The sequence below is a fragment of the Schistocerca nitens genome, chromosome 8 (genome assembly GCF_023898315.1).
Source record: "Schistocerca nitens isolate TAMUIC-IGC-003100 chromosome 8, iqSchNite1.1, whole genome shotgun sequence".
NCBI lineage: Eukaryota > Metazoa > Arthropoda > Insecta > Orthoptera > Acrididae > Schistocerca > Schistocerca nitens.
In genome coordinates, this window is record NC_064621.1 from 608,875,818 (window position 1) to 608,947,906 (window position 72,089).

At 40.0% G+C, this 72,089-nt stretch overlaps 3 non-coding genes across 3 annotated transcripts; all 3 read right to left on the reverse strand.

Moving 5' to 3' along the window:
- Positions 1–17,712: 17,712 nt before the first annotated feature.
- Trnat-ugu (transfer RNA threonine (anticodon UGU)) lies at positions 17,713–17,787 on the reverse strand. The gene has a single exon. It is a non-coding gene; the product is annotated as a tRNA-Thr (tRNA).
- Positions 17,788–18,419: 632 nt separating this feature from the next.
- Positions 18,420–18,494, reverse strand: Trnat-ugu (transfer RNA threonine (anticodon UGU)). Its single transcript has one exon. It is a non-coding gene; the product is annotated as a tRNA-Thr (tRNA).
- A 331-nt stretch (positions 18,495–18,825) lies between these two features.
- On the reverse strand, positions 18,826–18,900 carry Trnat-ugu (transfer RNA threonine (anticodon UGU)). The gene has a single exon. It is a non-coding gene; the product is annotated as a tRNA-Thr (tRNA).
- Between the last annotated feature and the right edge of the window lie 53,189 nt (positions 18,901–72,089).

Below are 72,089 nucleotides of genomic sequence, written 5' to 3' on the forward strand. Positions count from 1 at the left end.
ATGCGCTGTACATGTTATGGCTGTTGTTGTGCTGCCATGCCAGGCAGTGGCCATGTCGTTCCAGGTAAGGTTAATTGGCCGCTGGCGTGGCCGGGTGTAAATAATTGTTCACTGTTAACCAAATTTGAAGTAGGTACACTTGTCCACTTGTGATTATAATCATAGTTAATGTGGCCCATTACACTTGCACTGAAAGCTGCTGGTAAGTCCATTGTGGTGCAAACAATGTAGGCAGGCACACAAAGTTCATAAATGACGAAAAAAAGCACAAAATAACTTGCGATGTGTCAATGGCGGTGTCAGAGTCACCATTGTGGTTATCAAGAACAATCAGTTGGAGATAACACACACTAAGTATCGAATACGCATTTATTAATCACTGATACATAACAAACATGATGGTAGAACAAGTTACACACTGAAAAGTGCACACTAGAACAAAGCAGTCCAAAGAAGCAAAAGTCACAAAGATAGGGTGCTCTGCACCAGAGACAACACAAACTTTTCCCTCATTTTCTGTCTTTTTGCTGCTGTTAATGGCATCCTCTTCTTTTAACCTTAAAAAAAACTGTGACTTGGATTACATGCCTCACATTACACATTTAATTTTCTATTTTTACAATATTGGTTGAAATTGGAAAATTTTTAATAGTGCTATTAGTTACACATTCATACAACGAAGCAAATTATTAAACAAGATAAAGTTAGCTCTAATACTCCTCTTAATATAAAAACTGAATCACATGAAAGTTACTCACATTACTTGAAAGTGCATGCTGTTGTATTGTAATATTTAGCCTAACCTATAATTAATCTATTTCAATTTTATACTGTTTATGCAATACATTAGAGTATGTTACTGTAATATAAATAAAGAGATATTACTTCTTACCTGCTAATTAATTGAAATGAAGGCCCAAAATCTCCAATAATTCACACTCTAATCAAATGAAAAATATATGGCCTTATAAAAATGGCTACCAATTATTGAGGGAAAACAATACTGGGCAACAAACCATTGTTACCATACAATAAAAAATGTATCCTTTTTAAGCAATATATAAAAAGTACCAAATTTTAAACTTTTAAAAATCACATGTGGTCTACTTTACATGGAATATTCTGATCATCTGTCTACACTCTCTCTGGTGGAGGTTCTGGCTTATCATTTTCATAGGCTGTGTTTTCTATCACTAGCCTGAAGTGATTCCTGCTATGTATTATTTCTGTAACACCTATTTTGTTTGCATCTTTCTTCACTTCTTCTGTCCATCCTATGGTTTTCTTTGTAATGTAATGACAAATTTTATTTTCTTGTACTGTCGTCTTGAGTAGCCATAAGAGACTGATCTAGTATGGCTGCCAGTAGTGTAGACTTTTCGCTGTCATACCGTAGCAGTCCATTGCCCAGAGTACACCATGTTTGCTGTTGTTGCCATACGATAATTAAATAAAATAAATGAAAAATTTTCTTTGTAATCCATGTTTCTTTCATTCTTTTTAAATCTTCAATACAATTTTAGCCATCTATTTCTCATTGTATCTGTGATTTTTTTCTGTATTTTTATATAAATCTTCATTTCTCCTTTAATCCATATATTTTCATTGTTTTTCTTGGGCCTAGAATTTTTCTCAGTATTTTCTTCTCTCTTTCTCTGAGTCTCTTAGTTTGCCTTTCTTATTCAATATTAGGCCCTCTGTTGCTTGTGTCCTAAATACTGAATTATAATGTCTAGTCTTCACTTGTATGGATACCAATTTCTTATTGCAGCAGTTTTGTGTTAATTTGTGTGCAAATTCTAACTTCTTTGCTCTTTCTTTATTTGTTGTGTTATCCATTCCCAAAGGAATTTAAATTTATCAACTCTCTTAATTTTTTCATACTTTGTTTCATAAATGTACTCTGTTCTTTCGTAAGATATTTTTAGCCCACTCTTTTCATTAATCTCCTATAGTAGATCAAGCATAACAGTTGCATCTGTTCAGTTTTGAGTTCTCTGTTCTATATCATCTACAAAGGCCAAACAATTGCTTCAAATTTGTTCTTTTCTTGTCCCGTGTTTATACCTTTTATGCCTCTATTTATAATGTGTTTTCTCATGTTTTTATTATTTTGTCTAAAACCAGGTTACAGAGAATTGGCGACAGCCTGTCTCAGATTCAGATTCTGTATTAGTCATTGAGCATTATTACATGCTATAGACTTTGTCAGTTCATTTAACCTATTAATTTTATAAAATACATTTTACTTATTTAAATTGATATTGGTCATGTCTACAAATTCTTCTAATAAATAGAATGGGTTGGTTGACAAGAAGTTGTGTAACTTTTGCTTAAATATTTTGACTGGCATGCTTTAGGCATGATTAGACAAATTGTTGTATATTTTGTGTCAAGAGCAGAGAAGTATAGATTCTTCTATTGTAGTCATGCCTTTGATTCATTACACCTAAATTTGGAAGTTCATAAAGTAAACAGTTAACACTATCAAGAATATAAAGATTAATAACCATTAATATAATATATTCAATGAACAATGGTTTACAGTGTGTCCTATTATTTACCTTTGCCATTCCTCTGAGTGCTTTCTTCTGGATCACCAGAATTTCACTTATTTTTTGTAATTGTAATCGTAATTTTATTTATCCTGTAGATCATACATTGTGTGCAGAGAAGCACATGATGATATAGGACAAGTCAAAAATGGAGATGAGACGGTACATGGTTAAAATGATCATTACAGTGAATTTATAATGGTACATAAGATATGTGTAACGCCAAGAAACAGAAAAGTGTATAGGTGGATATTTTGTGAAAAATTCAGAATTGCACACTATTTCAAAATAAGTTCACATTATTAAAGAAAAGAAACATATAAGCAAATAACACGGAAATTTAAAAGTACCATATACATTAAAAAAACCATTACTAAGGAAAACAGTTAAGATGACACACTTCTGTATTATGGTGTTCAGGTTTACATAAAAAGTACAGAACATGGACAGACCAGATTTTTATGTTTCAGCATATTCATTTATACTATAACAATGCTTTCGGAGTAAATATTTATGGACAGCAGTTTTAAATTTTCAAGTGTCTCTTATTGTGGTTCAAATGGCTCTGAGCACTATGGGACTTAACATCTTAGGTCATCAGTCCCCTAGAACTTAGAACTACTTAAACCTAACTAACCTAAGGACATCACACACATCCATGCCCGAGGCAGGATTAGAACCTGCGACCGTAGCAGTCCCGCAGTTCCGGACTGCAGCGCCTAGAAACGCATGGCCACCGCGGCCGGCATGTCTCTTATTGTTTTTATCCTATTAGGTAGATTATTGTACAGTCTGTTTCCTGTTTGCAGTGGTCCATTCTGTTTTAGTTTTGTGTATGCACATTGAATGTATATATCCTGCTTTCTCCTTGTGTTATGCAGATGGATACTCTGGTTAGTCGATATAAGACTTTCACCATTTTCTAAGATTTTCCTAACAAATATTATTACTTGTAAGTTATATAGACATGGTAGTGGAAGGATGTGAAGTTTCTTAAATAAGGGCTTGCATGAGCTTCTTGCGTCAGTATTTTCTATGGTTCTTACAATTCTCTTTTGGCAAATAAAACAACTTTTGTTGGCAGATGAATTTCCCCAAAAGATTCTGCCTGGCGAAGTATACATTTTTTAGTGTCTCCTTTGATGTGCATCCAGAAAGAATTTTGATAGTGTAACAAATGGTATTCAGTTTATTTGTAATATATTTTGCATGTTGGACCCATCGTAGATCTTCTTGGATCCATATTCCGATAAATTTTCTAGAGCTTACATTTTTAAGGGTTCTGGTAAACAAGTCTATAGCTGGTGTTAATGGGCATTTATTTTTCACTCTGTGTAAGTGCATTGTAAATGTTTTTTCTGTGTTTATTAGTAAATTGTTTCCAGGAAACCGCTCTGTAATGTGGGCGGTACACGTTTTAATGTCATGCAGTAACTCTTCTCTGGTCCTTCCTTTTACTGTCACATTTGTGGCATCTGTGAATTTTATGTAATTATGGTGTGGACTGGTCAGTTCCAAGTCATTTACAAAGAGTAGAAACAGAATTGGACTTAGAATGGAGCCTTGTGGTTCACTGTACTTAATGCTCTGCTTTTCTGTGTGGTAGGACTTCTATCTTGTTCCGCCATTAGATAGCAAGCTCAACTACTTGGTCTCTATTATGGAGATATGATTTGATCCATTCATAGGCTGAGCCCCTAATACCTACAGATTCAAGTTTCTTAAGCAAGATGATGTGATTGATAACATTGAATGGTTTAGAGAGGTCTAGAAATATGGCTGATATATGCTCTTTGCTATCTACTGCATTTAAGGTTCATTTAGGAATGCAGAAATAGCAGTCTCAGTAGATTTAGATTTTTGGAATCCTTGTTGTGTATATGAAAAATAATTATTTTTTCTATGAAATTGATTAGTCTTTTATAATGTTGTTGTTGTTGTGGTCTTCAGTCCTGAGACTAGTTTGATGCAGCTCTCCATGCTACTCTATCCTGTGCAAGCTTCTTCATCCCCCAGTACCTACTGCAACCGACATCCTTCTGAATCTGTTTAGTGTATTCATCTCTTGGTCTCCCTCTACGATTTTTACCCTCCACGCTGCCCTCCAATGCTAAATTGGTGATCCCTTGATGCCTCAGAACATGTCCTACCAACCGATCCCTTCTTCTAGTTAAGTTGTGCCACAAACTTCTCTTCTCCCCTATCCTATTCAATACCTCCTCATTAGTTATATGATCTACCCATCTTATCTTCAGCATTATTCTGTAGCACTACATTTCGAAAGCTTCTATTCTCTTCTTGTCCAAACTAGTTATCGTCCATGTTTCACTTCCATACATGGCTACACTCCATACAAATACTTTCAGAAATGACTTCCTGACACTTAAATCAACCGAGCGAGGTGGCGCAGTGGTTAGACACTGGACTCGCATTCGGGAGGACGACGGTTCAATTCCGCATCCGGCCATCCTGATTTAGGTTTTCCGTGATTTCCCTAAATCACTCCAGGCAAATGCCGAGATGGTTCCTCTGAAAGGGCACGGCCGACTTCCTTCCCTAATCCGATGAGACCGATGACCTCGCTGTCTGGTCTCCTTCCCCAAAAACAACCCCCAACAACACTTAAGTCAATACTCGATGTTAACAAATTTCTCTTCTTCAGAAATGCTTTCCTTGCCATTGCCAGTCTACATTTGATATCCTCTCTACTTCGACCATCATAAGTTATTTTGCTCCCCAAATAGCAAAACTCCTTTACTACTTTAAGTGTCTCATTTCCTAATCTAATTCCCTCAGCATCACCCGACTTAATTCGACTACATTCCATTATCCTCATTTTCCTTTTGTTGATGTAGATCTTATACCCTCCTTTCATGACACTGTACATTCCGTTCAACTGCTCTTCCAAGTCCTTTGCTGTCTCCGACAGAATTACAATGTCATCGGCAAACCTCAAAATTTTTATTTCTTCTCCATGGATTTTAATACCTACCCCGAATTTTTCTTTTGTTTCCTTCACTGCTTGCTCAATATACACATTGAATAACATCAGGGATAGGCTACAACCCTGTCTCACTCCCTTCCCTTTCGTGCCCCTCGACTCTTATAACTGCCATCTGGTTCCTGTACAAATTGTAAATAGCCTTTCACTCCCTGTATTTTATCCCTGCCACCCAATTATTTCGGAAAAACCAGATAGTAGCAAAATAGGTCTGTAGTTTGATACTTCTGTTTTAATCCCTTTCTTGAACAGAGATTTTATTTTTGCTGTCTTCAATTTTTCTGGGAACACCCCTTCTGATAGAGAACAGTTACGGATTTTGACAAGTGGCCTGGATATGAGGAGAGCACATTTCTTCAAGATGTAGTCAGGGATATTGTCCGTACCAACAGAGAATTTGAGCTTCAATTTTTTGATTATAGCAAGTATTTCCTTTTCATTGGTGGGGTATAGAAAAATAGATTTATTATTTGTAGCATATCTGGACTGATTTCTGGGAGTACACTGTAAATTTTGATTTATAAGATGTTCAGCTATCTGTGTACAGTAGGAATTAAATTTATTTGCAATTTTTGTAGATTCAGTTATCACAGCTGACTTCTCCATTAGGCAATTAATATTACGGAAATCTGTTTGTTCTGCTGCAGTTTCCTTCCTTACAATATTCCACATGGCTTTCATCTTATTGGTGGAATTTCTTATGTATGTGCCATTTGCCATTATTTTTGCTTGTTTGACATTTTTTAAGATCTTTTTATAGGTTTTGTATTAAGTATCAAATTCTGGTGATGGGAACGCTTTGGACAATCTGTGTAATTATCTTTTTTTGTTTGAGGATACCAGAATCCTAGAAGTGATCCATTTATGTTGTGTTTTCTTTGTGTATATTTTCCTCTGTATTTGGGGGGGGGGGGGGGGAAGCACAATTCAAAATAGTAGGAAAAATTACTGATAAAGTTATATTTTCCACCTGTGTGTTTGCAGTTAGAAATCTCTTTCCAGCTCTCTTTGCTGAAGTAATGGAGAAAGTATCGCCAGCCCGGTTAGCCGTGCAGTCCAATGCACTGCTTTCCGGGTGGGAAGGCGTGCTGGTCACCAGCACGAATCTCCCCAGAAGATTAATGTTGAGGTCCAGTCTGTCAGCCAGTCTGTGGATGGTTTTTAAGGTGGTTTTCCATCTGCCTTGGTGAATGCTACCTGGTTCCCCTTATTCTGCCTCAGTTACGCTATGTCGGCGATTGCTGCACAAACACTTTCTCACCCCATAATTACTCTATCAAGCAAACATTGGGGTTATACTTGTCTGATGTGAGATGTTCCTGAGGGGGGGGGGGGGGGGGCAGGTCCGATTCTTGGCCGAACCACACAATAACCCTGGGTTCAGTGTGGGGCAGCGGGAGGGGTGAGTGGACTGCTGTAGCCTGTTGGCCTGTTGTGGGGTTGTGAACCACTGAGACCTAGGTGGAGACAAAGCCTCACCATTTTTTCTAGGTCCCCAGTTCCATGCAATGCAATACAATACAATACAATGGAGAAAGTGATTTATATTTTCATTACTGTATTTTCTACTGGTGGTAGTTAGGTAGGGTTTAAATTGCAGCTCAGTTTCTGTACTCAGAGAGAGTTTTTGAGCTGTGTGATCCCCAAAGAACATGTTTAGTATTTCTATTTTATAGTTCATTTCTACGTGGTTCATGGTGTGGGTTCCTGTAGTCATGTCCTAGTTCATGAACCACGGGCAACATATGAGTGGCCAAGTAAGTGGTCCCGACAGTTGGGATACCAGTTACTTTGGAATAAGGCTGGGCATCTCAGACATATTCTGAGTCATGGTCACCTTTGTGCTCATACGGCAAAGACTACCAAATCCACTGGTTAGTCCCTCAGCCGTTAGGGATAAAACCCAATGGGACTCGGGACAAGTAAGGCTAGCAACCTGCTTCCCTGGTACTTTAAATATGATGCTGGCAACAATCAGAGCAAAATGCCTCGGACCTTTGGAGGCGACAGAGTCCCACCTCTAACTGACAAACCAGGGACTCCTAAGATACGACTTGGCAAACAAATGGTAATGAGATGGGGAGCTATTAATATCAATGGGGGCTACTCTGGGAAGAAGGTAGAGCTGGCAGAGGCTGCAAGTAAGATGGGGCTGGACGTTTTAGCTGTTATGACATTCAGGTAAGGGGTGAGAAAGAAGAGGAATTGGGAGAATACAAGGTCTACCTGTCAGGAGTCAAAGCAGGAATAGCACAATGGGGTGTAGGGCTTTACATCAGGAAAGAAATGGAACCCAGCATAGTTGCAATAAGGTATGTAAACGAACAACTGATGTGGATAGATGTGACAGTGTCTAGCAAGAAAATTAAGATTGTGTCAGTATATTTTCATTGTGAAGGGACAGATCAAGATAAGATGGATAGTTTTTATGAGGCACTCAGTGATGTAGTCGTTAGAGTAAAGGACAAGGACAGTGTTCTGCTCATGGGTGATTTTAACGCCAGGATTGGAAATTGAACAGAAGGGTATGAAAAGGTTATGGGTAAATTTGGAGAGGATATGGAGGCCAACAGGAACAGGAAACAACTCTTGGATTTCTGTGCCAGTATGGGCTTAGTAATCACAAACTCTTTTTTTAAACATAAGAACATTCACCGGTATACTTGGGAAGGCAGGGGAACCAGATCTGTCATTGACTATATAATAACAGATCAGGAATTCAGGAAGGCTGTGAGGGACACACGTGTATTCAGGGGATTCTTTGATGACACTGATCATTATTTAATCTGCAGTGAAATTGGGATTGTGAGGCCGAAAGTGCAGGAGGTCAGGTCCATATGTAGGAGGATAAGAGTGGAGAAGCTTCAGGATAAGGAAATCAGGTACAAGTATATAACAGCAATCTCAGAAAGGCACCAGTTAGTTGAATGTAGTCAATTACAGTCACTGGAAAAGGAATGGACAAGGTACAGGGACGCAGTACTAGAAGTGGCTAAAGAATGTCTTGAAACAGTAGTGTGTAAAAGTAGGATGAAGCAAACAGCTTGGTGGAATGACACAGTCAAGGCAGCCTGTAAAAGGAAAAAAGAAGGCGTATCAAAAATGGCTACATACTAGAACTCAGGATGGTTTTTAGTCAGAAAGACAGCAACCAAATTTTGCCTCTGCATTTCAGCCAGCTGGGGTGCACAGTGCCATTTACCACTGGTATACACCATGTAGCTAGCAGTGACAACATTGTCTCAGCCACTCCTGTACCCTCAGTCCCTTACTAGATATGAGGCCCTAGCAGAAGCCCAAATCACCGACACTACACTAGCTTGCTTATGTCAGGATCCGAATTCAGACCTCATCTTCCAACTACAGTCCCTGGTACTGGCCTGCATATTTGGTGCAGTCTCCTGTCTGACTCACCAGACACTACCAAATCTGAAGACCATGTCCACCTCTACCTCCCCCCCTGCCTTCTGCAAATCAGTTTTCTACCACTTCCATGGGCTAACACATCGTGGTGTCCATGCATCCGCTGGCCGCACCCAGAAATGTTTCTTCTGGCCTGTCGCCCAACAGGAGTCCCACATGTGGGCTCACGCTTGTGTCCCACGCCAGCATGTCAAAGGGGGCTGTCACATTTAGATGTCGATGGCCTCATTTCCCCCGGTTGAACACCGATTCTCCCATGTGTATGTCAACCTCAGCAGCCCCTTGCCCTCCTCAGATAGCTGCCTCTTTCTCCTCACAGTGACAGATCAATTCACATGCTAGCTGGAAGCCATGCCCATCCCAGACATTTTAGCTGAAACAGTCACCATTGCTTTTGCGAACATATGGGTTTTCCATTTTGGTTCCCCTCACCACATAACGTCTGACTGCAGGCACCAATTCACTTCCCATTTGTTCAAAACCCTGACTGAGACCTGCAGTATCCTTGTCCATACTACCACTAGCTAACATTCTGCAGCAAATGGCATGGTAAGAATGTTCCCACCACGCACTGAAATTCACTCTTACCTGCTGCAGTGAAGAAAGGTCTGCCACCTTGCCACTGATCTTAGGTCTGCAGATGACCCACAAGCCCAACGGCAAGGCTTTCCCTGCTGACTTGGTATATGGACAGCCTCTGACCCTGCCAATGACTTTATTGAGCCACAGTCTTTTCCCACTATGTGGTGTATCTCAGCTCACATTCAGCAGCTGCAAGACTACACGGCCCGGCTGTGGCCAATGCAACCGTGATGCCATGGCGTGCACAAAACTTTTGTGGATGGCAACGTAACATCATTCACTCACATGATACTATGCATCAATGCCTGTCAGCCCCAGCTCCACCCACTGTACTTGGTTCTTCACTTCATTTTGCAGCGAAGTAACAAAACATTCACTGTGTGCATCCATGGTGCCCTATCAGTGGTGTCCAACAATAGACTAAAACCAGCTTAGCTGTTCACCATTGAAATCCTGATAGACCACTGGTGGTTGAGATATCACTACCAACCACTGACACCACAGACGCCACTGCCGACACCAATGCCCTCCCTGAAACCACTACCACCTGGAACGCAGATGCAGCCACTTCACTCCTATTTGCTACCCATCCCACTGCTATTCCTGAGTGTGCAGAACCGACACCGAAGGCACAACACTCAACACCGAGCCTGATGCTTCACCATCACTGACCAATGGAGATGCAGGGGCCTCTCCTCTGCCAGCCAAGCCCTTGCAGCAGCTCAGAATGCAGCCTCCAGCACCCAAGAAGTGATGCCTTCCCCAACCTAAGTGGCAGCATCCCAGCAGAGCTTTGAGTAGATGGCAAGGACAGTAGCAACATTCCTGCATGTTTTACGCCATGCTTACCAGCCACACCGTATGTGACCATTGATGCCGTAGCTATCCTAGTTCCCTACTCCTGCCCCTCATCCAGTGAAACTGTGCTGTGGTGCAGCTCCTCACTCTGTCTGGCATGCCCGCTGCATCCTTTGCCACACCACACAACACCTTCTTCCCTGATCTGAGGGTCCAGCCATTAGTGTCACACTCTGGGCCACCACATGCCGCCACGCTCAGCATGTGGCCTGGACTGACTCCCTATGCTGCCCACCCACCAAAGACATACAACACCATTAACACTGCCTACCCACTGCAGACATACGCTACTGCCACCGAGCTGCCACCTGGCCAGGAGCAGCGGCCAGCTCCCTTACCCTGCTGCACACCATGCCAGCACACCCAGGTGCCCCCGCAGTGGCTGATGTGCTCACAGACCAGCTGTGGCCACCCACCCAATGCCAGTGATCTACCACCACAGCCACCAGCAGTGGCCCAGCTGCTTCTCCCCACTGCATGCCGCGATGTCTCGTCCCTCTGCCAAAGTGGTGGGCGTTGCCCATACAACCCGCCATTAGACTGGCATCTCCACACACCTCTACCACCAATGCTTACATCAGTGATTGACATCTCAGAGCTACATTCATCTGTCACCACCCCAGTAACTGCCTCTCACAAGGGGCGAACTGTGTGGTGCCTCTAAATTCCTAATTTTGAGATCCCCACAGCCTGCCCTAGCAGACAACTCTAACCAGACAGCCACACTTGGACTTTCTCCAAAGAGGAAGACTTGTTGTTGGTGCAACCCGATGGCCTTCCATTGGCAGTATGTGGACATGTTTTGGTGAGTTGGTCTTACATTGTATTTTGAAAATAACATCCAGATGCCTCATTTACCAAACAGGACCAGGAGTATACCGTGGCTTGTATATGCAGCTGCCTATTTTAACTCGCGTAGCTTGTTGCTGTAGCCCCCTCCATATGATAGTGGGGACAGTAAATTCCACATGTGGCAATATAATTTTATTTTGTTCTGCAAATTATTAACAGATTCTTGCCCATGTCTAGCAACCACATGTGCCCCACTTCTTCGTTTCCTGGACTCACAGGGTTTTGATTTCGCCCTCCACACATGTCTGTGTCCAGTCATTGTAGTTGCTTAGATTAAGACTGTGTTTCTCACACCCTCCAGAGGTTGGAAGTTAAAACTCATGTCACTGGTTTGAATTTCTGTCTGGATCTTAATTTTGTAGCATGACTGGAGAAACTAAAAGCTCTACCAACATGGATATGAACTGTAATAAACAGACTACTAGACAATTTTATAAGTAGTTTTCAATAGTGCTTAGGTTGTGGATAAATAAATAATCATGTGTCTGAAATTCCAACTTTGTGTACTTTTATAAAATACATATTCCATTCCACTGCTCTCCAACTTCATTCCCTTTTAAATTTAGTAGCAATGCACACTGTGTGGTGAGCACTGACAGCTCAGTATGTTCACCCACAGAGGAATGATGCAGTCTCACAGCAAAGCAAAGAAATTGAGAACTGACAAACTGCAGCATGTGTGTTGAATCACTGTCTAATGGCTTCTCAGAAGACCGTGAGGTGTATAAGGTATTTTGCCAAAAGTGGTGACATCGAACTGGCAACAGAGTCATGTACTGCATAGCTTCGAGGAAATGATAAGGAGTAGCAAGAGGTCACAGCAGCACTGCAGTGGAGAAGTCTTCAGCTTCCAACACAGCTAAAGGATAAACAGTCATGTTTTTGAAAACTTCTTCAGGAGTCATCCCCCAGTGGAGCACTTCAGCACTAAATTGGCATGGCAGTCGACTGTACTCATGGCATGGTGTGCTTCAACTGCTGTGGCACACTAGTCAGAGGGCTAAAGAACCTGATATCTGCAACCGAAGTTAACACAATTTTAATACTTCTTTCATACACATTATGAAACAAATATGGAAATGAGACATAAAAGTGTGGTAAACCTACAGAGACAAATTGGCCTTTCCTGTATTCCCTTCATGAGTTGTTCTGGAAACAGGGAGCAAATAACAGTAAAAAGTTTCTTGTGGAGTATTACAAACACAGACTTATTTTTCAAGATACTGTCTCCTGATCTGTTCTATAATCACATCCTTCTCAAATATGAGTTGAACCTCTCATATTCCTCTACCTCATATATAGTAGGTTTGTAGTTTATGACCCTCTCATCAGGCAGCACCAGCCTCCCTGGAGGATTGTCTGCAATGTATTTTTTGGACATCTGGATCAGCTCCACTGGGCGGCAGAATTGGAAGCAGAGCCTGAAGCAGCAGCAACACCAACCTGCAACAAGAGTACACAAGTCTGCTGAAAGGTAAACATGAGGAAAGTTAGAATAAGGTTCTGGAGGGAAGGAAAATGTGTGGGGAGGAAAGCAATATAATGAGTAGCTGGGGAAAAAATTAGATAAAAGGAATGCTTTGTACAAACGATTTTTGTGGAATGTCATTTCAGAAATTTATGTCAGTATAAAAGTGAAGAAATGGTGAAGAAATGGTATAATATACAGACATGCTGGGAAACATTGAAACAAAGGGAGTGGAAAGGATACCACAAGAAAGATGCAAACAGCATGAGCAAAAGTTATCATCAACAGTCAGTTGTTTGCATGGATTGTAATTGTGATCTCGCTATGAAGTGGAATCATTCAGTTTTACAATAATTTGTAATACTCTGTATCAGTGGAATACATGGAAACATGCTAACCATGTGAATTACCGTCTTAAGCTACTGTTTTTAAGATGCAGTGGTTTACACTTAATTATGTTCAATGTTTCTCTCTCTCTCTCTCTCTATCTCTCTCTCTCTCCCCCCCCCCCCCCCTCCTCCTCCCCTCCCTGGTCTTTGTCTCTCTCTCTCTCTCTCACACACACACACACATACACACACACACACACACACACACAAATATGAAAGAATAGTTGACTACACACTGGGCTGATTTGTACTTAACAGCACAGTTCATGATGTGAGTGATCTCCATGGCATTCACTCACTGTAAAGAAACTTCTAAACAAACAGCAACTACTAGGTGTAAAACAAAGCAGAAGGCTACACATAAAGAGACACTAAGTGAAACAGTCTGGCTGTAAATAGGGCAATATATGAAGTGTTTAAGGACTACCATAGCAGGATCTTATTGAACACTCTCTCACAAAACACATAAATTCTGGTCATATGTAATGACTGTTAGTTGCACCAAAGTTAGTATCCGATGTAATGTAACGATCATGATTTACTAGTGTAGTATACAATGCATCTGATTTTGAAACATCATGATACACACTAATTTTGTTACATGACTATGTATTTATGGTCAGGTCTTGATTTTCAGCTTTCACTAATTGTTGTTCAACAACATTTGAGACAATATCGAAAATCCTCTAACAGAATTTTCATTCAAGCCTTATAAAATAATGTGGGAATAAGTATTCCATGGGTCAGAATCCTGCTCTGGAGATGCTCAGACTCGCAGTGAATGGTTATGTAACAACAGATACATGTTGTAAGGCCCATGTTACATTGTCAAAGCTCGTCAACAAGTACTTTATAAAATCTAAGACTGTGCTCTAACTTTTATGAAAGATATGATAAAAGAAATCATGTACATCATCACTGATTTTATGAAAACTTCTTTTATAAAAGATATTTGGCAAAAGTCTTTTAAGGTATAATATGGACATAAGGTATGGAAAATGATCTTTGAAGAGATGTCTATGACTCTCTTTTGTATATTACACAAATGAAGGTGGTCATGATTTATGTATTTAACTATGAGGAGGAAATATGATTTGTAAACTTAAAAGTAGTATAAAAGGTTATCCACAAAATATGGCATAGCAAAAATAACATTTATGGATTTTGAAGTAATTACAATAAAGCCCCTTTTTAACAAACCTCTGGGACTGAAACATTTTTTTGAAGTAGGGGTTTTCCTTAAATGGGGGTTTTAACAAGCTACATGGAAGGAGTGACCCAAAATCATAATTCAAGCATATTTAGGTGACAAAAGTGCTATTTACCAATGTGCTATGCTACAAATTTGTATACAGTAAGTACACAATTGTTACACTTTTCAGAAAACATATCCTTTATTTTTTTAAAAATTCAAGAGGTCTCATTTATTTTGTCCTTCCAGTATACTGTAATGAAAGATTTGTTGCTACAGCTGATTGATGTAAGTCAAAAATGATTCATCTAGATTAAAAGAAGAAATAAAATTCCTGATAGTAGCATTTCCTTGCACAGCAGCAGTGAAACTTGATGCAACAACCTCTGTCTTTCCTTCCTCTTGATTGTTGTCACCATCAGCTCCTACTTGTGTTCCTTCCTAACCATTTCACTTGGATCAACGTTGGGTATGGAAGTCAGGACATCATCATCAGAACAAACAATGTCCTGGGATGTTGCATTTTCTGAAATTTCAGTTTTGGTACTCTATTCTATATCTGGAACATGTTGTCCTTAATAGGAACTGATGAATGACAGCCAGTCTTTGTGAAACAATTTAACACAGTCTGTTGTGTTACAGAATTCCAGGCAGCAACAAATGTGTGGATAGTCTGTACTACGCTGAGTCTCATCACTAACTCCCTCTCAAACAATGAAATTGGCGTCTACACAACAAGTACTCTGTATTTGGCATTAACAGAGTATATTATGCCCAGGTCCAAAGGCCACATACAACTTGTGCAGTTTGAAGGAAGGAGCACATCATTTACATTTCTCAGAAATTATATTTCCTGGGGATATACAGGGCATAGGTGAATAATAAGTACCATTTGACTTTCAGCTGCATTTATCGTAACATTTAAATGTCTGAAAGAGCTGTAAGGTTTCTGGCATTTCACAATTAAAAAGTTGTGTTTTTATGTTTTGGAAACACCTGGGAATTAATAGCAGAGGCACCAATATTGTCATCATTTTTCTTTACTTTTTTGACCTCCTTGGCATTTTCCCCCCTTAATAGAACATGATTTTGCAGAATTAAATTACAAAGGTGCATGTTTGATCAGTGTTGAAAGTGTACCTAGCTGCATAACTCTGTATGTCATGGCAATGTAACGGTGTTCCAGTAGTTTACCCTTTCTATGAGCAAACTTCACTCTCTCCACTTACTCTTTGAAATGAAAGATCATGATGTTTTTTAAAATAATTCACCCAGCTACTTGGTGCACTGAAATGTACAATGCTAATCTTCAGAGCAGTTATCTTACAGTATGTTTCTGCTTGTAGGGGTGCTTCCATTTCTCAATCCTTGAAACTACTTATAAGAATATTTTCCACATCATTGAACATAGACATACAAATTTCTTCCATTTTGGATCCTCAAGAACCATTAGCTTCAGCACTTAGTAACGCTTCCTTATTTTTGAATATGCCACACATGTAGATGGCACTAAGTCATATTCCTTCACCATGTCTGCCAACTTTTGTTACGGTTGTTGTCAACATTATGGATGATCGTCAGCTTTTGCTGAACTGTTAGCTTTCTACATTCTTGGGCCATAACTCCAAAAAAGTAAAATTGAAAACTTTTACACTTCAAGTAAACAAACAACTGTATTTTCCACACTTTATAGACCCAGTGACTGTGACCTCAGATCATGTGACCTAAGTTGCCCAGCAATTGGTTTCAGATTCTTTCAGTGCATCTGCTCGTATTGCTAGCAAGGACCTTGAGTTGTTGACAGTGACCTAAGTATGTGTTGGCTGGTTGAATCTACTGCATCACATGATAAATGATATGACCTGTGTGAAATGGAAAGAATTCAGGAACTCACATGAATATGTTAGGAATTACATAAAAACTAGATTTCAATTTCTGAAATGTTTCAGGTTTATTCCTTAAATTCGGACTTGTGGTGGCATTGATCATCAGGATTGACTCTAGTCAACATATTAATTGTAGCAACCACAAACATATTTTTCTCTGTGAGATGAAATCACGGTCTTTGTTCTACAATTCCCACTTGTTTCTTGAGTTGTGTTTTGGAGTAATGTGCTCTGTATCTGATTGATGTATAATAGTGACAATAAAGTGTGGGATTCTTAGCCAAAGTGTCAGTACATTATACTACCACCACCCAGCGACCAAGCATTCCCACATTGGTGATGCCAAACCACAGTACATTCTCCATGTACGTAATGGACATCCAAACCGCTGCCAGGACAATGAATACCAGTGATCACCAGAGACTTTTAGGTCATTTTGATCTGGCTTGATAGTATTCATCATGAATTACACAGTGCAACAAGTGATTTGGAACATATCAAATGCAAAAGTGTGAGCGAAAGTTAATTTTTCCGTTCCCGCTCATGTGCACATGAAACTCTCACCTCATGTGGCACTATTCACTGCACCCTATGACAGACTTGATCAACTCGACTCCTACAGAGCAACAGCTTGATCTAATGCCTGTAAGTGATCCCACCTTCCTGCTGGATCCCAGTGTTCACGCGCAACAACACTTACTCGTCCCTCCCCACCAGGACTTGTGCTACCGTGGCAGGTTCTCAAACAACAAATCCATTTCTACCAGAGCTCAGCTGGCCAAGCCATGCCAGAACCTTTCTGGTCTCTCTACCATGCCATGGACAATCAATGGGGTTCCGCAAGCCAATGCCCCTGGAGCTAACCAATTGGTAATCTATGGGCACCTCCCCTACTACACTTTGACGGTGCCATATATGCCTCCAGAACTGCCTTCATTCTTAGAGTATCAACCCCATAATTGGTTAGCTACCACCAAAACAGTATTCACTGCACACTGCACACCTGATTATGCATCAAAGTACTCAAATTTATTGCGTCATTTAGACAAATATCTAGCACATTCAGTAACATCATAATCATTACTATCTCCCCATACATTCAACAAGTTTGAGGCAGCCAAAACAGCTTCACTTCTAATACTATGCAAGACTCCTGAACAACAAATACATCAAGCTATTCACCCATAACAATTAAACAGATGACACCTATCCCAATCTTGGCACCTTTTACAGGCTGTAGTGGATCCCTCATTAATGTCCAATATTTCATGGGGGCCATGTAGTTGAGCAAATTGCCACTTGACATACAAGCTGTGCTGAAATGCAATGAAGGACTTCCACTGGAAAATAAATTACAGTTGGCAGATCGCACATATGGTTTTCATTATTGCCGCCCTCACTACCCATCAGCCATCAGCACTATGTATGATTGAAATAATAATTAAATGAACACCCTAGCTGCAAGCAGGCGTTGATACACTTCGTTGGGGACATGTTGAAAATGTGTGCCCCGACCGGGACTCGAACCCGGGATCTCCTGCTTACATGGCAGACGCTCTATCCATCTGAGCCACCGCAGGCACAGAGGATAGTGCGTCTGCAGGGACTTATCCCTTGCACGCTCCCCGTGAGATCCACATTCCCAACATGTCCACAACACTACATTCGTAGTGCGCCTATTAGATGTTTGCCCATCATACTCATTACTCGTGGCAGATTAATCTACCAAGTCCCGTACGAGTTCGGGCATAGCGTGTGCATTCGCACACAAGAAGGTCAAAGGCCGGGAACCCATATTTATTTTAACTATATATGACCATGCAGCTTTGCTAGAATTGAAATGATAATTAAATGAACACCCTAGCTGCAAGCAGGCGTTGATACACTTCGTTGGGGACATGTTGAAAATGTGTGCCCCGACCGGGACTCGAACCCGGGATCTCCTGCTTACATGGCAGACGCTCTATCCATCTGAGCCTATTAGATGTTTGCCCATCATACTCATTACTCGTGGCAGATTAATCTACCAAGTCCCGTACGAGTTCGGGCATAGCGTGTGCATTCACACACAAGAAGGTCAAAGGCCGGGAACCCATATTTATTTTAACTATATATGACCATGCAGCTTTGCTAGAATTGAAATGATAATTAAATGAACACCCTAGCTGCAAGCAGGCGTTGATACACTTCGTTGGGGACATGTTGAAAATGTGTGCCCCGACCGGGACTCGAACCCGGGATCTCCTGCTTACATGGCAGACGCTCTATCCATCTGAGCCACCGCGGGCACAGAGGATAGTGCGTCTGCAGGGACTTATCCCTTGCATGCTCCCCGTGAGATCCACATTCCCAACATGTCCACAACACTACATTCGTAGTGCGCCTATTAGATGTTTGCCCATCATACTCATTACTCGTGGCAGATTAATCTACCAAGTCCCGTACGAGTTCGGGCATAGTGTGTGCGTTCGCACACAAGAAGGTCAAAGGCCGGGAACCCATATTTATTTTAACTATATATGACCATGCAGCTTTGCTAGAATTGAAATGATAATTAAATGAACACCCTAGCTGCAAGCAGGCGTTGATACACTTCGTTGGGGACATGTTGAAAATGTGTGCCCCGACCGGGACTCGAACCCGGGATCTCCTGCTTACATGGCAGACGCTCTATCCATCTGAGCCACCGCGGGCACAGAGGATAGTGCGTCTGCAGGGACTTATCCCTTGCACGCTCCCCGTGAGATCCACATTCCCAACATGTCCACAACACTACATTCGTAGTGCGCCTATTAGATGTTTGCCCATCATACTCATTACTATGTATGAGGTCTGTTCAAAAAATTCTGGAACTTTGGACAGAAAACTTTTTTACACTTATACACTCCTGGAAATGGAAAAAAGAACACATTGACACCGGTGTGTCAGACCCACCATACTTGCTCCGGACACTGCGAGAGGGCTGTACAAGCAATGATCACACGCACGGCACAGCGGACACACCAGGAACCGCGGTGTTGGCCGTCGAATGGCGCTAGCTGTGCAGCATTTGTGCACCGCCGTCGTCAGTGTCAGCCAGTTTGCCGTGGCATACGGAGCTCCATCGCAGTCTTTAACACTGGTAGCATGCCGCGACAGCGTGGACGTGAACCGTATGTGCAGTTGACGGACTTTGAGCGAGGGCGTATAGTGGGCATGCGGGAGGCCGGGTGGACGTACCGCCGAATTGCTCAACACGTGGGGCATGAGGTCTCCACAGTACATCGATGTTGTCGCCAGTGGTCGGCGGAAGGTGCACGTGCCCGTCGACCTGGGACCGGACCGCAGCGACGCACGGATGCACGCCAAGGCCGTAGGATCCTACGCAGTGCCGTAGGGAACCGCACCGCCACTTCCCAGCAAATTAGTGACACTGTTGCTCCTGGGGTATCGGTGAGGACCATTCGCAACCGTCTCCATGAAGCTGGGCTACGGTCCCGCACACCGTTAGGCCGTCTTCCGCTCACGCCCCAACATCGTGCAGCCCGCCTCCAGTGGTGTCGCGACAGGCGTGAATGGAGGGACGAATGGAGACGTGTCGTCTTCAGCGATGAGAGTCACTTCTGCCTTGGTGCCAATGATGGTCGTATGCGTGTTTGGCGCCGTGCAGGTGAGCGCCACAATCAGGGCTGCATATGACCGAGGCACACAGGGCCAATACCCGGCATCATGGTGTGGGGAGCGATCTCCTACACTGGCCGTACTTCACTGGTGATCGTCGAGGGGACACTGAATAGTGCACGGTACATCCAAACCGTCATCGAACCCATTGTTCTACCATTCCTAGACCGGCAAGGGAAGTTGCTGTTCCAACAGGACAATGCACGTCCGCATGTATCCCGTGCCACCCAACGTGCTCTAGAAGGTGTAAGTCAACTACCCTGGCCAGCAAGATCTCCGGATCTGTCCCCCATTGAGCATGTTTGGGACTGGATGAAGCGTCGTCTCACGCGGTCTGCACGTCCAGCACGAACGCTGGTCCAACTGAGGCACCGGGTGGAAATGGCATGGCAAGCCGTTCCACAGGACTACATCCAGCATCTCTACGATCATCTCCATGGGAGAATAGCAGCCTGCATTGCTGCGAAAGGTGGATATACACTGTACTAGTGCCGACATTGTGCATGATCTGTTGCCTGTGTCTATGTGCCTGTGGTTCTGTCAGTGTGATCATGTGATGTATCTGACCCCAGGAATGTGTCAATAAAGTTTCCCCTTCCTGGGACAATGAATTCACGGTGTTCTTATTTCAATTTCCAGGAGTGTATTTTACTTATTGTACTTGGTCTCCTTTGAAATACTCTCCTCCACACTTGTAATACCATCCCCAACACTGTTTCCCCTTCTGGAAGCAGTCTTGGTATGCCTCTTGCTGGATTGTGCCATGTGCTGTTGGCAAATTTTCTTTTATCTCATCTATCATTGCAAATCTTCATCCTTTCAATTGGTTTTCAACTTTGGAAATAAAAAAAGGTCTGCACGGGCCAGGTATGGAGAGTGCAGAAGATGAGGCAGCACAGAGGTTTCATTTTTTGTGCAATAGTCATGCACCAACAGTGGTGAATGTGCAGGTGCATTATTGTGATGCAAGAGCCATGAATTGTCTCGCCACATTTCAGGCTGTATCCATCTCACATTTTTTCTCAGGCATCGCAACACATCCTGATAGTACCATTGGTTAATAGTTTGTCTCTGTGGCACAAATTCATGATGAACTGCTCCTTCAAAGTGAAAGAAAACTGTCAGCATTGCTTTGACATTATATCTGACCTGACATGCTTTTTTCGGTCTTGGAGAACCTTTCCTGACCCATTATGAATAATGAATCTTGGTCTCAACATCATAACCATAGACCCATGTCTCATCACCAGTTACAATTCTCTTAAAAAACATCTAGTTCTCACTTGGATGATCCAAAAACTCTTCACATATTGTGAAGTGAAGGTCTTTTAGTTTTAACTCATGAGCCATGGAACAAACATGGTGGCAATACCATGCATTCCAAGCTGCTGTGTCAGGATTTCATGACATGATACAACTCAAATATCACATCCTTCTGAAATCTGTCAGTCAGTCAGTCTTCGACTGGCATGCACAATTTCGTTGATGCTTCTGACATGAGTGTTGTTGGATGACATCAAAGAGCATCCTGAATGAGGGTCATCTTGAACTTCTGTCTGGCCATTTTTAAACCATGTGAACTATTCATAACAACAAGTATGACTTAAGCACTCATTACTAAAGGCTTTCTGCATCATTTCTTGTGTCTCTGTAAAGGTTTTTTGAATTTCATGTGAAATGTAATGCAGACGCATTGCTCCTCTAACCCGGCCATCTCAAAATTCACAAACTGTCTGACACAACATTCTACTCAATACAGCACTCAAAAATAACTAACAGACATACAACATGTAACTCCTCACACTTACACCTCGAACACAGGTATGTGCAGGGATGCCAACCGCATTTCGCTCCAGTACACCATTGGCGCGAAGTCACGAATGTTCTGCAATTTTTTGAACAAACCTCATATTTTGGGCAACCATGTTGTGTGCCAAGCTGGCAAATGGCTATTTAATGAGTCTGACCCCACACAAGATTGCACAACACACCAAATATGAAGCAGAGGTAGACATAAAGGCGGCTACTGAGTGATATTGATTGCACCTGAGGTTTCCCTGACATGCCACACTTGGAGCAGTGGCAGCTCCTACCTAGATTGCCATGACCAAATGCTGTGACATACCCAATGATGCCCAGCACCACCAACTAGTGTCATAAACCCCAGCCAACCTCTTCACAGAACACCCAGCTGAGAACATCAGATTGCACTACACCAGCTGCACCACGGGATATGGACAACAGCCAGCAGACTGCATGGTGGTGCTGGACTGAGTCCTGCTTCAGCACTACCATACACAAGTACTCCCAGATTGTCAACACCAAGACTCCTCACATGACCTTCAGTAGGCATCAGAGGCTGTGGTGTTACCACAGTTCATCACATGCTGTACCCAGTGAACCAAACCAGTTTGTTACATCTGCCTGTTGGCAACAACTCCCAGCTCTACATGCATGATTGTCATGCAACATTTGCATGGTTCTACATGGCACTTACCTCCTCCCTCCTCGCACACCCCTGACACTGCACCTAAACTCATGGTGGCAAACAGATCAATCATTGCAACTTATGGAACTGTTACATGGAACTGTCAACATTGATCTCAGCAATGGCCAAAAATTCACATGGACATTTCTATGCACCAAACACGAACAAACCCTTGATTTGGGCAAATTTCCTATGCCACCTTCATCTGTGCCTAGATTTACAGAATTGATCAAGTAATTTTGCCATCAGGGGCACAACTGGACGAGCACCAATGCCAGCCTCACCACAACATGATGACACCTACCTTTCATCAGCAAACAGTCTCCAATGGCTATGCTCCTCCACCAAGAACCAATTGACAGCATCCAATAAACCCTACACTGACACCAAGAAAGAATGCCTTGCATTAAAAGAAGAAAATACATTTCTTCAGAGGTTACTGCATGAGTGACAAAACCAGTTAACAAAGGCAAAATAGCAACTTAGGTCCCTTCAGGCTTCACTTACTGTCACAGTGGAACAGCTACCACCACAAAACACATACCTTGCAGACATACGGCATATGGTGGAGGACCTTCATACCAGAGAGTAGAAGTCTGCCACTAGCCCCAGCAATGAAAATGAATACCATAACCTCAATGAATTATTGACCCAGACATTACTCTCCTTGGGCTCCATGGCTACTAACTGTGACACACATACACTTCACTATGATAGAAGAGCAGTGCATACCTCTCAGCACTTCACTGACCTGTTTGAATCTACAAGGATGTCATCCCTCATCATCAGCAAACCGCTCCCTTTGGCGACTGCTATGCACAAACAAGTTAGTGCCAGTGAAACAAGCGATAATGCAGTCAGTGTCTGTGCAACAAGTGACTGTAATATCCATATTTGCTCTCCACCCCTCCTCCCTGTACCACCTGACTTCCACCACAAAATAGCATTACGAGAGACACAGTGCACAGAATAGAAACAACAGAGGGCTCCCCCACCCTCTTCCCCAAAAAAAGTCTCTCACATATCATGCTACCTCACCCCTGACAACTTACAAATCACCAAGGGTGTTATCCGCCTTCAAACAGCCCTTCAGCTTTGCAGATACATAGATAGATATGGCCCACAAAAAAGACAGTATATTCAGAAAGTGTGGGGCCATAGGGAACTCAACATTTAGACAATCCTTGATAATTATCCAGTACTTAATGGGAAGGATTTTGCACACTCATTATAGGGTGCAACAATCTTCGGCACAATAGACTAACAAAAGGAATATTTGCAAATACCAATTTCAACTGAAGATACTGATAAAACTACTGTTATCACCCCATTCACTTTATTTGAATATCTCTTCATGCCATTTAGGTTAAAAAATGCAGATAAATGTGGCAAAGATTCAAAACTTAGCCCTACACAAATTTCCTATACCTAGACCACATACTAATATTCTCTCATATGCTAAAAGAGCACAAAAAACCACGTTTGACAGATTTCTATACCTTAGAACAGCTAGGCATTATTGTTAATACTGAAGAATCCCACTTACTTCAGTAGAGCATAACATTTCTAGGACATTCCACTTCATCAGTAGGAATTTGCCCAACAGAAGAGAGCACAGGACTCATACACTCACTCCCAAGGAGTTATGCAGATTCCAAGAATGATCAGTTTCTATTAGCATCAAATCCTGCAGACAGCTGAAATCCCTGCACCCCTCACAAAAGCACTTCCCAGAAGTAATACCAAAGGACTGGACTGTTCTGTGTTCAGAAGAAATGTCACAAGTTTTCTTTTCAATCAAATAGTCATTACAGAGGGCCATGACCTTGTCCCAACCCTCACCATTAGCCTACCTGCCAATCACTGCCAACACTAGTGACATCACCATTTGTGAAGTTTTTCAGCAAATAGTTAATGGCGTACACTGATCCTTATGGTTTTTTTTTTTATCATGTAAATTAAAAGGACTACAGAGGTTGTCATCAGCATACGTACATGAACTACTCGCGCACTTTTATTTCTTTATTTATTTAACCATCCGTGGACATTTTAAAATGTATGGATGTTGTCAATTGCGTACATTCATATATTTATACAGTTTGTTGCCACATGTAGTTAAACATTGTGACATATGTTATTTACAATCTTTTTGCTCCTTATCAAAATATTGTGAAACAAAAGCTATTTACAATCATTTTGTACTAAGGAATTCACTTATAGTGTAAAAGCAGTGTTCCTGCAAAAACAATTTAAGATTCTTCCTAAAGCGGTACATGTTATCTGCTTCTTTTATTTTCTGCGGCAGTTTATTATACAGTTTTACACCTTCATACAAGAAGCTATTTTGAGTCTTATGTTTATTCTTCCTGTCTAGGTGAAGACAGTGACTTGTTCTTGTACTATAGTTATGAAAACTGCTATTTGCGCTATAATTTTCTACATTTTTCTAGATGTACACTATGGTTTGGAATATAAATTCACAAGGAACAGTTAGAATTTCTAATATTTTGAAAAGTTCTCTGTAGTGGGCCTGCTTACTGCTTTTTGTTATAATTCTTACTGCTCTCTTTTGCATTTTAAATATTGTTTGTAAATTCTGAGCACTGTTTCCCCAGAAAATAATACCATAACTGATTACTGAATGAACATAACTAAAGTATACAGTTCTCAAACATTCACTAATGCATGTGGATACAAGGAATCTAAGTGCATAACATGTTGTGGATATCTTTTCTGAGAGTTTCATAGTACGTTCATTCCACTTCATTTGGCTGTCAATGTGCAACTCTAAGAATTTTGTTGTGGGTACATCATCTATGGAGCTGTTATCTAGTTTTAAATTTAAGGGACTCTGTTTCCTGTTCAGTCTAAAGCATATTGTATTTGTTTTCTTTACGTTGAGAGTTACTTTGTTTTCCTGAGACCATTTGTGAACATCCCTCAGAACTTCAGTAGAATTTTCCAACATTTGTGCTGGTGTCTTACTGGTGATTACTATGTTACTGTCATCGGCAAACAATATCTTATCTCTATTAGACAGTAAAATGTTCCAGGGATGACATTTAGGGTCCCCCCACCCCCCTTCCTCCCATGGTTAACTGAGCACCACCCCTTGGTAGACACCATTCACAGCCTCAGTTGAGACACATTATCCTGCCACTTCCAACACCTAGACTTTATCACACAGTTATCGACAGACATCCATCGCATGAATAGAAAGGAAGGGGGGGGGGGGGGGGGGAGTGATGGTGATCTATATGTCCCACATGCATGCCATCAGTACATTAATGAGCTACAAGGAACTGGAAAATGCACAGGGACAAGACAATTTTTTACATGAAGTCTTAGACAATCCCAACACAGGCTTATGGCACAGAAAAATAAGGTTATATCAAACAATGGAAAATCCAGGATGGAATGTAACAATATGATGAAAAGGATAATTGCTGCTCATCATGTAGCTGATATGATGAGTAACAATTATCCTAAAAACAAGGTTTTGTAACTCCCACGTTCAGCTACGGTGTAACACTTAACATGGTAGACCAGATCCACTGATTCTGGTGCCATTTAGGAAATCAATTTTTGACAGCCCTCACAACCTGACACACACTGCATTTTACCCCACTGTGAGGCTTATTACAGAGTGTTGTAAATGTATTCTCCATCACTAAATAGCTAAACTATTTACAAAAAAAATGTACATATAAACCTAGTAACTTTGGCTAACACTCCTATAACACACGTATAGCTTTGTCTTACTCCCAGTCTCTGACATCACCAGAACTTCAGCCCATAACAGAGCATTTTTGATCATGTGACCAAATCTTGATTTTTAATGATTTTAAGCTTTAATTACATGAAAATAAGAAATATTTTGTGAGAACATTGACCATAAATGTGATTTGAATGTTAAAACCATTCTGAATAACAATAATCCAGACCATATTTTTAACATTGGAAAATAGCCTATTCTCTCTCTCCCAATTGGAAAGGCTTTGGAAGGCCCAATGGTACAGACCAACTGTCATGTCATCCTCAGCTGACAGGAGGGGCATGTGGTCAACACACTGCTCTCCCAGCCATTGTCAGTTTTTGTAACCAAAGCTGCTACTTCTCAATGAAGTAGTTCCTAAATTAGCCCCACAAGGGTTGCGTGAACCCTGCTTGCCAACAACGCTTGGCAGACCCAGGTGATCACCTTGCCAACAACGCTTGGCAGACCCAGGTGATCACCCATCCAACGATTAGCCAAGCCTGACAGTGCTTAACTTTGGTCATCTGAAGGGAACTGCTGTTACCACTGCAAACAAGGCCATTGACAAATAGTGACAATAGCATGTGTAATTCTTAGCCAAAGTATCAGTATGTCATTCTGCTCAACCCCAGCTGCCCAGGATTTCCACAAACTTTGTTTCCTCTTTCATTAACTTTATTCTGGCTTTCCTGTCATTTCTCGACATGGCAGCCACCAAACACCCAGGACCTTCTCTTGAACTGGAAAACTCACTTATTAGATAGGAGGCATAATCCAATTGGATTTGGGTACATGGACTGACCTTCTGACTGGATAATCCTCTTCTGAACCATCAGGATCCATCATCAACATCTGTCTCCTTTATGTTTACCACTGACTGAGCACCCAGGATGTAGTCTGTGTCTCAACTGGTCTGTGTGCTGTCATTCCCAGCACTGCTAACTTCTACTGCTTCCTCTGACTTGCCATGGTCAGCATACTGTTCATTCAGCCAGAACATATAATAAACTTCATTTACAGCTAGTGTCTTGGTACTGTTGGTCATTAACTCATTCTCCAAAAACACAACACTCCTGCCTTTTACAATTTTCTTGGCATTCTGTGGATCAATTAATCTGAAATCCTTAGTCATTTTGTCATAATCTACAAAGACAAGTTTCTTAGCTTTGGCATCCCACTTTCTTCTATTTTTATCTGGTATATGCAGAAGGGTTTGACAAACAAACATGTTCAAATATTTCAAAGAAGATGCTTTTCATTCCATAACTCCTGTGGAGTCTTACCATTAATTGCTGTATGAGATACATGTTTCTTTAGGTAAACAGCTGCATCACATACCTCTGCCAAATATTGCTTACGTAGACCAGGTTCAAATAACGTACACTGAGTAAATGATCTGTTAGTTCTTCCCACTACATCATTCTGTTTTCTGTTCTGGAATATAGGACACAATAATCTGATGCTTACTCCATTCTCTGAGTGAAATGTATCAAATTTAGAGTTCACAAATTCACTGCAATTGTCTTATCTAATAGCTTTAATTTTTGCACCAACCTTATTTTCTGCCCAAGATTTGAACTCACAGAAATATCAGATGTTTGATCATTACTCTTGAGAAAATAACAGAATGTCATTCTGAAATATTCACCCACTAGTATGTTCATGTACTTTGCCATACTGTGTGACATTTGTTCAATGAGGCCACATAAATCCATGTGCCTAAAGGCAAGCAACTCTTAGATATTATTAAATTTTCTGACAAAAGCAAGCAATGGAAATTTAAGGTTGGAATATCAACAATTATCATAATAAAGGTGACACACTGAGTGACAGACAGGCACAACAAAAAGATATTCATTGTGTGTGTCTGCAGCTCAGGATGTTAAAGTTTCTGACAGACAGGCACAACAAAAAGATAACAGTCATTTCATTGTGCCTGTCTGCAACTCAGCATGTTAAATTTTCTAGCAGTTAGAGCTTGCCCATCTGACAACACCATAACATTTTTCAGTTTATAAATGCCATTTGATTCTGATCCAGAACAATATAGCTCACTTTTTTGAGTATCTTAATCCATTTTTGTCAAAAACAGCATTTATTCCTTTCTTAACCAATGCAGAAACTGACAACAAATTAGTAACTAAGCCAGAGGCAAAAATAAAGTTGTTGTTTGGAGATATACCTGGTGAGTTAACAACATCTCTTTTTTCTTTCATTTATTAATTGAATTTTATCAGCACAGCTCAAAATTTTTTATTTGCAATTTTCTGCAATAAAAAATTGAAACCATTTCTTTCTTGAAGTTATGTGGGATGGTGTTCCAGAATCAATGATGCACTTGTGGTGCCAATCAAATTGACACCAACATTGATGCATCCATCTTTGAACTAAGCTAAGATTATCTTTGGCCTCTTCCACCATGTTCAGTTCTTTGTGAGCCTTGCTTGTGTTTAGGTGAATAAATGAACTACTGCAAAATGGGAGTGTTGTTTGGTGTAACCGACCCGAACATCTTCCTCACGCTCATTCTAGTCGAAATCCAACATGCTAATTGCAGAAATCAATGACTTACCTGCTTCCTTGGAATCATTATTTGGCGATTCTTGTTTATGGGGACAGTCAGATTTGAAGTGACTGTATTCCCAGCAATTGAACCTTTTTTTTCTTTCTTTTCTTGTTTGTCTTTGGAGAAACCCTTCTGTGATTTCCTCTAGTGTTTTGTGAATAACACACTATCTCTGATGTGAAAGTTTTGTCCATTGTATTGGATGCTATACCCATCCAGTGAGGCAGATAAACTTTTTGTAAACCCTTCACCATAATGAAAGCAGTTACTCCTTCATCAACTGGTTTGCACATGTCCTGCAGTTTGTTGGCTACATCCAGAACAAAAGTTATGTAATTCTCAAAATTTCTGTAAGATATAGGTAATGCAGTAGACAACAGAACATTCCAGATATTTATCCACCCAGTTTTATTCTTACCAACAAGCAGTTTTTCCAAGGTAGATCAAGCTTCCTTCACCTTTGTTGTGTCCGTGTGTGCTTACAGAGATTTATTGATTTGAAAAAGAATAAGTATTCATGTCTTCATATCCTTCTCTACCTTCATATCAGTGCTTACATCTGTGGAACAGTATCATAATTTTTCACACGTTAGAATGAAGATCATTTCAAACTTCTATTTCTCATAATCATATTTGTTTCTCAGTTTGTCTACCACTGAATCAGCAGTTTTCACCAAACTTTCATTTAAATATATTTTTGGAAACCCTAATTCACATGCACTAAATCACATGAATTTACTAATTTCTTCCAAGAAATGAGAGTTCAAATGCTGATGAGTTTGATGAATCACAAATCATAACAAGCATCACTTGCAGCATAGTTGCATAACCTTTTAGACTTGTTCAGTTATTTATATTCCTACAAGCATTACATACATAGTTAGCTGCATGAATTAACTGTCATGGGCCAATAACATGTTGACAGAGTGTGATTTGTGAGGGTAAATGTAAATAATGATTACATTGCTCACAACTTGTGAAGTCACACAAACACATTACATTTTACACTCAGACAAAAGGGACAGCAACTCAAAGATAGTCCACTCCTTATAGACAGCAATGAAAGAACATGAAGCAAGAATTCAGTTTACCAACATAAAAACACTTGGTCAGATAGCTAATCAGATTTCAAAACAACTTTGCCAGATAGATGTGTGATGGCAGTTGACTAAGTACGAATCAACCACCACCTCTGTGAAGACTAACTTCTGTAATTTGTTTTCCTGTGTGTGTTCTTGTCAGCCACTTTTTCTGTGTTGTTCTTGTTTTCTGCCATGTGCTATTTGTAAATACACCATTAATAACTGTATAGCATTCAAAAGTGTGTCTCTAGTACTTTCTACTACAATGTAGTATTGGAACACCCACAGTGCTGACCCCATTATTGTGCATTTCCATGTCGTGTTTACTTTCCTCAGTGATTATCATGTTTTTTGTGAACAACGTTTCCCATGAGTAGTGCCTCCTCATCATATCACACATCAGATGTCAAGTGCCAACCCTATATTTGAGTGCAGCGCAGAGTGTAGCTCCAAGTATATTGAATACCACTTTCCATGCCACCTTCTTGTCCCCTGGGTGGGTTCCGTTGCTACCACCCCCCTCCCATCGATTCATGGCAGCCATCTTGGACACTTCAGGTTATAGCGCAGGTGGTGATCAAACAGGGTCCAGTTGTCTTGTTCCCACATCAGACTGTGGAGCACGTGAGCATCTACCTGTCCCAACTTGTGTCATGTTTTTGGCCTTTGCACAGTGCTGTCCCAATTGGTCAAGTCACGCATTTTGAAATCTTTCATGATATAATGTCCCACGCCACCCTTGCTCCACTGAGGGTACTGGCTCAGACCAACCCCCCCCCCCCTCCCCGCCCCCCCCCCCAATCACATGGTTCACCCTGGTACTCTATTCTGGACATTAACGGCATCACCAGTGATGATGCACACTTTGTATGGCTCATTGAACAAACCTGGAACTTATCAGCAATATCATCCTGAGCCCACCTCCTACCCCCCCCCCCCCCTCTACCCCCACATGCCTTAACACATTTACATCTACATCTATACTCTGCAAATAATTGTGAGATGCAGGGAAGAGAGTGCGTCCCACTATACCAGTTATTAAGATTTCTTCCCATTCCATTTATGTTTGGAGCGGAGAAAGAATGATTGTCTGAATGCCTCTGTGCGTGCAGTTATTATTCCAATCTTATCCTCATGATCCCCATGTGAGCAATACATATAGGATTGCAGTATATTCTTCAAACTTTGTTAACAGACTTTCTCAGGATAGTTTATGTCTATCTTCAAGAGTCGTCCCGTTCAGTTCCTTCAGTATCTCTGTGACACTCTCCCATGAATCGTACACACCTGTGATCATTCATGCTGCCCTTCTCTGTATACATTCAATATCCCTGTTAGTCCTGTTAGGTATGGATCCCTCACACGTGATGAATATTCTAGAACATGTTGTAAGAGTGATTTTAAGCAGTCTCCTTTGTAGACTGATTGCATTTCCCCATTATCCTACCATTAAATAGAAGTCTACCACCTGCTTTGCCCATCAGCCTATGTGATCATTCCACTTCATATGCTACAAAGTGTTACACCCAGGGATTTGTATGAGTTGGCTGATTCCAACATTGATTCATTGATATATAGTCATAGGATACTGTGTTTTATCATATTGTGAAGTGCACAGTTTTGCATTTCTGAATATTTAAAGCAAGTTTCCAGTCATTGCACCAATTTGAAATCTCGTCAAGACCTGACTGAATTTTTATGCAGCTTATTTCAGAGAGTACTTCATTATAGATAACAGCATCATCTCCACAGAGTCTGAGGTTACGATCAGTATTGTCTGCAAGTTCATTCGTATAACACATGAACACCAAGGGTGCCAATGTACTTCCCTGGGGCACACCTGATGTTACTTCTACCCCTGATGATGACCCTCATTCAAATTACATGCTGCATCCTCCCTACCAAAAAATCCTCATTCCAGTCAAATTTCACTTGCTACCCCATATGATCATACTTTTAACAACAAGTGATTTGTGGTATAGAGTCAAATGCTTTTTGTAAATCAAGAAATATTGCATCTACCTGCTGCATTGATCCAAAGCTTTCGGTATGTCATGTGAGAAAAATGTGATTTGGGTTTTACATGATTGATGTTTTTGGAATGCTTCCCTTCAGAAAGGTGTTGTTCCCAGTAGACTTAAGTATGCCATTGTGAAGCCGCTGTACAAAAAGGGTGATAAAGCTGAACTAACTAACTATCGATCTATCTCTTTGCTGACAGCTTTCTCCAAAATTCTAGAAAAGCTAATACATGTAAGAATTACTGATCATCTCATGAAGAACGGAGTTCTCAGCAAGAGCCAGTTTGGCTTTCAAAAGGGCCGTTCAACAGAAGACGCAGTCTACACACTTGCAAATGAAGTCCTAGAAACTCTTAATGAAAAAATGCTAGCACTTGGTGTCTTCTGTGATTTATCCAAAGCGTTTGACTGTGTTGATCACCAGATTCTCTTGCAAAAAGCAAAATTAGTAGGAATAAGTGGTGTTGCAGGCAATTGGCTACAGTCATACCTCCAAGACAGAAAACAAAAAGTTGTGTTGAATAGCTCGGGTGGAGTATGTGACACTTCCTCAGATTCTGAATGGAGTTCCATTACATGTGGAGTGCCCCAGGGCTCAATTCTTGGGCCACTATTATTCCTGATTTTTATAAATGATCTACCATCATGTACAAGCCTGCCGTGTAAATTTACATTATTTGCTGATGATACCACAATTTTTATGAGCAGTAGAACAGACAACAATCTTGAGGAACTCATTAATCACATACTCTCAGATATGGTTAATTGGTTCAAGGTGAATGGTCTCTCATTAAATTCCAGTAAGACCAGCTTTATTCAATTCTGTGCAAAAACAGAAAAAGAGAGTGAGATAAGTGTTACATGTGGTAATCAACCAATAGTTAGAATGGAAACAACAAAATTTCTTGGAGTGCACATTGACAAGAAAAGGAACTAGTCTTCACATATTATTGATCTCTGTAAGAGGCTTAGCTCTGCTACCTATGCTTTATGGGTTATCACTACATGTGTTGAACCTAACACTGCAAAAGTGGCATATTATGGCTACTTTCATTGTCTCATTGAGTACGGAATTATTGTTTGGAGCAACCAGCCATTAGCAAGGAAAGTGTTCATTGCACAGAAGCGAGCTTTAAGAATTATATGTGGATTGCGCCCAAGAGACTCTTGTAGAAATAGTTTTCGTAATCTTAAAATATACACAACTACATGCCAATATATTTTTTCTCTCATGTGTTTTGTTTCTAAAAATATAGATATATTTCAACCAAACAGTAATTATCATGAGCATAACACACGTAGGAAGAATGACATACACAGTGAACTCAGAAATTTGAGCTTGGCACAAAAGGGTGTCCACTACACTGGAGCAAAACTCTTCAATGCTCTTCCTCCCGAAATAAAGACAAAGATTCATAACAATTGTGAGTTTAAGAAAGCTCTAAAAATATTTCTGCTAGAAAAAGCTTTTTACAGTCTAGATGAATTTTTAACTAAATAAATTGTAATATTTTAATATTATATAATACAAGTTGACATAATGCCACTATGAATTTTATTTAACCTGAGCTCTGTATCTGTGTGTGCTTTGTATCTGTTTTCTGTAGTGTTTTAATGATTCTAAGAAAATATGTATTTTCTTTTTCTGTATTGCTGCCCAAAGAATTTACTGTTTAAATTTTTATATAATTATGTACTCAAATTTCTGTATATGCTATAAGATTATCAGATTGTATTTGTAAAAAACTGACTCGTTCCACGTCCTTGTGTATCCAACACAGTTGGACCTATGGAACATGAAATAAATCAAATCAAATCAAATCAAATCAAATCATGCTGGTTGGCATTGAGGAAGTCATTCTGTTCAAGATGGCTCATTATTTTTGAGCTCAGAAACCATTCTAAGATTCTACAACAAACTGATATCAAGGATATAGGGCAGTAGTTTTGTGGACCACTTCTACTAACCTTCTTGTAGGCAGGTGTGATCTGTGCTTTTTTCCAAGCACTGGGCACATTTTTTTTTATTTAAGGCATGTACAAGACATTACAGTCATATAGGGGGCTAGTGTAGCCGGAAATTCAGTATAGAATCTGACATTCATTCTGTTTGGCCCTGGAGCTTGTGATGAAGCAAGCTGGGATAATTTTACTTACCCTTTTGTTTTGCCATTTGCCTCCTTAAAATTCATTTTTTCATTTTTGACTAATTATCATTAACATACATGTGTGTAATCTGCATTTTCATAAAAGAGAAAGTTTTAATGAATACAACACCAGGTCTAACATATGTCTGCTTGTGAGATGTCTGCTTGTGAGATGTCTGCTTGTGTCTGTATATGTGTGGATGGATATGTGTGTGTGTGCGAGTGTATACCCGTCCTTTTTTCCCCCTAAGGTAAGTCTTTCCGCTCCCGAGATTGGAATGACTCCTTACCCTCTCCCTTAAAACCCACATCCTTTCATCCTTCCCTCTCCTTCCCTCTTTCCTGATGAGGCAACAGTTTGTTGCGAAAGCTTGAATTTTGTGTGTATGTTTGTGTTTGTTTGTGTGTCTATCGACGTGCCAGCACTTTCGTTTCGTAAGTCACATCATCTTTAGATATATTTTTCCCATGTGGAATGTTTCCCTCTATTAATTTACTGAATATATATATCTTTCTGCTTGTTTTAGTTGTCTTTTGTACTTTGGTAATCATTGTTGCCACAACTGTGTCATCGTCACTGATAACAGGTTTGATGTGGACATCCTGTAAGAGCTCAGGTCTATTTGTTGCCATTAGATCCAATATATTTCCGTCATGAGTGGGATTCCTAACTATCTGTTCTAGGTAGTTTTCAGAGAAGGCATTTAGTAATATTTCACAGGATGTCTTATCGCACCCACTACTAACAAAACAGTAACTTTCCCAATTAAATGGTGAATGGTTTAAGTCTCCACCAACGATTACAATATGACTGGGGAACTTACATACAAGTGATTAGATTAGATTAGATTAGATTAGATTAATACTAGTTCCATGGATCATGAATACGATATTTCGTAATGATGTGGAACGAGTCGAATTTTCCAATACATGACATAATTAGGTTAATTTAACAACATACTTAAGTTAATATAACAACTTTATTTTTTTGTGTTTTTTGTTTTTCTTTATTTTTTATTTTTATTTTTTTTTAAATTTCTTTTTGATATTTTTTTTCTTTTTTTTTCTTAATTTATATCTAAAAATTCCTCTATAGAGTAGAAGGAGTTGTCATTCAGAAATTCTTTTAATTTCTTCTTAAATACTTGTTGGTTATCTGTCAGACTTTTGATACTAATTGGTAAGTGACCAAAGACTTTAGTGCCAGTATAATTCACCCCTTTCTGTGCCAAAGTTAGATTTAATCTTGAATAGTGAAGATCATCCTTTCTCCTAGTATTGTAGTTATGCACACTGCTATTACTTTTGAATTGGGTTTGGTTGTTAATAAAAAATTTCATAAGAGAGTATATATACTGAGAAGCTACTGTGAATATCCCTAGATCCTTAAATAAATGTCTGCAGGATGATCTTGGGTGGACTCCAGCTATTATTCTGATTACATGCTTTTGTGCAATAAATACTTTATTCCTCAGTGATGAATTACCCCAAAATATGATGCCATATGAAAGCAATGAGTGAAAATAGGCGAAGTAAGCTAGTTTACTAAGATGTTTATCACCAAAATTTGCAATGACCCTTATTGCATAAGCAGCTGAACTCAAACGTTTCAGCAGATCATCAATGTGTTTCTTCCAATTTAATCTCTCATCAATGACACACCTAAAAATTTGCAATATTCTACCTTAGCTATATGCTTCTGATTAAGGTCTATATTTATTAATGGTGTCATACCATTCCCTGTACGGAACTGCATGTACTGTGTCTTATCAAAATTCAGTTAAATATACTCGTAAGAAACCTTGTAACAAACCATGGCTTACTAAGGGTATAAAAATATCTTGTAACCGGAAAAGGGAAATGTATCTGACAGCAAGAAAGAGTAGTGACCCAGAAACTATCAAAAATTATAAAAACTACTGTGTTATATTAAGAAAAGTTATTAAAAAATCCAGGAGTATGTGTATCATGTTTGAAATCAGCAACTCTGATAATAAAATTAAAACAATTTGGAATATTATTAAAAGAGAAACAGGTCAACCAAGAGCAGAGGAAGACAGTATTACCATCAAATTGAATGAAAACTTTACAAACAAAAAGTCAGAAGTTGAAAATATTTTTAATAATCATTTTCTAAATGTTGTGGATATAGTAGGAGCCAGGTGTTCATTAGAAGATGCTAGGCTGTTAATGGAAGAGGCCATACCTATGCAATTTGATACAATTGAAATCTCACCCACTTCTCCCTCTGAAATTAGGAAAATAATAAACTTGCTTAAAAGCAAAAACTCACATGGAATTGATGGCATTTCCAGCAAAATACTAAAAGCTTGTTCTCAACAGATAAGTAAGATTCTCAGCCACCTGTGTAATAGCTCTCTGGAACAGGGCATTTTCCCTGATAGACTGAAATATGCTATTGTTATACCTTTGCATAAAAAGGGGGATAGATCTGATGTCAACAATTACCGTCCAATCTCCCTTCTAACAGCTTTATCCAAAATTTATGAGAAAGTAATGTATTCAAGAGTAGCTTCACATATCTGTAAAAATGAAGTACTAACAAAATGTCAGTTTGGTTTCCAGAAAGGTTTTTCAACAGAAAATGCCATATATGCTTTCACCAGTCAAATTTTGAATGATCTGAATAACCGAACACCACCCATTGGGATTTTTTGTGATCTCTCAAAGGCTTTTGATTGTGTAAATCATGAAATTCTGCTAGACAAGCTCAAGTATTGTGGCATGAGTGGGACAGTGCACAAATGGTTTAATTCGTACCTAAATGGAAGAGTGCAGAAAGTTGAAATAAGTAGTTCTCGTAACATGCAAAGATCAGCACATTCCTCAAACTGGGGAACTATCAAGAAGGGGGTTCCACAAGGGTCAGTCTTGGGTCCTTTGTTGTTCTTATTATATATTAATGACTTGCCATTCTATATTCATGAAGAGGAAAAGTTAGTTCTCTTTGTTGATGATACAAGTATAGTAATTACACCTGACAAACAAGAATTAACTGATGAAATTGTCAATACTGTCTTTCAGAAAATCACTAAGTGGTTCCTTGTAAACGGACTCTCACTGAATTTTGATAAGACACAGTACATACAGTTCCGTACAGTGAATGGTATGACACCATTAATAAATATAGACCTTAATCAGAAGCATATAGCTAAGGTAGAATATTGCAACTTTTTAGGTGTGTCATTGATGAGAGATTAAATTGGAAGAAACACATTGATGATCTGCTGAAACGTTTGAGTTCAGCTGCTTATGCAATAAGGGTCATTGCAAATTTTGGTGATAAACATCTTAGTAAATTAGCTTACTACGCCTATTTTCACTCATTGCTTTCATATGGCATCATATTTTGGGGTAATTCATCACTGAGGAATAAAGTATTTATTGCACAAAAGCGTGTAATCAGAATAATAGCTGGAGTCCACCCAAGATCATCCTGCAGACATTTATTTAAGGATCTAGGGATATTCACAGTAGCTTCTCAGTATATATACTCTCTTATGAAATTTGTTATTAACAACCAAACCCAATTCAAAAGTAATAGCAGTGTGCATAACTACAATACTAGGAGAAAGGATGATCTTCACTATTCAAGATTAAATCTAACTTTGGCACAGAAAGGGGTGAATTATACTGGCACTAAAGTCTTTGGTCACTTACCAAATAGTATCAAAAGTCTGACAGATAACCAACAAGTATTTAAGAAGAAATTAAAAGAATTTCTGAATGACAACTCCTTCTACTCCATAGAGGAATTTTTAGATATAAATTAAGAATATATATATATATATATATATATATATATATATATATATATATATATATATATATATATATATATATATATATATATATATATAAATAAATAAAAAAAAATAAAAAATAAAGAAAAACAAAAAAACACAATAAAATAAAGTTGTTATATTAACTTAAGTATGTTGTTAAATTAACCTAATTATGTCATGTATTGGAAAATTCGACTCGTTCCACATCATTACGAAATATCGTATTCATGATCCATGGAACTAGTATTAATCTAATCTAATCTAATCTAATCTAATCTAATCAGTGAGAGTCCGTTTACAAGGAACCACTTAGTAATTTTCTGAAAGACAGTATTGACAATTTCATCAGTTAATTCTTGTTTGTCAGGTGTGATTACTATACTTGTATCATCAGCAAAGAGAACTAACTTTGCCTCTTCATGAATATAGAATGGCAAGTCATTAATATATAATAAGAACAACAAAGGACCCAAGACTGACCCTTGTGGAACCCCATTCTTGATAGTTCCCCAGTTTGAGGAATGTGCTGATCTTTGCATGTTACGAGAACTACTTATTTCAACTTTCTGCACTCTTCCAGTTAGGTACGAATTAAACCATTTGTGCACTGTCCCACTCAGTGAACTGAGGTTTACTCTAAAGTTTTCTGTTGCATCAGAGATGAGTCTGGTGAGTGTTAGAAGGATCTAAGTATCATTTTTTGCCCACCCCTGATACTGAGTTTTGTCCAAACAATCTCACATGTAGCTTCAATTTCTGTGTCAGTGGATTTTGGTTTCGTATCCAGTGCAACAAATAAGTCACCTCTGTTTCCTATTTGCCTACACTTCCTATATACACTTAAATTTTCACCAAAAATGTCACTGTTATCAATTTCTGGTTTCAACCATCTTTCTTTACATAGTATTATGTGGGCTTCACTGCTTTTTATAAGCACTTTAAACGCTGGCACATTGTTGTGAGTGATTCTGCAGGTTAGCATTAGGATTTTAATAGTCACACCTTTGGGAGGCATTTCATTCTACCTTACACTGATACTTCTGGGTTTCCTACAGCTATCGTTATCTGGATTGGATAGAGAGTTGCCTCATCTAAAAAATCCTTCTGTGCACCCCACACACAGTCAACTACCTGACTTGTAGCGCACACCTGATCCATTTAGGGGGACCTTACAGTTCTCAATCCTGTGGTGCAAGTCCAGGGTGTCTCAACCAAGCTTGTCACAGCACTGCCAAAGTCTTTGGTTCATTCCTTCCACTTGACTCAGGACTAAAGGGCCATTATCAGTTCTGAGGACAATGCTACAAATTATGTGCTTTTTTCCCATGCACAAGGCTGATCTTCTCAACCTTTTCTGCCAGTCTTCGGAATGACCAAGAATGACCTTGGGGCCCAGATGACAGGCATCATTTGTTCCAATGTACACCACAATCTGCAGCTGGTTGCACCTTGTTCCCTCATTGGCTGCTGGAACAGCCTCTTCAACATCTTGAATCAGACCCCCAGACATACACAAAGAGTGCAGCTGGTGTCCTTTCCTGTAACATGCTGTCATTTCTCTAAGGGGCACCATTGTTCACCACACATTTGAATTGCCGACAATTAATAGACCCCTATCCTTTCATATTTGCCTCCTATTGACACTGGACAACACAGGTTTTACCAAAAAAGGTGAAGTGAGTATTACTGGGTCAGTTTCAGATTCAGTGAAAGACAGAACCTCAAACTCATTGGTTAGGGGAATCAGTAAAACACATTCAATCCTCCCTGGTCCCTGCCCACCTTGTACAGGACACCTAGTTCTATCATTGACACATCACTGGCAGTCATATGAATGAGTGATGATGGATCATGTACTTTCTGCAGAAGAGGAAAGATCCACAGGAGAGAACAGTACTTGAGGTACTTCTGGTACTGGTATTACAGGTATATGACTCTCAGCAGCTCTTTTAACATAGCAGCTGCCAATCGTTTGACAGTAGTCAGTGTGATTTACAGCTTCTTACAAATGTCTTTCAACTCATCCTGTGTTCAAGAACAGCATTCACAATGGGCATTCGAGAACAGCTTTCACACGGGGCAGATCATCATCGAGTGCCTTTCTTGTTCTTGTGCTTCATCAGATAATTCATGGCCTCTGACAAGAGGTTGCCTTCAACTCTGGCATCACCTATGTGCCCTTGTTGGTCCTCAAAATCTGCCAGACACTGCCTTGGTGGCCATTTGGATCATAAAGTGTCTGTACAACATCTAGCTACAGCTCTTATCTTTGTGTAGAGAACCATTGGAATGTAGACTTTGACATCCAGATGGTGTGTATCAAGTCATGCGACACTGCCAGTTTGTCACTTCTGCAAGACCCAATTCTGCTTCCTGCATTTGCAGTCCTGCTTCAGATACAGCTACTCCTTTTCCTCGTCCCCCCAGAGTAGGTTACACGAGACCTCACACATCTTGAGACTGAGCCAACTAGCCACCAGCCACCTAGTGGCAGACCAGCCCCACTACCTACACTTCCTGCCCCCCACTCCCCATATTGTACTCTCAATGGCTCCCACCATACGACAGTGGCCGATGTCAGAAATACCTGTCCTATTCCCCACCCCACCTACCTGCTGTGTAGGTTCCACATGAACTTTGTGGATGGTGCTCATAACTGCCACTCCCTGTGTGCAGTTGAAGACTGGCCACATAGGCCACAGTAGGCACCACATCCCACACTTCTTCTCCGGGGTGCCGCCTTAAAAAATCAGTCAGCATCCAACAATCAACTCACATCTGGACACATCTACATTCTTGACAGTTTAACCAAAATAGACTTACTGATTGCCACCAGCTGTCACTCTGTTGAGCATCTGGCCCTCGTCTGGCACACTCTGTGCATCTAATAATTCAGACAGCAAAGTCCATGGCACAGCTATGCTACAGCTGCAGCTCACTCCTAATCTGAAGTTTCCACAGATCTCCCATATGGCGGAAGTCAAGAATCCTGTCCTTGGAATTGACTTCCTTAAGCACTTTGACATCTCACCAGACTTCCAGCCCACTGCACTGTTGCATGATACTTCTGGCTGGTTACAGCCCCCATGACCCACTGTGACATGCTTGTCCATCCTTCATCTGAGTGTATGCTTCTGGCAGCTCATCTTGCAAGAGGTCTTGCTCCAACATTATGACATTGCCACCATTTGTGTCAGCAGCATTGCGCTCCATCAGCTGGTTGCTGACACTTCCCACAACCTGAAACATTCAAATCATGTGGTTGATTCTCTTCCCATCATGATACCACCTGCAGCAACTTCGGCCAATGACACACACACTGATGTGCCACAGACTCTACAGGTCAGAGACTCTCCATGTATCAGCATTGAAAGTGACTCTCCCACCCCCTCACGGCTATTTCAAACAGTACCTGTCAAAGGTTAATGACCACAGAAGGCTCGCCCATCTGTTACAAGGCAAGGCATCTGATAACTAAGGCTGCTGTACAGGCACTTTTTGATGTGGGTATAGTCCACTCCTCTTCTGGTAACTGGTCTTCACGTATTCACCTGGTCCCTTAGAAAGATGGTACCTACAGGCTGTGCAGAGAGTACCACAAACTTAATGTGGGCACAGACATTGACATTTATCCCATTTGACACATTCAAGATTTCACGCAACAGTTATAGGGTGCATGTGTGTTTAGCTTCATAGACTATAGCAAGGCTTAGCTGATGTCATTCCAAAAATGGCCTCATTACACCATTTGGCCTATTCATGCGTTGTTTCATGCCTTATGGACTGAAAAATATCACCCAAACCTGGCAGCGCTTTGTTGATTCTCTACTTTTCCCACCGCCATTCTGCTATGTTTATCTGGACGGCATCCTTATCTTTTCTTCTTCTGATGACAAATATGATAAACACCTACTGCATATACTACAAGTTCTCAAGGATGAGTGTGCTAAAATTAATCACGGTAAAACTCAGCTTCACCGCACTAGCCTCCACAGTTTCTAGATTTGGTAAACTTTCCCAGGCACCATACACACCATGCTGCCTCACTTCAAGCCCCTCTCATGGACATTTTAACAGGCAAAAACACTTCTGTATTGCATGGAGTTAACTCATCTTACACTATTTTACAAGCTTCCGAAAATCTCAAGTTGACACTCTCCAGTGCTGTAACACTCATGCACCCCATCACCAATCCACGCTTCTCTATTACCACAGACGCTAGTGACTCCTGTGTCACTGCTATGCTTCAGCAAGATATAGGCGACATCTCCAGCAAGATATAGGTGACATTTCAGTGCCTCTTCACTTCTACTCCGACAAATTGTGCTCCTCCCATTACAAATGGTCCACTTTTGACAGAGAGTTATACACTATTTATCACAGAGTGAAATATTTCTGAGAAGACATTGAAGGTCACAATATTACCATTTTTATGGACCACTGCCCCCTCATGGGTCACTATGCAACCCTGCTACTGACCTGCCCCTCATCATTTTTGACACATGGACCTCACACCTTTCTCAGTGTGCTATAGATGTCTGTTGCATCAAAAGTGCTGACAATTTCATTGTGGACTACATGTCAAGAATTAACTGCATCACTTCACTCCTTGACCAAGACAAGGTGGCTCACTCATAGCAACAAGACCCTGATGTACAGAACTTATTACAAAACTCGTTCACATCCCTTCTAGTGGAATCCCGACTCCTACCTAGTTCAGCTACTCCAGTGTTGTGTGACCCTTCTACTAGCACACTGCATCCGATAGTTCCTTCTGGTTTGTGACACACGGTTCTCAATGACATTCACAGCCTGGTGCATCTGCGTATCAAAGCCACCATATGCCTACTTACTGAGCATTTTGTTTGTCTGAATGCCAAAAGTGAATACCGCACCTGGCTGCGTGCTTGCATTCCCTACCAATGTAAAAATGTCAGTTAGTATGTGCTACCTCCTTTCAGGCATTTTGATATCCCAAAAGGACGTTTTCACCATGTACATCTTGACCTGATTGGTCTCCTACCACCTGCAGAATGTTCCAAATACATTCTTTCTGTGATCGGCCAGACAAGTAGGTGGGTGGAAGCTACCCCCCTTGTCGACATATCAGCCAATTTGCTAGCCTGTGCTTTCATTCACACCTGGTTGGCTCGCTTCAGCTACCCATAATCTATCAGTACAGATCAGCTCCTTTTTGCTAAGCTCTGTAATCTACACAGTGTTCCCAAGTTCTATGTTACTACCTACCAGCCACAAGTGGAGCACTGGCATCACAATCTGCAAGTGGCTCTCATGTGTCCTACCATTGTCTTGGTGGAAGCATTGCTGTGGATCCTCTTGGGAATATGCACCATCTTCAAAGAGATCTTCATTTATCTTTAGCCATGGCACTCTACGGAGAGCATTTGGTCCTTCCCGCAGAGTATGTCAATGACTCCGCTCCTGTTCCCCTCACTGCCCCACCCACACTAGTTGAATGCATCTACAAACACATCTCACACATTCATCTACCTCTACCCACACCTACAAAACCATGCACGTCTTCATTCAAAGTGACCTCGCCGCCTGCGACTACGTCATGCTCCGGAACTACTTGGTTTGTGCGGCTTTGTAGCCTCTTTATTTGAGCCCTCATGAGGTACTACCACACTCTAACAACACTTTTAATATTCTCCTCAGTGGTAAGCACAAAGTGTATCCTTGCACATGCTAAAACCACACCGTACAATGCACCACCCAGTGAACCTACACCAGTCGAGTGTGGCAACTCACTTTTGGATAAAAGTGCACCAATTCTTGTATTGTCTTCCAACTCTCCTCCCTCCCAGTGCTATGGGGATTCCTCAGTGTTGTGCTCAGAACAAGTGATTCTCAAGTGCTCATTCCAATGACTCATCTCTCACCAGCACCGCCGAGCGTCACAACAATCTCTGTCAACGTCTCGCTTTTCATCCCCAAGGATCTCTTCCTTTTCCATACCACTCCTCACTCCTTTGATGATCTCAACACTGCCCACATTGCCCTTTACCCCCCTCTGCAGACAAGGCCTACATCACTGCCTCCATTGACTCCACTGGGTGGCTTGCCATTAGCATCCCTTTTCTCTCCACATCCCCAACCTACTCCCCATCCCTCTCTCCTGACATTCCTTTATCCCGTGCAGGTCATCCCCTTCACTTCCCTTTCTGGCAAAAAGATGAAATGCCTTCCTAACCTACTCCTTTCTTGCAGAGCAATAGTCCAGCTTCACCTTCCCACCATGGCAGCTACAACACGGCTGGTCGTAATACCTCTCATCACATGACGACATCCTCCATCCTGCAACCTCCGCCGTGCTCCACACTACCCTGGGAGGAAGGGGGAGGGCAGGTTGCAGAGGTGTCTCTGTGGCGGCAGTCGACTATGTATGAGTTGACCACCACCTTTGTGAGGACTAACTTCTTTGACTTGTTTTTCCAGTGTGTGTTCTTGTCGGCCATGTTTTGTGTGTTGTTATTCAGCATGGCTTTGTGTAAGGATGCCATTAATAAAGTGTATATCATTCAAAAGTGTGTCTCTAGTACTTCCTACAATGACATAGTCTTTGAGCATTCACACATACCAATATTTCATGAACTGCATGACCAAGTAGCACCTATAAGTGAGATAGTAGATAATTTAACTGAAAGGATGAATAATGTAGATGACAGAGCAACTTCCACAGAATCCAGATTGCAATCAGTAGAACTAAAGGCGACTGAGGTGGACTCTGCATTCTGAAATGACATTTCAAATGTCCAAGTGATACTGTCAAAATTGATAATAATATCCATATTAATAATTTAAATGAGAAGATTGAAGAAAAAGGAAGTCTGTCACTATTACTGATGACAGTGTAAAAGTAATGTGTGAACTCTGGAATACAATGTGGTAAGTGTCCAAAATCGTTTGCAACAATTATAATAGGGAGTATGTTCAAAAAATATATAATATGTGTACAAATACATCTGCGAAAAGTTTTCCTAGGTTGGGAATTTGCACCTAATGGACTTAATGTAACATTTTAAGGATAGCAGCCTTCCTGAAATGAGAAATTAAGGTAAAATTAAATTTGTGAAAAAAGATTTCTTGAGGCAGAAACACTCTGTTGGGCTAACAAAATTAACTGTAAACACTTAACATTTGATGTGTTTGAAAAGGAAATATTGAAAAAGTATTGGTCAGAGTCAGAACAGGCTTAGTTGAAAAGTATAGTTCACCTGAATAAACCTTTTGATGACTTAATACAGACTGATGCATTAAAGCAGAGGTTGTGTGAAAGAATATAATAGAGCTTGATTTATGGACTAGATGACTCAACTGAACATTTCTTCAAACATGTGAATGAACTAGATAGGGCACATGATAAAACAAATAGACAAAACTTTGACTTTGGGAGACAAAATTGAGGGGAAGATAATCTTAAAAAGAATAATAATAATAACAATAACAATAATCAACAGAGGAGGGAAAGATGTACTGATCATTGGAAGGTTGAAATGGACACAATGGGTACACAAGCAAAATATTACCTTATATGGGGCTGGACTTGGCACAGGGGTTAGCATGTCTATACAAGGACTGCAGCAGCAACCACATGACAGTCACACTTGATACTAGCTGAGGAGCACTCAGCCAAAAGCTCATGGGTTTTAACTACTTGATGTGGCTGGCAGCTTGAAAGAATTGTATCAGTATATATTGGCATGAAATATTGTAAGAGTTGATCTCAATGGCAAAACTGAGTGAGAAACATTGTTCAAACTGAATGATCATGAAAGTGGGTTGTTTACTTTCTTCACTTCATGAATTACAATAAACAATGGTAAAAAATTGCACAACCTCTCTTGTCAGCTCATGAACAATGGTTGTCCATACTTCCCTATTGCAGCAAGCAAAGCACAGCATGGGTGACAGGTCCATGGTAAGATGGCACTGAGTGTGGATTGTCATTGTGTTAATTACCAGAATAAACTCAACATAAACGTTAAAAAGTGCTTAACATTTAAAAAATTTGATGTATATCGTGATGATATGTGTATCGCGTGTTTTGTTATTAAAAAAGTTTCGGAAGGAAGACATGGGGCGGCCCAAAATTGTGAAACTGAAATTGCACATGGAGCTAGTACCTCGTCTGCCGAATCGCGAGAGCAAATACAAAGACTTTGCTACTGCAAATCGCTCGCCGTTAAGGGCATAACGTGCATAAACTGTAAAACTGTATACCATTTCGCGTGTGTAAAGGCAGATCCAAGACAAAAACTATGGTGTTGCAGATGGTGTAATGAATATGGCCTAGACAAAGCACTATAGAAGAGCGACTGCAAAGTCGAAATTATTGCTGAGCTGTTAAAAGAGGTACCTGCCCTGAAATGCAAATATACCAATAACAACCAATGTGAGTATAAAACAAACAGTGATCTTGTAATTGATAATGATATTAGAACCAGTGGTAACAAATATGATACCAACTGTAAAAAATGTGGGAAAACTGCTAAAAGTGGTATAGCATGTGCAAAATTTGAAACAAAATTCCACTCTCGATGTGCAAAGGTGGACAGCTCATTGAAAGGAAATGAGAAGTTTACAAAAACTTGGAAGTGTAATACGTGTAGGACTACCGATATACTAAGCAGGGCCACAAATATCCCACTAACAAACAGATTTGAAGTGCTCGATGTAGACAGTAACGATGATGCTCATACAGAACATTCTCATTCATTGAATGCTGCAGTAACTCTTCCTGGAAGCACTACTGCTTCTGAACTTCAACAAGGAGATCTTCAAGTTCTGTGTGATGCTGCTGTTCCTGTCCCGAAAACCATCTGTCAACATAAATAGCATTATGGTATTCCGAGGAAGCTTGTGATTCTTGCCAATAGTCACGGTCGAGAAATTGCTTCTCGTATAAATGAAACTGCTGAAACTGTGAAGGCAACAGGATTTGTCAAGCCTGGAGCATCTCTCTCTCTCAAATATGTACGTATATACATTCAGAAGAAATCGGTAAGTTGTCATCCAAGGATTTCATTGTACTACTGAGCGGCTCTAATGACGTGTACTGCAATGAAACATCAGTAGCCTGCCAAGAACTAAAGAAGTGCTTGTGTTATCTAGGACACACAAATGTAATATATGTAAACATTCCACAGAGGTACGACTTACATCAGTCATCTTGTGTGAACAGAGAGATCAAACTTGCAAGTGAACAGCTCTCAAACGTATGTAAACAGTTTAAAAATGTAAATGTTCTAGATGTAAGTGGTGTTGGTCGAAGATTCCATACCTCACATGGGCTTCATTTGAACCGTCTTGGGAAAAGATTCCTAGCACAAAAACTAATTGAAAGAAGCACAGGCAACAGTTTTACTACAAATTCAACAGTAATGACAAAATTTGTTCCATCGCCAACCACAGAAAATAAAAATAGTGATTTTTTTTCCACAGAAACACATTCCAGTAATAGTCAACACTCAAATAAGATACTTTTTAGGCTAAAGAACAGAAGAGAGCACAGTGTAAATGTTGTACCTTTTGATAATTTAACTCGTGTGAAAACTAACATTAAGGAACCAGATAAAATACAATTGATAAGGTATATTGTTTAAAAATATTTCATCAGAATATAAGAAGTCTTTTGAATAAAAAAGAAGACCTGCTGCTTTCACTGCAAGAAACAGCTGACACAGATGGAATTATTCCTGATGTGCTCTGCTTAACTGAACATCGTGTGGAAGCCACAGAAATTAATCAGCTACATTTAAATAGTTATAAAATTGATTCTTCCTACTGTCGGAGCAACTTAAGACAAGGCAGAGTGGCAATTTACACACACAATACTATTAGGTCACAAGTTATAGATGTATCTAAATACTGTATTGAACAGCACTTTGAATGTTGTGCAGTCAAATTAGAGCTTGAAACACAGTTCCTGATCATAGTAACAGTTTACAGGTCACCTATGGGAGACATTCAATCTCTCAGCTAGAAACAGTTCTTACTAAACTTTATAGAAACAATAGTAATGTCATCGTATGTGGTGACTTTAACATAAACTTACTCACAAAAAATAACAACCAGAAACTATTAGAATCACTACTGTTAACCTTCAATCTGCTCCCCATGATCTCATTCCCAACAAGAGTATATAGGCACTGCAAGACCCTGACTGATAATATGTTCCTAGATCCCACAAATTACAATGAAATGATGACACGGTCAGTAACAAATGGTCTGTCTCATCAAGACGGTCAAATGACAACCATTAAAACTTGCCAGCAGAAAAACAATACATGGCCATTGCAACCAAGTTAAACATGTTAGATCAATAAATGCTGAATCTACTTGCTTGTTCAGAAATAGTTTATGCCATGAACAATGGGAGGAAGTATATCAGGCTGACACAGTGAATGAGAAGTTAACTCATTCCTGAACTTATTCCTTGAACATTTTGAAGCTTCTTCCCCCCAAAGACAGATTAAAATCAAACCAACCTGTAGTAAAAGGAAAGAGTGGCTAACTACTGGCATAAAAATATCATGTAACAAACAGAGAGATCTGTATGTACAACAGAGGACTAGTACAGACCCAGCAGTAAAGTTACATTACAAGAAATACTGTAAAATTCTAACAAGTGTAATCAAGAAGGCCAAACAGTTGCACTATGCACAAAAAAATTAGCAATTCAAGCAATAAAATAAAAACCATATGGCACATCATAAAAAGTGAGACAAATAGGAACATAAAACCTGACAGTAATAAACACAAAGTTGCAGCCTCAGATTTCAACAATGTTTTCTCTCTGTAGCTGAAAAAACAGTGAACCATAATAAACAGGCTCACACAGAAGCTATTGAACTACTTAACCACATGCAAATAACATCTAAAGTAGCACTTCATTTCAGAAGTACAACCCCTAAAGAAACTGAAAAAACCATAAAATTACTCAAAAACTCAGATTCCTGTGGATACGATGGCATATCAAGTAGGATTTTAAAATCATGTGCAGACTTAATCAGTTATATATTGTGCTATTGGTGTAACCAATCTATGGAAACTTGTGTGTTCCCAGATAGATTAAAACATGCAGTAGTGATGCCAATCCACAAAAGTGGAGCAAGGGATGAAATATCCAACTATCGGCCCATCTCCTTGCTGCCAGTATTCTCAAAGGTATTTGAGATAATAGTGTATGATAGGATTTATAGTCACACTACGCAAAATGGCTTACTGGCTCCTACACAGTTTGGCTTTCATAAGGGCTCCTCCACAGACAGAGCTATATTTAACCTAACAGATGAAATTGTAGGTGAACTAAATTACAAAAGGTATCCAATGGGGAAATTTTGTGACCTTGCCGAGGCATTTGATTGTGTAGATCACAACACACTCTTAAAAAAGCTTCCACATTATGGCATTAAAGACAAATCTTTGACTTGGTTGGAATCATACTTACAGAACAGGAAGCAAAGGGTTGTCTTAAGGGGGACAGGAACAACATTAACATCAGACTGGGGAAATATAAAGTATGAAGTCCCACAGGGCTCAATTCTTGGGCCATTAATTTTCCTGATCTACATTAATGATCTACCAATCACAATTAACAACAGAGCAAAAATAGTTATGTTTGCCAATGATACAAGTATCCTCGTAAAAGGACCCAACTCCACTATGCAGGATACAGCCATGACAGTCTCTACTCAAGTATACAAATGGCTCACTGCGAATGCCTAACCTTAAATATTTCAAAAACCAATATGATACAGTTTCTGGAAAAAAAAAAAAAAAAAAAGCTCCTGAAATACATGTTAACAATCACAAAATTAATGAAACCACACATACAAAATTCCTAGGTATACAGATAGACAGTCACCTAAGATGGAAAGAACAAATTGATCAGCTGGTCAAGGAACTTAGCTCATCGTGCTTTGCACTAAGAGCTCTCCATCAGTTAGTAGACAGAGAAATAATGTTGTTGTCATATTTTGCATACTTCCATTCTGTTCTCTCCTATGGCATAATCTTCTGGGGAAATGCTGCAGGTGTTGAAAAAGTCTTCAGAATACAAAAACAAGCAGTGAGGCTAGTATGTGTGGTCCCTAATGGGACATCTTGCAGAGATCTCTTCAAATCTCTCAGGATACTTACCATCACAGGTCAGTATATATACTCACTGATGTTATTTGTAGCCAACAACAGGGAATGGTTTCAGAAAAATTGTGACATCCACAACCATGACACAAGACAGGTGAAAAATTTTCATCAAGGCTCTGCAACTCTCACTAAAGTACATAGGGGAGTTACTGAGTCAGGTATAAAGGTCTTCAATAAGCTCTCCATCAATATAAAAAAGGAAGTAAATAACGTACAGGTTTTCAAAAGGAAACTAAATTTATTCCTTATCGAACAAACTTTCTATAAAATGAATGAATACTTAGAGTTATGATGTACAAGAGTGGGGGAAACTGCCTAAGAAAAGCACCCCCTTAAAGATAAAGTGTGATGCTGTTACTTGTAGTTTAACTGAAACTGTGGTGATAAAATGTAAATTTATCTGTTTCATTATGGGAAAATGTGAACTCCCATGTATTCCACTCTCTTGAGCATTCACTTAAACCTCTTCTTAAGGAATGCAGTTAAAACTTGAATTCATTCAAACCATGACCATGAAGAAAATTTACTTCCTTATATATGTCAGTAGCATAAAAATATGCTCTGTCACTTATTCTACTACTTTAAACAATCACTTAAACTGTTTTTGGCATAATGCAGGCTTTAATACTGTATGCAAGTAATTGTTCTTGTAAAATAAACCAATGTCTGTGCAATGTGATGTATAAATGTTAATGTACTACTATAATTGCATCAATTGACTTGTCCTATATTACTTGTACACTGGCTGTATAATATGTAATCAACAGGACCAAATAAATAAATAAAAATAAAATAAAACAATTTTCCACCAGTGATTCTAGTGTAACCCCTGCTTTACATGTCTGATTGCTGTGTTTTATACATAACCTAAGTTAGATTCAGGCTACAAACTGTCTTGTCATCAGCAAACAATAGTGCCTTCTGGGCTTCAGTATTAAAGATCAGATCAGATCCACTGCAGGCCCATGTGAAATGCACAGGTATGTGGGTCCTCATTTGATAAGCACTCAGAGATTAATTTAGTTTGCTGACTTTCAGTCTTATGCTAACTCTCTTCCACAGTTGCTCATTTGACAAGCTCTGTGTGCCTTATTTTTCACATTTTCTGTGGCAAATAGTGTGGTCAACCATGCCAAACACTTTTGTTAAATCTAGGAATATTCCTGTTACTTGCCTTTTACAACCCAGGGGTTTTCTAAAACTCTGTACACAGTAAATATATCTAAAAACAAAGATGATGTTACTTACCAAATGAAAGCGTTAGTATGCTGATAGCATATATGTGCGGATGGATATGTGTGTGTGTGTGTGAGAGTGTATACCTGTCCTTTTTTCCCCCTAAGGTAAGTCTTTCCGCTCCCGGGATTGGAGTGACTCCTTACCCTCTCCCTTAAAACTCACATCCTTTCATCTTTCCCTCTCCTTCTCTCTTTCCTGATGAAGCAACCATGGGTTGCGAAAGCTTGAATTTTGCGTGTGTGTTTGTGTTTGTTTGTGTGTCTATCAACATACTAATGCTTTCATTTGGTAAGTTACATCACCTTTGTTTTCAGATATATTTTTCCCACGTGGAATGTTTCCCTCTATTATATGTCCACAGTAATATAGAGTATAGCAGCCTCTGTTACTTTTTATCTTCTGTAGCCATGTTATGAATCATGTAGTAATGGATTTTGTCAAGCTGTTATGTCTTATAACATCTTTGAAAAATTTGATGTCAAAGTAATTGGGCAGTCTTCAATGGCTCACCTGAAGATGACTGGCAGGTTCCCAGTCAAAATATCATATGATGAATTAAACAATGACCAGCTGCAAGCCCTAATTTGTTTGAATAGTAATTACACATATTATCCTTTTCTCCACTTTGTGAATGGGTACAATTTTGGATGTTTCTAACAATTTTGGAAAAATATTTGTTAGTCTGTGACAACATCTGATGGACAGATACTGGACCACATCATAGTGTAATTGCACAAAGAAGGGTTTGCAAGGGAAAGAAAGAAAGTTACAGACCTTTATGACACCAGCAGCAAAGTGTGATGCTGCAGTAGATGAGAAACCAGATGAATATTATTCTCAGCATTTTCTTCACTATCCGCATTTTTTGTAGGCCAGTAGAGGAATGTCGGTAGTCATTCACCAGACACCCAAATGCCCGAAAACTCATGAAACCTCTTTCTTTCTCTGAACATTCTCTTAGTGGTTTGACATCTGCAATTACTTTCACTACATCTTTGACATTTTCTTCATGAACTTCCTCATTGTATATGAAAACTGAGTTGTTCCTTATGTCACTCTGCATTTGCTCTTCATATTCGTTTTTTAGTGCCTCATAATTGTATTCATACTCAGCTGCTTCAGATGTATCTTCATTTGCAGACCGTTTCAAAATATGTGCAGATCTTCTGTCATCATAAAACATTTCATCATCACTAAAAATTAAGAAAATAAAGTAAAAACTTTTAGAATTACTCTGGTAACTAACATCTTCAAAACTAACTGTGACCAACCAATCAGACAGCTAAATTTGGAGCAATACAATTTTAAAAATGCTTTTGCTTGACAGAAAATGTAAAACTGTGTGATTGGTCCAACTGCGAAGTAGAAGTTAGTGACTTTGGGTTTCCATTTAATTGTCATGGATTGAGAGAATGGTAGCTCCAAAAAGTACGGGGCTTCCTCAATCTTGAGTCTGAGATATGTCCTGTTTCCCAAGCACTCTGAACTCAACTCAATTCTTTTTCCTCCCTCAGGTTTATATTACCTCCACTCTTTGCACCCTGTCTGCAAAGTATGATTGAAACCACTCAGCTAGAGATCTTATTCCTAATGAGTCTACCTTATTTAGTAGAACCTTGTGGTCAACAACAGCAAAAGCTTTAGACAGATAATAGAATGTCTCTGACACACTCATCCTTGCCAAGAGCAGCAAGTGTAAAAATGGTATATTCTACTACGGCTGATTCTGCACTTCCGCCTCTTTACAACACAAACTGTGATGCACTTTAGAAGGCTGTTTTTATCAAAGAAATAATTTTATGATTTTAGAAACTATGAGGGCGAGGTAACTGGTCTGTAATTTCCTGTGTCTTCTGCAGTACCTTCTTTTACTTGAGGCAAAACTCTTGCCTGTTTTAAATACTCTGGAGAGTTTCTTAATGGAAATGACTCATTTGTTATGACAATACAGAATAGGATAGATTGTTACTCATCACGTAGGGGAGGCACTGATTGGCTAACAGACAAGTTGAAAGCAGACTGCTAGATATTATCAGCTATCAGAGTAAGTCCTCTATAACAATGAAAATACTCAATTATTGACAATATAATGTAAACATATAGATAAAATATCTACTCACCAAGCAGCAACAGGAGAACACACATACGAAAAGGCTTAACTTTTACAAGCTTTTGGAGCCAATGGCTCCCTCTTCTGGCAGAAGAGTCGAAGGGGAAGGAAGAGGGGTGAAGGAAAGTTCTGGAGAGGTGTAGGGAAAGGGTACAGTTCAGAAAAGTCACTCAGAACCCCAGGTCAGGGAAGACTTACCAGACTTTTCTGAGTTGTATCCTTTTCCCTAAAACTCTCCTGTCCTTTTCCTTCACCCCTCTTCCTCTCCCTTCAACTCTTCCACCAGAAGAAGGAGCCACTGGCTCCAAAAGCTTGTAAAAGTTAAGTTAAGCCTTTTTTGTCTGTGTGTTCTCCTGCCACCACTTGGTGAGTAGATTTTTTATCTATCCATTTATGTCATAGAAAGTCACATATGCATAAATCTCTCTCTCTCACACACACACAGACACAGACAGACACACACACACACACACACACACACACACACACACACACACACACACACACACACACGGCCACTGCCATCTCCGAGTGCTAAGATCTGACTGCAATAGCGGTGAGCAGTAATCTTAACTGGGTTGTGCAGTGGATATGAGGAGAAGTGTGGGGTGGGGAGGGCAAGTGAGAGCAAAGTAGGGGTGGGAGAAGACACCTTATATTAGCATTGGCAGTGGGAGTGTTCAGGAACATTGTGGAGACAGGATAATGGGCTGTTAGCTGCAGCATCTGGAGGGGGAAGGGGGCAAAGAGGAAAAGAGAGAAGTAGAGAAGGTGAAATGACTATGCAGGCAGCTCCACAGGAGTATTGAGGGGGGAGGGGGGGGGGGAGGGTATGTGTGAGACTGCTGGAGTGTAAGTAGGGATTTTCCATTATCAGACTCAATTATTGTGTTTATTAATGGAGGTAGAATGCTTTGCTTCAGTACACAGACTCATACATTTTTGAGGCCTGCTGTGTTTTACCTTTTTTAGTTTCAGTATGAGAAACTTAAGACTCTGTGATATCGAATAACATTGAAACAAAGCGAACTGGAATCTTTCCATCTGCTCTTATTGGACTTCTACTAATAATTAATTTTATTTTTTCATTCTGAAGTTATTTATACACATCATGTATGAGCACTGTTTACCCAAATTTTGTCAAAACAGTATTCATATTTGGTTTCTTACAAATTCATTGTTCCTGTGATAATTTTTGGTCAACTGGTTGCAACAATATATTTAGTTTTGCTGAAAACTTTACTAATTAAATGCAAAGATTAATTAAACCTATAATAACTTACTGTCGATGGGGCAGCTTGTGAGCTTCAATGATACAGGTAGCCGTATTGTAGTTGCAACAACAATGGAGAAGTATCTGTTTAGAGACCAGACAAATGTGTGGTTCCTGAAGAGGGGCAGCAGACTTTTCAGTAGTTGCAGTGGCAACAGTCTGGATGATTGACTGTTGTGGACTGGTAGCATCAACCAAAATGACCTTGTCTGTACTGGTACTGCAAATGGCTGAAAGCTAGCGGAAACTATAGCCATAATTTTTCCCAAGGACATGCAATTCTACTATATGGTTAAATGATGATGACATCCTGTCAGGTAAAATATTCAGTTTTCTGGGCAGGGTATACTCAGGAGCATGTCATCATCAAGAGACTGTCATTCTACAGATTGGAGCATGGAATGTAAGATCCCTCAATTGGGCAGGTAAGTTAGAAAATTTCAAAAAGGGAAATAGACAGGTTTAAGTTAGATATGACGAGAATTAGTGCAAGTTCAGTGGGAGGAGGAACAGGACTTCTGGTCAGTTAAATACAGGGTTATAAATACAAAAGCAAATAAGGGTAAAGCAGGATGGGTTTTATAATGAATAAGAAAATAGGAGTACACGTGATGACAGGTAACCAAAGCCCTGACAAAGTAGTGGTTCAGTTGTTCCTGTCTGGGTGGTACTGAGTGATGAAGGGGACACTCCTTTGTAGCTGGTGCTTGAGAGTGGTAGGAGGATTGGGTATTTGTGGGGATGTGGCATGGGAGATCTGTCTGCAGACTAAGTCTGTCTGTGAAGGCCTTGGTAAGACACACAGCACATTAAGCGAGGGAATTCTTGTCTCGGTGGATACTCCATCACAGGGTGACCAGGATGTATGGGAGGTATATTTTGATGTGGAAGGGTTAGCAGCTGTCAAAATGCAGGCACTGTTCATTGTTTTAATGAGGGCAGGTGTGTGGCTGGAGCCATCAGAGGAGAGGAGGTTAATTTCCAGGAAGGTGGCATGCCACATTGAGGAAGATCAAGTGAAGTGAAAGGGGGGAAAAGGTACTGAGGTCATGAATAAATAACAACAGGGTGTTTCACCCAGAGTCCAGATCATGAAGGTATCATCAGTGAACCTGAACCAGACCAGGGTTTGGGGAAGCTAGGAAAGTTTCCTCTAAATGGTCCATAAACAGTTTGGCATAGGAAGGCACACTCATTTGCCTGTGGCTGTGCCATGGATTTGTCTGTATATCTCTTGTTCAAAAGAGAAGAAGTTGTGTGTTAGGATAAAGTTCGTAAGCTGTGTGATAAATCACATAGTGGGCGTTGGAGGCTGAAGGATGTTGGGAAAGGTAGTGTATAATAACGGAAAGACCATAGTTATGAGGGATGTTGGTGTATAGGGAACTGGCATCAGCAGTGATGAGTAGGGTTCCAGGAGGTAAAGAGATGGGAATGGTGGAGAGTCAGTGATTAAAGTGGTTGATACCTTTGAAGTGGGAGGCAAGATTTTTGGGAGTTTGTTGGAGGCACTGGTCAATGAGGGCCGAAATTCTTTCAGTGGGAGTGCAATATCCAGATTCAATGGGGTGACCAGAATTGTTGGAGTTTTGGGGGCATGGAGAAGGTGGATGTGCTTGACATTATAGGGAAGTGGATTTCGGGGAGAGATTCTGGGAAGGGCCCAATACCAGCCCTGCCACAATGGACCCCTGCTCCATATTTTTGCACCAATTCAAAAAAGTATCTCTTTCCCTGGCTAAAACCCAGTCCCACATCCTATTTATCAAATGCTGCCTGAACCATGGAATCCCCCCAAACAGCGTAAATATAAAAAATTCCTTTTTCTGGATCCCATCCTTCCTTTCACCGTGACCTTCACCTTCTCAGATTCTGCCAGTCCCTGGCCCTCACATACCTGGTACTTCAAAAACACATCTTCACAGCATAGGCATCCCAGAACCACCTCTGTCCCTTCACAAGATACTGCTACTGTGCAGTCCCTACTACATACATCATATCTCTCGAACTGAATCCCTTGTTCTACAGCACCTGGAGGAGCATTCCGGTCACCACCTCCATTAGTTGTCCAACCTGTTGACAACTTACTGCTGCCTTGGACACCACTATCCGACCTCATCCTGCCCAAAGTGTTTGTCCTCATCAAACACTCATTGCACTGTAGCTGATCTGTTCAAATTGCCACATCCCCAAAACTGAAATTCAGAGCCAAAACATTCCATGAATGCTGTTGTTAACCTTTCTAGGAGCAAAAAAGACCTGGCATTCTACAGATCAGTGTGTGGGATGTCATATCCTTTAATCAGACAGATAGGTCAGAAAAAAGGGAAATGGATAAGTTGAAGTTAGATATAGCAGGCATTAGTGAAATTTGGTGGCAGGAGGAAGAGGACTGCTTGTGAGGTGGATAAAGGATTATAAATACAAAGTCAAATAGTGGTATTGCAGGAGTGGGTTTAATAAAGAATAAGAAAATATGAAAGTGGGTAATCTACTATGAACAGCATAGTAAATGCATGATCATAGCCCAGAGACACACAAAGCCCACACCTACGACAATACTACAAACTCATATGCCAACTAGCTCCACAGATGATGATGACATTGAAGAAATGTATGATGAGAGAAAAGAAATTATTCAGTTAGTTAAGGGAGATGAAAATTAAATAGTCATGGGGACTGGAATTTGATAGCAGGAAAAGAAAGAAGAGGGAAAAATAGTAGGTGAATATGGACTGGGGGAAAGGAATAAAAGAGCAAGCCACCTTGTAGAATTTTGCACAGAGCATAATTTAACCATAGCTAACACTTGGTTTAAGACTCATGAAAGAAGGATGTATATGTGGATGAGCCCTGGTGATACTAGACAGAGACTGTGCAACCAGGTTTTAAATTGTAAGATATTTCCAGGGGCAGATGTGGACTCTGGACACAATTTATTGGTTATGAACTGTAGATTAAAACTGAAGAAACTGCAAAATGTCGGAAATTTAAGGAGATGTGACCTGGATAAACTGAAAGAACCAGAGTAGAGACTTTCAGAGGAAGCATTAGGGAACAGCTGACAAGAACAAGGGAAAGGAATACAGTAGAAGAAGAATGGGTAGCTATGAGAAATGAACTAGTGAAGGCAGCAGAGGATCAAGTAGATAAAAAGATGGGGGTAGTAAAAATCCTTAGACAACACAAGAGATATTGAATTTATTCAATGAAAGGAGAAAATATAAAAATGCAATAAATGAGGCAGGTGAGAGGGAATACAAACGTCTAAAAAATGAGATTGACAGGAAGTGCAAAATGGTTAAGCAGGAATGGCTAGAGGACAAATGTAAAGATGTAGAAGCATATATCGCTAGTGGTAAGATAGACACTGCATACAGGAAAATTAAAGATATCTTTGGAGAAAATAGAAGCAGCTGTATGAATATCAAAAGCTCAGGTGGAAAACCAGTCCCAATCAAAGAAGGGAGAGCTGAAAGGTGGAAGCAGTATGTACAAAGTCTGTACAGGGAAGATGAACACAATATTATAGAACATCAAGAGTATGTAGATGAAGATGAGATGGGAGGTATCATACTGGAGGAGAATCTGATAAAGAGGCTAGAGGACAGATGTAAAGATGTAGAAGCATATATCGCTAGTGGTAAGATAGACACTGCATACAAGAAAATTAAAGATGTCTTTGGAGAAAATAGAAGCAGCTGTATGAATATCAACAGCTCAGGTGGAAAACCAGTCCCAGTCAAAGAAGGGAGAGCTATGTCAAAACAAGGCACCATGATTAGACAACATTCCATCAGAACTACTGGTAGCCTTGGGAGAGCCTGACAAGACTATTCCATCTAGTGTGCAAGGTGAATGGGACAGGCAAAATACACTCAGACTTCAAGAAGAACATAGTAATTCCAGTTCCAAAGAACGATCAGTTTAATAAGCCATAGTTGCAAAATACTAACATGTATTCTCATACAGAAGAATCAAAAAACTTATACAAGCCAACCACATAGAAGATTAGTTTGGATTCTGAAGAAATGTGGGAACATGCAACGCAATGCTCACCCTATGATATCAAGATAGATAAAGGAAAAGCAAACCTATGTTTATAGCATTTGTAGACTTAGAGAAAGCACTTGATAGCGTTGACAGAGGTAGCAGGGGCAAAATACAGTGAGCAAAAGGCAATTTACAACTTGAACAGAAACCAGATGGCAGTTATAAGAATTGAGTGCCATGAAAGAAAGCAGTGGTTGAGAAGAGAGTGAGACAGAGTTGTAGTCTATCGCTGATATTCAATCTGTACATTGAGCAAGGAGTGAAAAAAAAACCAAAGAAAAATTTGGAGTAGGAATTAAAATTCAGGGAGAAGAAATAAAAAAAATTAGGTTTGCCAATAACATTATAACTCTGTGAAGATGGCAAAGCACTTCGAAGAGCAGTTGAATGAGTGGACCATGTCTTGAAAGGAGAATAGAAGATGAACATCAACGACAGTGCCATGCGGAGTGGCCGCGTGCAGTTTGAGGTGCCATGTCATGGATTGCGCGGCCCCTCCCGCCAGAGGTTCGGGTCCTCCCTCGGGCATGGTGTGTGTGTTGTTCTTAGCATAAGTTAGTTTAAGTAGTGTGTAAGTCTAGGGTCTGAAGACCTCACCAGTTTGGTCTCATAGTAATTCACACACATTTGAACATTTTCAACAACTTCAAAACAAGGATAATGGAATGTAATCAAATTAAATCAGTTGATGCTGAGGGATTTAGATTAGGAAATAAGAAACTTAAAGTAAAATATGAGTTTTTTATTTGGGCAGCAAAGTAACTGATGATGACTAAAGTAGAGAGGATATGAAATGGATAATGGCAATGACAAGGAAAGCATTTCTGAATAAGAGAAATTTGTTAACATCAAATATAGATTGAAGTGTTAGGAAATCTTTTTTGGAAGTATTTTTATGGAGTGTAACCATGTATGGAAGTGAAACATGGATGCTAAACAACTTAGAAAAGAAGACAATAGAAGCTTTTGAGATATGGTGCTACAGAAGATCATGTAAAGAATAAAGATGTACTGAACAAAATTGCTGACAAAATAATTCTGTGGCACAACCTGAGTAGGGGAAGGGATCAGTTGGTAGGGCACATTATGAGATATCAAGGCATCACCAATATAGTATTGGAGGTAAGTGTGTGGGGTAAAAATCATAGAGAGAAACCAAGAGATGAATGTAGCAAGCAGATTCAGGAGAATGTAGGTTGCAGTAGTTATCTGGAGTTGAAGAGGCTTGCAGAGGATTGAACAGCATGGAGAGCTGCATCAAACTAGTCTTCAGATTGAGCACCACATCAACAAGAACAACACAATGAGATTGTGTAAAGATCTACTTCGAATGAGCTAATCAGTCATAATGGACATACTGTTATCAACCAATAGAGAGCTAAGACTCCAGCAACATATTGTAATTTTGCTAAACCTAATTAATTTAAAAAATAATTGGTATTGAAGTCTAGAAATGCTGGAAACTACTATTGCCATTTATGACATTATGTCAGTTGGATTCTCAAGACTGAGACTATACTTTTCTTGTCATAATTTTCTTTGACTAAATGATACCCTTCAGTAATTAATAAAGCCAGTAATGAAAAATTTGTATAAATTATTATAAATAATTCCAAGTCAAAAGATGGTGTCTGTACTCATAAATGGATTAGTACCAAAGCAGGCATACCAAGTGGTTCCATGAATTTTTACATTTTATTACTGCATTACATATTTTGTAAACCAAATTCCTGTCATTACATATAACTCATAAATTAGCAAAACCTAACCTAGTAATCTTTCAGACCACTGTGTAATTTCTGAAATCACAATATGTTTATATGCCAGTCTTGGTAAGGTCAATCCCACCCCAAATTCTTCAGTCCTGGGTGAGCTTGTACATGTCTAACATCTCCATGACATAAATCTCCTGGTATTCCCATGATTAACATCTTTGTAATTGTCATTAACTTCTCTGAGTGACTCAGTGGATAACACTTATTCCAGGGATGTGTTGCATCAATATTATAAATTTTTTGTCACTTATCAAGAGATGTGCTGAACTCATAGGTTACATAAATATACAAACAGAAGCCCCTACTTCCTTGTGTATGTTGTGTTGAAATTTGACTGCAAATATTCTGTCTTGCAATTTCATTAAGTTGTACAGTAGAGGTGATTACTTGTAAAAGTCATCTTTTGTGAATGCTGGAACTGGTCATTATATTGTTTTTATTGACAATAAATCTGGGAAAACCATATTAATTAAAAGCTGCCTAGTGTACATTAATGTACTGTTTCCCATAATACCAGTTCTATAGCAATTCAGTGAGCTACATCCAATTTCTCTTCTCTCCTGTCATGTGATGGCTTCACTGCTGGGTGCTGGTCTTTTTAGTTTATGCCATTTCAGTGATGTGAATGTCAGTGATGATGAATTGATGATGAGCACAACACAGCACCCAGTTCTTGAGTGGAGAAAAATCTGTGACCCAGCCAGGAATCAAACCCAGGTCATTTTGGTTGACATCCAGCCATGGTGACCCCAATCTACCAATGCAGACACTACTTTCAATGATACTCTGAGTGCAGAATATGGTTTAACAGGTATGTCACTTCACAACATGCATCTAATTAGTGACTTTTGGGAAGAAATCAGCACCCTCCTATAAATACTTTTGTTGCTGTCATAGAAATCTAAGAAATCTGTCTGTAACTATGACTAATTTTTGTGGAACTAAGGTACCAAAGGACCTGGAAGTGTTTTGCTGTATCTACATTATTTATTGGCAACCGCTACATACACAAAAATTACAGTGGCTAACTGCAAGCTGGATTATGACAATTTTAGAGAAACATTAACACAACTATTAACTGTTCAAGTATAGAGTCCTGCCACTGACAACTGAATTCACATCAGAGCAGAGCTGGTCTGACTTGAGAATATTTGTGTACAGTGGGGAAGATGCAAGTGGACGTGGCCCAGCTGGCATCAGGCAGATGTGTTCATATTTTCTGGCAGCGACGCTGGCTGCGGGTGAGGGTGGTGCACTTGCTTCACCTGGCCACCATTGGCACCAGAGACAAATGCTGTGATGATGGATTGTATGTTCATGCCACCACATGCCTCTCCTCTTCTGCAGAACTGGTGCCACAGGCCGTGGCATGTGAAAAAGGAGGACCATGCTGGCCAGATTGCTGTGTGCAGAATGATGATGCAGGCAAGGAAGCCACCCGATCTGCCCAGGTGACCTGATGACAACGACAGTGGTGGTGATGACAGCAGTGCAACAGCAGCTGTACAGCTACAGCAGTGGCTTCCATCAGCTGACCATCATCTAAGGAAGTATCACCCTCACAGGGTGAGGTCAACAGCCATCTCTGGCCTGGAAGGTTATATGGAAGGAAGTGACCTGGATGATAGCATGCTGGGTGCACTGATGACTCCACATATGGGGGCCCTGTAGACCATGTTGCAGCAAGAGATGGAGCCAGCATTCATAGTGAGTTGATAAGTTGAGAATTTGGGTCTGACGGGAGGTGTGTGCTAGGGTGTCCATGCAGTTGTGATGACATCTGTGCCCACATGGCTCAGAGGTCAGAACATCTGCCTAATAAGCAGGAGACACAGGTTATAATCCCAATCCAGAACAGATTTTAAACTTTCCCCTTGATTTCAATCATGCCCATTTGTGGCCAATATTTATTTATTTTATCCACCTTATTCAGCATTAAAATGCAATTGATGTCATCAGAAAAATTACAGCTATTTGTACATTATGTTTTACGTAACTAAATATTACATGGTAAAAATATAGCAGTGTTGTACCCTATTAGCTTAAAGCTGCCTCTACACCCATATCTATACATAACTATAAGCCTTAATTTATCAATAAATTAGGTCATCTTTACAACTATTCTGAAATTCTTCTATACTACAGAAAGTATTTTCCTTCATCCACACTTTGGTTTTAGTTTTGAAAATATCCAGTGAAAACAATTGAGCCTGTATGGGTAAAGTGTTGAATAATTTTATGCCTATGTACTCATAGCTAGATTGGGTTTTCTTAAGCCTGGTTGTGGGTATATCAATCATATTTGTTTGTCAAGTATTGTGTTAATGAACAGATTTCCTTATAGTGTAGTGGTTTACATTTTCTTTTATGTTTAATAGGCAACAATAGTAGTAGTAGTAGTAGTTTATTCATCCAGAGACAATTTACATTGCATGGATTTCGTCAAAAAAATACATAGTATATATACACACACATATAGGGTGAACAATACTATACAAAATACAGATGTGCATAGTAGACTACGTAACATCAGACCACATTGAAATAGCATGTACAACTTTGATTATTTACATTGATGTATGAGAAAGACTTTTTACATGGAATACACAGTTGATATTTAGATATAACACATACAATTCTAGCACTTTTGTACATATTATTTATTTAGATCATAGCAACAGTCAGATAAAAATTACTATTGGTACAGAGTACATAAATATAATTGTTTAGTAGGGAGCTATTCCAGGTATTCTTTTACACTATAATAGCAGTTGGTCATTAAAAATCTGAATACTGCTCCTTTAAATGAAGACAATTTTTTTTATTTCTTTTATCTTTACCGGTAGTTTGTTATACAATCTACTTCCTTGTATGTTTGTTTGTTTCTGCGCCAAAGCCTTGTTAACTCTTTTTATATGAATGTCATTGCACTTTCTTGTGTTGTAAGTATGTAGATCCGAGTTGGATTGGAAATTGTTAATATTTCGTTTTACATTAATTACGCTTTTCTGTATACAGAGGCATGGTAGGGGTAGAATATTCAGCTGTTTAAATAATTGCTTTGAAGGAGTTAGCCTTGAACTGTTGGTAATTATTCTAACAGCTCGTTTTTGTAGAGTGAAGATGGTTTTGAGATTTTTCTTACTATGACCCCAGAAGATGAGGCCATAGGTAATAGCAGAATGTATATAAGCAAAGTAAACAGCTCTGCTACATTCCTACTACATACAAAGCTAATAACGTGTAAAGCAAAGCAAGCAGAGCTTAACTTATGTGAGAGATACAGGATATGGGATTTCCAGTCTAAATTTTCATCTATATGTACACCTAAGAATTTTGTGGTAGCAACTCTCACAATTTCTTTATTTTGTATTCTGAGATCTAGATCAGAGTGTGACTTTGCTTTCCTGTAATGGATATAATTAGTTTTAGAGATATTTATGGTTAATTTGTTCACTTCAAACCAATTTTGCAAATATTCTATAACTTTGGTTGCAGATGTTGGCAATACCCGGTTTATGTCAGTTACTACAATGTTTGTGTCATCCGCAAACAGGGTTATATGAGTACCATTTACTGGAATCTTGATATCATTTATGTAAAGAAGAAATAGGAGAGGTCCTAGAACACTCCCCTGCGGAACCCCTATTGGCACAGTCTGAATATCCGATCTGTAAACAATACTTTGGTTTTTACTGTTTGTTGTTGCAATTTCTACTACATGTTTCCTATTATGGAGATATGACTGAAACCACTTTTTAGCTACTCCTCGTATACTGACATATTCTAATTTGTCTAGCAGGATATCATGTTGGACAGTATCTAATGCCTTTGAGAGGTCCAAATTTATTCCTATTGTACTGTTGTTCTTATCTAGCCCTGTTACAATATTTTCGATGAATTGGGTGATGGCTGACTCTGTACTCATTCCTTTGCGGAAGCCGTGTTGGTTTACAGACAATAGATTGAATTTCTCGAGGTAATTTGTAATTCTGTTTTTCATGACTGTCTCTATTACTTTTGAAAATACCAATAATAAAGCTATTGGTCTATAGTTTCCCACTTCGTGTATATTGCCCATTTTATACAATGGTTTTACTTTTGCAATTTTTAATCGTTGTGGAAAGACACCTTCTGAAAATGATATGTTTATGATGTGTGAGAGTGGGTCTGATATGACACTAGCACATCTCATCATGACTGAGCAAGGTATCTCGTCAATCCCTGAGGACATTTTATTCTTCATTGTTTTTATTATTTGATTAACTTCCAATCTGTTTGTGGGAGGTAGCAATAATGAATTCACACTTTGTTCTTCTGGGATTGATGTTCTACTAATCTTAGGACAATTTTTATGCAGATTGATTGGACTATTTATGAAGTAGTCATTAACGTAATTTGCTAAAGTACGATTTCTGACTAGCACACCTTGATCATCTTTTAAAACAAAGTCATCTGGATTTCTAACATTTTTGCTTGGGCCTATTTCTTTTTTTACTACATTCCATATAGCTTTTGATTTGTTTGCTGACCCAGCAATTACACTGTCATTGTGCATTGTCTTGGCTTTTTTGATCACCTTCCTGTAAATTTTCTTGTATGTCTTAACATAATCTGTGAAGTGTTCATCTTTGTTATCTTTTTTGAGTTGACTGATATGTTTTAGTGTTTGATTAGATACTCTAATAGCAGGTGTTATCCACTGGCTTGTGTTCCTATATGTAAAGAGATGGGACTGTGAGAATTTTTAAGTCTTCAAAATAAGGTCTACATGAGGTCTTGTTGTCAGTGATTCCATAAAGACGTCTAATTGCTTTTTCTGCCAAATGAAAATTTTTTTGGCTCCTGCGGAGTTACCCCATAAAAGAATGCCATATTGTAGATGGCAGTGAAAGAAGGTGTAGTATGAATGAAGTAATTAATCTTGTGTAACACATGTGTGTAGTTTGGCTAGTAGGTAGACAACTTGTGATAACTTTCGACATGCACAATCTGTATGTGTGTCCCACATTAATGTCAAGTCAATGTGTATTCCCAGTAGTTTAACAGATGATAACTCAATGTTACTGTTTGATAGACTGAAGATTATCTTGACAGTCTTTTCATGGTTCATACTTAATTCATTAGCATTAAATCAGATATAGGTCATGTTACTCGAAAAGACATTTACAAATAATATAAATAGTGGAGGGACAATCACTGAGCCCTGAGGAACACCTCATTTTATACTTAGAGTCTGTGACTTTTGGCCATTATGATTTACAATTTGTTTTCTATTGCTGAAGTATGATTCAATTAGTGAGAGTTCCAAGTGTGTTATTCCATAGCAACACAGTTTATCTAATAATAGTTTGTGGTTAACTGAGTCAAAAGCCTTACTCATGTCGATTTGAATTGCTCCAGCAGATAGTTCTGACTCAAATGAGCTTAGTACAAAAGAGATAAGGTTTTCAGCTGCTTTAACTGTTGATAAGTTCGACCTAAATCCATACTGAAAATCATTTAATACATTATTGTCTGATAGGTGTATGCATATTTGCTGCAGTATGCAATATTCTATTATTTTTGAGAGAATAGGCACAAGTGAAATTGATCTATAATTATTGATACAAGACTTGTCACCTTTTTTGTAAAATGGTGTGACAACTGTCTTTTTAAGACATTCTGGAAAGTGTCCACTAGAGAGCATCCAGTTTATCAGTATGCAAAGAGGATATGATATGAAATCTACAATTTTTTTTAATTACAAAGTTTGACAGGCCATAAACATCTTCAGATCAGGAGTATCCTAATTTAGAGGTTGCTTTGATTATATCAATTACTTGTACTTCTCTCTATTTACAAGCTGACACTATGTTTGTAGTATTTTGTTGAAAATTTCTGCCAGATGTGGGGTGAGAAATAGGTGTATGTGTAGAAATGGAAGTCTGGTTGCCCTGAGTTGAGAGGATAAGTTTGGCAGAGTTGACAGAAAAGTGATTGAAATCATCTTCAGTGATGTTAGCAGCATTTGTGTTGTCTTTATAGTTTATATCCATACCAGCCTCTGCTTTTATTACTTTCCATGCAGGCTTATATTTATTGTGTGATTTTTTAATGAAATCACCATTTTCCTTACACTTGGCTATTTTAATTTCAGGTCTGTATTTTCTTTTCAGGTTTTTGTAAGTTTCTTTATCTACTGCACCATTTTTGACCTTATTGTGACAAGTAATTACCAATAGCCTCAGTTTTTGTGATTGAGGTGAAAACCACTTCTGTAAAGTTGAGTGACTAGGTTTTCTGACCTTTTTTGTTTTCTTGTTTTTTAACCAGCGGACAGCATGTATGGAAGATTTCAGAAATGATTTTGAGGAATGTGCTGAAGGCTTCATCTACATTTCTGCAGGAATGTATAACAGTATTCCAATCTATAGACTTAAGTTCTTCTTTATACTTGCTAATATTTCTATCTGTAAATAATAACAGTATTCCAATCTATAGACTTAAGTTCTTCTTTATACTTGCTAATATTTCTATCTGTAAATAATCTCACACACTGAGTTTGTTCCTGGCCTTCTGTAGGTTTTTCAGTAATTAGTTTCACCCATATACCTCTATGGTCTGACAGGTAATTAACATTAAATAAGCCTAGCTCAAAATCACATTTGTATAAGTTTGTTATTAGATTGTCAAGACAGGGGAAATGCCTTGTAAGACATTCATTAGCACAAAAGAGATTATAGAATCTTAACATATTTACTAAATTAACATTTCTGGCTGTCATTTTCCTAATGTCTATGTTTAGATTCCCAAAAATTAATAGTTTGTATTTAGTATACTTTTGTATACTGATCGCAAGTTTTTCTAAACGTTTTATAAATTTAATTGCATAGGCTTCCGTGGGCACAGTCAGTCAACATAAAAGTTTTCTGGGTATGGTACCGCATCATAATGTAAAAAATTACTGCTGCTGGAGAAAAACCAACGTTTCGGCCACGGTTGCAGCGGTCTTCTTCTGGGTCTAATGATGCAGTAGTTTTTTACATTATGACGTGGTACCATACCCAGAAAAATGTTTATGTTCTATAAATTGTTCTGCATTGCTTCCAGGAGTGTGATCTGTAGCACCTTTGTGTTTTAAAGGGTCTACTTAAGCTCAAACATTGATGCACAGAGCCCATTTTGTGTGTTGGCATTTCCTAACATTTACAGGCTTTCATAGCAATCAGGGTTCATCATCTATGGAATATTCATGTACTGAAGACTGACTGAATTGTAAGCCTTTGTATCTGTATATTTTTCAACATTCATATCTGCTATAAGCAACTCATGCTGCAACTACAACAAATAAATTTATGTATTACATTTACTATTTGATATTAGGTGTAGAATAAATTAATATCTGAATTCTCTTTCCATGAACCACATCTGTTTCTTGCTCCTGTATCCACTAATGAACCATAAAGCATGCAAAGCAAGTTACAACATATTGGTGAAAAGAACAAGGAGCAAAAGGAACAAGGAGCTTTGGACATCAATGCAGGACTTTATTTTTCTATTGAATTCTTTTTTGTGGGTATGTGTATATTGAGTTGAAATATGTAACTTGAAATGTTTAAGCTGAGGTATTTAAGTAATCATGACAAACCAGAGAGAGCAACATCAAAGTGCTGAGCAGTGTCTAACATCTCTTGTTCAGTTTCAGAATCAACAAATAACAGAACTGCTGTCAGCAGTTTCTTGTCTCAGACAGCCCAGCAAATAAAGGCACCAGAAGCTAAAGAGTTCAGTTCTTGCCTCCACCCTTCAGAAAGTTCAATGAGAAGAAGGAAACATGAAAAGTGTACAAAACACAGCTGCATCAACACTTTGATGCCTATAAATTCACAGGTGACTCACATCATGCATTTTTCTTTTCGTATGTATTAGTGTACCAACTATCAATGAAATTATTTCCAGTCAGTGAGCCCCAAACCCAGCCTTACGAGGTCATAATTGAAAGATTAGATAAATTTTTTGACAGTCAAATACATGTTGCTTGTGCATGGTATAAATTTTTCTACACACAATGTCATAGTCATCAGTCCAATAAATAATGTGAGGAGGATTACCGGGTTGGTTGCACCAATAATCACTCCCATTTAGCAATGGTTCATTTATTAACCTTAACACATACAAGGATCACAAAGAACTGACTTGAACATGGTGGAACAGCCAAAGATAATGCCTAGAGTCCAAAGACGAACGCATATCGATGTTGGTGTCGATTTCATCGCCGCCACATATGCCACCCCTGCAGTACAGAGTACTCTTGAGAGGCTGGGGGGGGGGGGGGGGGGGGAAGTCGTTGAAGTGAGTCAGGCGTCTTACTGGGCGTGCTGGTCATGCGGCGACAGGTAGGCCGGCAGTTTGCAGGTGGAACAGAGCAACGATGACGATGTCTCCGGTGGGCATAGCATACACAAGAAGCATGTCCAGGTTGACGTCGGGCGGGAGGGGAACACATTTCACCAGTTGGCAGGGAATGGCGGAGGTTGTGTCAGGAGCACCGGATGAAGGGGAACACATGATGAACAGTGTGTCATTGCATAGTATTATAGAGACGTCGTGGATTATGTCTGGGGGGGACAGGGACAAACACCTCGAGCGAGGGCACGTTCAAGATGGGGGGGGGGGGGGCGTGAGAAACCTCGACAGGGCGAAGCAGGTGATGGGGGAGAGGTCGAAGGGACCGGAGAAGGACCCGGCGGTGAGGGTGTGATCGTAGGTAAGCTCAACGTCGGGAGCGTGGGGTCACTCGATGGAGTGCGTGGGACCGGAGTAGAGGGCGAGGTCAGAGAAGAGCTAGATGATTGGAGCTGGAAGTCACTCGATCAAGTGTGCAAGTCCAACGTGGAGGCAGTGGTCAGAGCGTCATGAGTCACGACAGTGAGTGGCGTGGTCATGGCCTGAAGGGGAGGGTAGAAGCGGGCTCAACATGAGCAGGCTTGAGTCGGTTGAGAGAGACTGTAACAGCTGGATCTTTTATCTGGATGTCATAGGTTTTGGCTGACTGCTGGAGAACTCTGTACAGGCCGGTATATGGAGGTTGGAGGGGAGCACGGACAGTGTCATCTCGGAGCATGACGTATTCGCAATTGTCCAGAGATTTCTGGACGTGGACCTTCGGGCGGTAATGGCTGGCGGGTGGAGGGATGTGGAGGTTGATGAAGTGGCGTCTGATGCGGTCCACAAAGGAAGGTAAGTCAGACTGAGGGAGAGAAGCGGAAGGGCTCACAGGTTCGCCAGGGAGAACAATTTTCTGGCTGTATACGAACTCGGCTATTGTGCCTTTGAGGTCTTCCTTATAAATCGCACGAATGCCAAGTAGCACAAGGGGATGGGCCTCCGTCCATAGAGAGTCGTGTCATCAAAGAGCTGCCTTGAAAGTGCGGTGCCAGCACTTGACTAGCTCGTTACTTTGTGGGTGATATGCTGTTGTACAGATGCGCTGGATGCCGCAAATGTTACAAATCTCGTTGAACAGGGCCGACTCAAATTGTCTGCCCTGGTCAGTCGTGATGATAGCTGGACATCCGAAATGTGATACCCATGACTCGACAAAAGCTCGAGCAACAGTTTCTGCTGTGATATTGTGGAGGGGGACAGCCTCGACACAGTGAGTTGTTCGGTCAATAGACGAGAGAACATAACGAAATCCGTTAGAGGGGGGAAGAGGGCCGACAATGTCAATATGAATATGCTGGAAACGCCCAGGAGGGATCGAAAAGGCGCCGAGGGGGGCTGAAGCATACTTGTGTACTTTGCAGCATTGGCACGCGACGCAGGAGCGTGCCCATTGCTGGCAGTCCTTGTTGACATTTCTCCACACAAAGCACTCTGCTACGAGGTGGGCGGACGCACGAACACCGGGGTGGGCTAAATTATGCAGTGCGTTGAAGACAGCTCAATGGAGCTTGGTTGGGACGAGGGGGTGTAACGTGCTCATACTGTCGTAGCACTAGATCTCACCAGAAATGCCAGGGAAGGTGGTGCGGATGAAGTGAAGTGAAGAGGTAGAGTCTGAAATCAGGTTTTGCATGTCCTTGTCGGTAAGGCAGTTCAGAGAGGTCTAACAGCGAATGAACGGCGTCGACTCATGAAAGAAAATCTGCACCCTTTATGTGTCTGACATCGGTGGTGAACTGAGATCTGAAGTCCATGTATCTGAAGTGGCGAGCAGGTGGGTCAGCTGACGGGTTTGTGGTCTGTTAAAACATAGAAAGAGCTTCCCTCAATTTCAGTCTTAAAATGCTTGATCGCTTCGTCAAGCGTGGAATATTTCTGTTGTGCATTGGTGAGAAGAACTGCAGAGTCGAAGTTTGGCCATCGACTGTCTGGCTAAGGACAGCGCCGATGGCAGTATCGCTCGCGTCTATTGCTGAACATTGTATTTCTACTGGACATTCAATGGAGTATGAGAAAACAATGATTTTGTCTACAGCAACGTCTTTCTGGGACTCCATTATTAAAGAATCCATAGAAATACGACTGGCGGAAAATCTGTTAAACCGTGACAGTGGCTACCAGCTGGACAGTGCATGGAATCCCATCATCTCCACGATTTGCTCAAATCGAAGACGACAGAGTGCGTCGACGGCCATGGCAAACAGCAATGCAGAGGGCGACTGAGTTCCGCTATTCCACCAGCGAGGGTGCTGGCGGCGGGCAGTGTTGGTTCAACTATCAAGTTTTTGACGCATGTGCAGAATAGTTACAGTACGCTATATATTGCGGAGCGGAGAACTATATCGCCAGTCTGCGTCGGCTCACCTGAAGATGACTGGCAGGTGCCCAGTTGAAATATCGTGCGAAGTATTGAACGACGACCGGCTGCAAGCCAGAAATTTGTTTGAACAGTCAATTCGCCGGGAAAATTTTAAAATTCACTTCTTTCACTGTAGTTTGCTCACACACGAGTCCAAATATTTTCAGCATGGATGCATTTGATTCCTTCAGATTAGACATACAGGATAATATTCATGCTATTGACACAAAAGTTTCCTATGCTGCAATGCAACAACTCTGACAAGTATCAACATTTTTTTGACAGTACTGTAGGCTGTGAGAAAAGATTTTCATGCTCACATTACACTGAAAGCTAATGTGCAACCCAAATTTTGCTGTGCATGCCCTGCGTCACATGCATTATATTAGGAATTCAAAGACTAGAACCTGGTTGTGTCTTAAAACCTATTTCAGAAAGTCAATAAGCATCCTCCTTAGTCAACATTCACAAACCAAATGGGAAGATTTATCATTGATTCCTACCTGCTCCCAAGTACGAGGGCAGTTCAATAAGTAATGCAACACATTTTTTTTTCTGAAACAGGGGTTGTTTTATTCAGCATTGAAATACACCAGGTTATTCCCCAATCTTTTAGCTACACAACACTAATTTTCAACGTAATCTCCATTCAATGCTACGGCCTTACGCCACCTTGAAATGAGGGCCTGTATGCCTGCACGGTACCATTCCACTGGTTGATGTCGGAGCCAACGTCGTACTGCATCAATAACTTCTTCATCATCCGCGTAGTGCATCCCACGGATTGCGTCCTTCATTGGGCCAAACATATGGAAATCCGACGGTGTGAGATCGGGGCTGTAGGGTGCATGAGGAAGAACAGTCCACTGAAGTTTTGTGAGCTCCTCTCGGGTGCGAAGACTTGTGTGAGGTCTTGCATTGTCATGAAGAAGGAGAAGTTCGTTCT